The sequence below is a fragment of the Pinus tabuliformis genome, chromosome Q, assembly GCF_031772625.1.
Source record: "Pinus tabuliformis cultivar Carrire ecotype Pingquan chromosome Q, CPIR1, whole genome shotgun sequence".
Lineage (NCBI taxonomy): Eukaryota > Viridiplantae > Streptophyta > Pinopsida > Pinales > Pinaceae > Pinus > Pinus tabuliformis.
The window spans coordinates 1,167,715,759-1,167,787,847 of record NC_142296.1 but is presented as its reverse complement, the minus strand read 5'-3'; the positions used below and the strand labels follow the sequence as shown (position 1 = coordinate 1,167,787,847).

The 72,089-nt window shown below is 39.4% G+C and overlaps 1 protein-coding gene across 1 annotated transcript; it reads left to right on the top strand.

Annotated features, from left to right (window-relative positions):
* Positions 1 to 12,630: 12,630 nt before the first annotated feature.
* Positions 12,631 to 64,776, top strand: LOC149223840 (cytomatrix protein-like protein). The gene is made up of 5 exons (XM_089383414.1): positions 12,631 to 12,758; positions 12,842 to 12,994; positions 13,139 to 13,250; positions 63,922 to 63,995; positions 64,114 to 64,776. The coding sequence occupies exons 1-5, from the start codon at positions 12,663 to 12,665 to the stop codon at positions 64,558 to 64,560; spliced, it is 882 nt and encodes a 293-aa protein (XP_089239540.1). The 5' UTR covers positions 12,631 to 12,662; the 3' UTR covers positions 64,561 to 64,776.
* The last annotated feature ends 7,313 nt before the right edge of the window (positions 64,777 to 72,089 follow it).

The following is a 72,089-nucleotide window of genomic DNA, read 5'->3' as shown; positions in this document are numbered from 1 at the left end:
AGAGTCAAACTGCAGAAAAGTAAAGATCAGCAGCCTAGACAAGATGATCACACATGCCACTAGTTGTAAAAAGAAAAGCAAGAAAACTATCCCGGGCTCGCCTAAGAAACCTGCATAACACACTGATCAGTCATGGACAAAAGTGCAGAAATGTAAATCAGCAGAATTCAAAGTTTATGTACAGCTATTATACATGTTTGAAAAGAAATAACATTGCAGCAAATAAAAAGACATATATACAGCTATTATACATGAAATCAGAAAACGAAATACAAGGAATTAAACTACTGTACAATGGCTGTAGTAAACAGGGGCCCTCTGCCCACTTCAGCCAATCCAAAGAACAGTTACACGCTTAGAAACAGAACAGTCTTCTCATGTATTGATTTGCAAGTTTAAAAATACAGTGGGGAGCTCAAAACGATTACAAAACAACTAACTATCCAGCGTTCAAAGACGCTTTATTTATACAGAGGAAATCAAACTACTTTAACGAAACTTCAGCTATTCAAGCAGCTGTGTCAAAACACGTAATTTGGCTGCGTCCTCGGATTTAGGCAACGGTCGTTGTGGGCATTCAATCCGTTGTTGGATTCATGTCTCCCACTGTCTTCGTGGCTGAAGAAGGTGCCACCTGTTCTTCACGTGCTCCAAAACAGAACACACAGAGCCGTGTCACTGCCAATGACCTCTGTTTGACCGGATTTGCCTCTACTTTGACTACGGGTTTTTATGACTAGTTTGGGTGAGCTGGAGGGACACACACCATGTCCTTGGTTCCACGAACTTGCCCATGTGGCTCTTCTTCCCGGAGGACACTTGGAACATACCGTTTAAGAAAACAGCTACGGAATCTGGGGTTGGCTGCGGAAACCCTGTGTGAGCTGCGGAAACGCAGCATTTTGAACCAAAATTCTAAACCAACAACAGTCATTAGCATAATTAGCAAACCATGTAAAAAGTTCTGAAATACAATGATTTGAGCAATTTGATGGAGGGAATGAGTGACAAAAGAAGGAAATGAATAGGAAAAGGAGGCTGAGAGGATGTGTAAAGAAGTGCAGGTCTGAGGCTCAACAGCAACGACGTCATCAAAGGAGAAAAAATGATGAAGGAAACTCAAGTCATCCTACAGTCATCATGTCGACCTCAAGTTAGCCTAAAGGAGGGGCATTCCACTATATATAGAGATGTCCATTCCCTCAAATGACAAGCATCCACTTCTGAAATCAGGGAGCAAGGAAGACCAAGAAAAGGATGAAAAATGACAAGTATAAGGAGCCTCTTGTGCAACAAAAAAGGAGAAGTCATCACCAAAGGTTGGAAGACTTGTTCTAGGGTAAAACATAGTCACGCATGCAAGAAAAGGAGGCATATTTGTGGTCATAACAACAACAATGTAACAATCTCATACTTCTCATTGTTTGGACTTGAAACTTAGTTCTATAAGGCCTCCCACTAGAGTGAAGAAGAGACTCTCTCTTAATCAAAGAAGAAAGGAACCAAATAGTCAAGGAAACCTCCCACGCGTGTGAGAATCTAGAGCTGTAGGATAATCATATCGAGTGTGCAACTACACCTTGAGGAAGGAGCTCAGTTGGTCAAGAGGAAGGAAGGGATCATCACAAGTAAAGGGTCTCACTAAAGATCAAGTGCAACAAGGACTATTAATAGTTGCAAGAAGAACAAAGTGTCGAAAGAAGGAGGACGAAGTGGCGGGGAACGAAGTGCAGGAAGGAGGAAGGACTTGACTTGTGCTTCGAGGATATTCTTGTCAAGGGTCTAGGGTTTGGCATTGATCAATATAAGCCTCAATAAGATAAATTTATGAAAGGGCTTTCCTCTCTAAGAAAGAGAGTTTTTGCCTTAGCAGAGAGCCAACATCTTGTGTTTTAATAGCAATTTGATGAAGTAAACACTCACACTAATAATAAGAGAAGGAGATCAAGCTAACAAGGATAAATTGTAAATGTGCTTCACAAATTGCTATCAAATCTTGAAGAATCCTACTATACATAATTGCCCTTGATTCTTCAACATGGTATCAAAGGTAAGGTGACAAATCAAGGAAAGGGCATCTCAAGAACACTCATAAGGTGACTCATCTAAGAAGGACATCTCAAGAACATCTACAAGGTTGAAGCATCAAGCCAAGAAGTCTCAATCACATCAAGGACAAGAAGGTCTACTATCTACTATTCATCAAGGAAGACTACAAAACAAGAAGAAAAGCCTTATATAAAGGCACCAACAATAAGATCAAATCAAAGAGGGACCTACATCAAGCTACAAGTCATCAAGCAAATCTCATCATCAAGTAAGTACATTTGGAGAAAGCAACTTGAAGAACATCAAGATCGAAGGAAGGCAAACCATTAAGTCTTCAAAAAGAAATCAAGTCCACTACATCTCAAACTCTATCAACTAAGTATATGTCCCCTTCTGAATATACATAAATGTTTTTTTGCAAGGAAAGCAACAAATGGGTTGGGACCAATAACTTCCTTGCATGGAAAAAGAGGACTGATTTACTTCTAAAAGAGAATGAACTTCTAGATCACATCAAAGGAAATATCACTATCCCCTCCAAGGAACAAACTCAAGCCTTAGCCAAGTAAAATAAGGATGAGACAAGAGCTCAATGGATTCTAATAGAATCTATCAAAGACTCTCTCATTCCTTATCTCTCAAAATTTGAAACATCAAAATAAATCTATGACAAGCTAATAGAGCTATTCTCGATAAGCACAACTGGAGAAGTGATATCTCTATGAAATGATTTGTACAAGATGAAGATATCAAAGGAAGGAATAACTCTCTACTTCATGAAGATCTCTGAGACGAGGGATCAACTTCAAGAGCTAGGGGAAGACATGTTTGGTAGAGAAATCACAACTGTAGTACTCAATGCTCTACCTGAGGATTGGGGCAACTTCACATCAAGCATATATGCCAAGAAGGAAGCTACCCCACTAAGTGAACTATGGTCTCTATGCAAGATAGAGGAAACTAGACTCAAAGCAAAAGATGTTGTGGGATCAAAGGAGCAAGCATTTGCTACCATGGCCAAGAGAAAGGGAAAATTTGGAAAGTTTAGTCCATGAAGATCAAGCAATAGAGATATATCCAAAGTCCAATGCTTTGGATGCAAAGAATATGGACACTACAAAAGGGATTATCCTAAACTTAAGAGGACAACAACAACAAGAGAAAAAGGGAAGAAGCTCATGTAACCCAAGAAGTGAAAGAAGAAGACAAGAAGCAGAAAAAGGAAGATCCTCCAGATCTCTACTATGACTAAGTCAACCTCTTTACTTAAAGTCTTCTTTCAAAGTGTTGAGTAGTATAAGAGCATGTAGAAATATAATAGAATGAATGGTTAAAGATATGTTCTAGAATATAGGAGCATGGTAGATATAGCTCAAGATTTTCATATAGGAGGAGCATACCTATTATAGGACCTCATCCACAATGAAAGAATAATTGGTAATGATTGGAAATCTTAGAAGGCCTCTATCATCAAAAGGAAGAAAAATTTGCAGGATAAATATCCTCTAATAGAATCTTCAAAAGAATGTTGATAAATAAGAGCAGATGTCTCATTAGTCCCATTCATGGGATTCAATAAAGGATGATATGCAGGCAAGAAAAGATGAAGCAAGAAAGGCTACACCAATCAAGAAGAACCATCAAATGAAGTCAAGATGATCAAAGCAGAATCAAGATGAGGTATGTATACATCAAAGTTTAAGTCATGTCATCATATATATTATTGGGTCATGGGAATAGTTCTATGGCATGATCAAGTATAAAAGGATCTCTTTCACCAATGACATGCTTGAAGGCATGTACTACAATGCAATGAAGGTAAACATAAAGAAGTGTTCCCATAAGGAGTATAAGGTGGTTGACTAATCATTCAAGAAGAAGAAAATGAAGAAAGAGATCAAGCATGCTAAGAACACCATGGTCACAAAGAATCACTATTTGACAAGATCCATTAAAGACATCTCCCGAAAGAAGGCATGACAACTCTAACAAAGGAAGAAAAAGATCAAAGGACCCTTGACACCTATGAAGGCCTTGGAGATATTAAGGTGCAGATAACTGATTCAACTCTACAAATATGTCATGATGAAGAAGCCATCCAAGCACTATTTTATGTTGAAGCAATATCAAGATGAAGAAGCCATCCAAGCACTATTTGATGTTGAAGCAATATCAAGATGAAGTCGTGCATGGCTACTAAATCGAAGTATGGGAACAAGCAAGTACAACTAAGCATCCATAAGTATTCTAAAGCATAGATAAGATGACAAAGGAGTAGGCAAATGAAAAAATGACCTGATATATATCAAGAAGGCGACTTTCCATGAAGGGAGCAATGGCATGACAAACCAGGAAGGAAAGTGATCGATGGTCGGTGCCCTACCAAGAAGAAGTTAAAACAAAGACTTCATGACACCGAAAGAAAGAATGAGATCAAGCAACTAAAGGACCCATGAAGAAGAAGTTGTTGATGAATGGAAAAGTCCCTAGCTAAGAGGGAGTTCTAACAAGTTCCCAACTACAAAGGAGCTTGTGCAAGTTCCTTGTCAGAGGAAACTTGGGCATAACTTCTTCAATTAAGAGGAAGAGATATACGTAACATTCTTGTCTTCACTTAGGAAGAAAGAATGGGAGTATTGGGCAATCATCTGACATTTGATACTCTTTGAGGATGTGTAGGGAATCCAAGACAAGAGTAAGCAAGATGACCAATATTCTTTGAGGGTTGGGAACCCAAGACAAGGATAGTCCTAGAAGGTCATACTTAGTGAACACCCTGGTGGGTATGTACCTTGAGAGACAATGACTAAGGTGTCTATAAGTCATTGATCTTGCCAACATTGTGCTCTGATCTTATGAGATATAGAGTTGTTAGTTAAGGCCTTGCTATGAACAATGTTGCTTACTATGATGTTATAATAGATGGATTGCCAATCTGGTTTCTCTTATGCGAATTCTTCAAGATTTAAAAATATCCAAACACCTTGTAATGATTTATGAATACCTCCCTAGTTAAGAAGGAGTGTTGAAGACAGTGTAACTAGGTTCCGTCTTCACAAATGTACTTTCAATATTTGTATTTATTCAAGAAAAGAAATATTATTTTTGTTATATTTATCAATGAGTTTCTTGCTCATTGAAATAGGTCTAGCACATGTTAAAGTGTTATGGGTAAGTCAAAGAGTAAAAATAAAGTTTGAAGATCCTTAAGGGCATGTTACACCATGTATATATTTGAATAAGAGTCAAACAAATATCCCTCTAAACAAAGACAATTCCTCTCCATGCAACGACAACATTAGAGGAGCAAAAATGATGAAGGAAACTCAAGTCAACCTACAATCATCATGTCGACCTCAAGTCAGCCTAAAGGAGGGAAAATCCTCTATATATAGAGGTTGTCCACTCCCTCAAACGACATGCAATCCACCTCTGACATCAACGAGAAAGGAAGACCGAGAAAAGGGTGAAAATGGATGAGTATAAGGAGCCTCTAGTGTAGTGAAGAAGGAGAAGTCATCACCCAAGGTTGGAGGATTGTTTCTAGGGTAAAACACAATCACACGTGCGAGAAAAGGAGGCATCTCTATGCTCATAACAACAACAACATAACGATCTCATACTTCTTATTGTTTGGGCTTGAAACTTAGGCCTATAAGGCCTCCCACTAGAGCAAATAAGAGACTCTCTCTCAATCGAAGAAGAAAGGAACCAAATACTCAAGGAAACCTCCCACATGTGCAAGAATTTAGGGCTGCAGGACAATCATATCAAGTGTGCAACTACACCTTGAAGAAGGAGCTCAGTTGGTCAAGAGGAAGGAAGGGAACATCATAAGTAAAGGGTCTCACTGAAGATCAAGGATAAGTGTCTCTTCTAGAGCAAGTGCAACAAGGACTATCACTAGTTGTAAGAAGAACGAAGTGCCGAAAGGAGGACAAAGTGTTGGGGAACGAAGTGCAAGAAGGAGGAAGGACTTGACTTGTGCTTGGAGGATATTCATGTCAAGGATCTAGGGTTTGGCAATGATCAATAACAGATTCAATAAGAGAAATTTATCAAAGGGTTTTTTTTCCCTGGAAAAGAGCCAACATCTTGAGTTCTTGTTTCTTGTGTTTTGATAACAGTTTGATGAAGTAAACACTCACACTAATAATAAGAGAATAAGATCAAGCTAACAAAGGTAAATTGTAAAAGTTCTTCACAAATTGTTATCAAATCTAGAATAATCCTATTATACATAATTGCCCTTGATTCTTCAATAAGAATCAATACTACAAGGAAAATTTATTCAATGATTCTAAAAAGAGGAGGGCAAAAAACCATCCTCCTTCTAAGAAAAGAAGGAGGATAGATCCAATATTAAATATTTTAAGACTTGATCCTAGTGCTTCTTGACAAGAGAAGTATATTCTTACAAATTTCTTGCACAAGGTGGTACAAAACAAAACATTTCTAAGGTTTATTGAAACCAAACCTGCATTAGAACCACATGAGGCTAAAGATAATGGGCACCAAATTTCTAGGTTTCCTTTCTTCGATCTTTTCTACTTGTTGTTAATGCGGGGGAAGGGGGGGAAGATCATTCATTTCTTTTTCGAAAATTTGAATAGGAAGGAGAAGAAGATGAGAGATTGATCTCCTTCTCTTCCTTCGAACTAGACGCTTCTTCCTTCTTAATTGATGGAGGTATTTTATTAATATCCTTAGAAGCAATCTATTACTCAATGGCTGAATTGGTGTTCCCTGAAGGCACTTGATCTAGATTTGGTTGATCTTCTTCAACTATGAATTTTACCTTCAAGGACGTCAAAGCTTCATATCTATTACAGGAGGAAGAATGTTAATGAGATTCAAGCCTACTGGAATGAGGCCTCTTAGACAGATAAATTTTATGCTTCATTGAAACTGGTTTGAATGCTCTTTTCCTATCATCACTTTCAGAATATGGTGGATCTTTTAGATAATTTTTTGCAAAGTTCCCATAAACATGGAAAAAATTTCATTTAAAAGGAACTTGCTCATAATCCATAGCCTGAAGATGACATCGAACTTTGAAGTCAAGTTGTTTGTCGTAGGAAGTTCTTTTGCAAAATCCATTTAAAAACAAATTATGTCATATGAGAAGTTATTGCCCTTGTCCTAATAACTAGTAATGTAGTGGCCCAATTTGTGACTTGTGGCTTTGAAAATACGATCATTGTGGCAAAGAAGGGGAAGATATGACAATCTAATATAGACAGACCTATAAGAGATTACCATGGTAGGATTGAAATCTTGAGTCCAATGGGTGAGAAACTTCCTCTAGAACCTACAAAATGTGGATCATATCTATAAATAATATCCCTATCCTCTTTGCTTTCAAAACCAAAAGAAAGATAACCATTTCCACAATATAAAGTACTAATGGGCTCATTATCTACCTAACTCATAGAGATCCATTCTAAAACAAAGTTATAACTAGGCTAAAGTTCAATGAACCCATATATTTCTACTCTTTATATGTATGTATATCTCAATACAATCTCACATACATTGTGAGGATTGTTGATATGTATCAACAATAATCTTTGGCATGATATTTTGCTCATACAACATGTAATTTTCATCACCATATTAATGAAAATTACGAATTTTCCTCGCGGAAAAAAAAAGATTTAAATTATGATAAATATATTTAAACCTTAAACTTTTCCAAAATATTAATAATATATTATTTAAGAGTCTTATTTTTTACAAATTTAAATTAATCTCTCTCTCTCTCTCTCTTAATTTAACCATAATAAGAATTTTGTATTAGCCAAAAAATTGCAGTTGAAACGCACAGTTTGAAGTACATCATAATCAATACTACAAGGGAAAATTCTTCAATGATTCTAAAAAGAGGAGGGAAAAAAACCATCCTCCTTCAAAGAAAAGAAGAAGGGGTATAGATCCAATATTAAATATTTTAATACTTGAGCCTAATGCTTCTTTAGAAGAGAAGTAGATTCTCACAAATTGCTTGCACAAGGTGGTGCAAAACAAAACATTTCTAAGGTTTATCGAAACCAAACCTACACTAAAACCACAGGAGGTTAAAGTTTAGGGGCAACAATTTTCTAGGTTTCCTTGCTTTGATCTTTTCTACTTCTTGTTAATGGGGGGAAGATCATTGATTGCTTTTTAGAAAATCTGAATAGGAAGGAGAAGAAGATGAGAGATTGACCTCCTTCTCTTCCTTTGAACTATACTCTTTTTCCTTCTTAATTGAAGGAGGTCTTTTATCAATATCCTTAGAAGTAGTCTATTCCTCAATGGGTGAATTGATGTTCTCTAAAGGAACTTGATCTAGATTTGGTTGACCTTCTTTAGCTATGACTTTTGCCTCCAAGGACCTCAAAGCTTCATATCTATTACTATGAGATTAAAGCCTACTGGAATGAGGCCTCTTAGACAGATGGCTTTTATGCTTCCTTGAAACTAGTTTGAATGCTCTTTTCCTATCATCACTTTGAGAATATGGTGGATCTTTTAGATAATTTTTTGCAAAGTGCCCATAATTATGGCAAAATTTGCATTAGGTGCTGAGTCTTTCTTTTCTTCTTTGGTGGTGGCAGCGGTGAGTGATACTTATCTATTGGCTCTTTGATCATTTGAAGACACGGTGCTACAATATGAGTATCGACGGCGGCTTGATTCCCGGGGTGGAAAGGTACGATGGGTGGTTCCATCGGTGGGTCATAATTGGATAAATCACTTGGTCAATTACCGGGACCATGCCCCAAGAAGGCACACATTATTGTAGATGCCAAAAGTGGATCCCGCAGATCTATATCCAGTCCCAGTTGATGTCGATCGATCCAACACCAGTTGCATAGCTATCGACCCTGAGCGAGATACCAATCGCCGATTCACCAAGGCGAGCATTCCCGATCGCCAAGCGCATTTGCTCTGGAGACACAGGCAGGATTCCGATGTGTTCCAAACCGACCGTCCAATGGCTCGTAACAGGGCAAGTTAAAAGGAACTTGCTCATAATCCATAGCGTGAAGATGACATCGACCTTTGAAGTCAAGCTGATTGCCTCAAGAAGTTCTTTTGCAAGATCCTTTTCAAAACAAATTATGTCATATGAGAAGTTATTGCCCTTGTCGTAATAACTAGTAATGTAGTGGCCCAATTTGTCACTTAAGGCTTTAAAAATACCATCATCGTTGCAAAGAAGGGGAAGACATGATAATCTAATCTAGATAGACATAGAAGAGATTACCATGGTAGGATTGAAATCCTGAGTCCAATGGGTGAGAAACATTCCTCTAGAACCTACAAAATGGGGCCCAAATCTATAGATCACGTCCCTATCCTCTTTGATTTCAAAAACAAAAGTAAAATAACCGTTTCCATAATATAAAGTACCAATGGGCTCATCATCTTCCTAACTGGTAGAGATCCATTCTAAAACAATGTTATAACTAGGCTAAAGTTCGATGAACTTACCAGTCAACCTTCTTTCCTTAAGGGTGTTGATTTTTTTCTTTCGCATAGGCAACAAACCCCATATCAAGAGAAGAAATTGTGTCCGCCCCTTTAGAAAATATAGCATGGGGCAAAGAGCCATGAACATCCATTCTAAGCGCTGTAGAAAAACAACCTTGAAACCCTGAATCAACAACATAATCTTCATCTAACACGAAGACTGAAGCATTTTGCACGCAACCACTGCAAACAACCAAGTGAGACATGGTAGCTAAAAACGAAACGCCAAATCTGCGACCAAATCTGCCACGATATCATACAACACTATGCAAATCTGCAACGAGTGGAGAGGAATGATGATGGCCAAGAAACCCCAACTGTTCTCTCCCTTGATGGCTTTGACTCCTTCATCTTCAATACTTCACAAGCCAATAAATTTAAATCAATCTCTTGAAATATATAACTTCAAAATTCTCAAATGAAATAATAAAAAATCACTATAAATTTCATTTATTGTTTCGAGAATATTAAGATTATTTACAACTTAATATAGGGAGGTGGTGTCAAAATTAAAAGTAAATGACTACATCTATATAAAAGTTAGTTAGTTTAGACCAGCCTAGATCCATCTTAACGCCAAATCTATCAATTGCCAAGAAGGATCAAATCTCTCGAGGAGAAAACCTCTTTTTTGAGTGCAAAAATTGCGGAAAGGTTTGCACCTTGAGAGATTTGATCGCTCTCGATGCTTGATATATCCGGGGTTAAGATGGATCTAGGTTGGTTATATAATACTATATAATATCTATATTTGTATCTATGTGTCTCTTTCTTATTCCCTCTCTCTATCTCAGCCCCCAAACATACACACACTCTCTCCATATCTCTCTCTCTCCCTCTCTCTTCCTCTTGCCCCCCTCTCTCTCTTCCCCTTCTCTCTTTCTCTCTCTCTTCCCCTTCTCTCCCTCTCACTCTTCTCTCCCTATTCCCTCTTGCTCTCCTCTCTCCTTCACTCTCTTTCCATCTATCCCTTCTCACCCCCTCTCTCTCTCCACCTTTCACCCTCTTTGTCTTTCTTCTTCCCTCCATCTCTCCCCCCCTCCAACCCACTCCATCTCTCTCTCTCTTTCTCTCTCTCCTTCTCTCTTTTGAGTCCTCTCTCTCTTCCTCTCTCTCCTTCTCTCTATTGAGTCCTCTCTCTCTTCCTTCCTCTCTTTGTCATTTTATCCCACCTGCCTCTGTCTCTCCCCCCCCATCACTCTAGATCTCTCTCTTCCTTCTAACTCTGTCACTATCTCCCTCCCCCCCCTCTTTCTTCCCCTTCTCTCCCTATCTCTCTCCTCTCCTTTTCTCTCCCTCCCCTCCTCTCTCCCCATCTCTCCCTTGTCACTCCCTCTCTTTCTCCACCTCTATCTCTCTATGTCTTTGCTATTTCTTCCCTATCTCTCCCCCTCCAACTCCATCTCTCTCTCTCTCCCCTCCTCTCCGTCTTCCTTCCTCTCTCTCCCTCTCTCTCCCACGCCCCCCTCTCTCCCCCCATCACTCTCTCTCTCTTCGCCCTCTCGCTTTGTCGCTATCTCCCTCCCTCTCTCTTTGTCATTGTCTCCCTTCCTCCCTCTCCCTCTCTCTTAAATTTGATTCCATGATATTGTGTTTAAGAAAGTATCTAAATTAAAAAAACTCAATTGGTTGTAAAATATTAAACCTATATTTTGGATCAACCATGTCAAAGAAAATACAATAATAAAAAACTTAAAACAATCATGCACTATCTTTCCTCTATTATTGTTAGTCAATTTGTTTGCTCTCATCGCTTGGATCCTTAGTTAAGATGAATCTATGTTGGTTCTTAGTAATATTATTTATATTATATATATTTTACATTTTTATATATAAAAGTATACTCATTTATCAGAAGAAATTTCGGCGTAAATCACATTCAGAAAATCATTGCCGACGCGTTTCGAACCAACCAGTGTGGTTCATCGTCAGGACGAGTTGAACAACACTGGTTGGTTCGAAACGCGTCGACAATGATTTTCTGAATGTGATTTACGCCGAAATTTCTTCTAATAATTGTTATGGATCACAGAAGCCTCAATTCAACCAGTATACTCATTTTTAATCCGATCGAAACATTGATTTAATTTCTACGTGAATCTTTTTGGTAGTGGCGAGAATAGAGGTTTTAGATATATCTCAAAAGTAATGATAACCCTTTTCCTTTCAGATTCAATTAAAAAATGTTGAAAAATTAAACTAAACTAAACTAAACTAAATCTTTTTGGTAGTGGTGAGAATAAAGGTTTTAGATATATCTCAAAAGTAATGATAACCCTTTTCCTTTTAGATTTAATTAAAAAATTAAACTAAACTAAAATATTTATAAAATATTTTGATTGTGAAATAAGTTATGATTTTTGGGCAAGTGGTATTGATAAACCATGATATTGTAACTAACCCTATTTACATGTTAATATTTAAATGCTTAACATCAGACTTTATGTTACTTTTAAATTTTTTTAATTACTTTTAATGTTTTATTTTTTTTAGTTTAGCAACATATAAATGTTAAATGTTAAACATTTACTCTACACATATACCCCTACAGTGGTAGACATTGACATTAAATTAAATTTATTAAATGTTAAACATTTACCCTTGACAATTACCCCATATTAAACTATAAAGCACTGGGCAATAAATCTTAAACTTAAATTTATTAAATATTTTTTAATCATTTAATATGAATAAATCAATACATGATATATAACTAATAAATAAAAAAACCTAAAAAATTGATTTTTTATTTCGTAATAAATTTGAGTATAAAATAAATTTAAACCAATAAATCAATAACAAAAAATAAATAACTTTAAAATAAAGTTAGATAAATAAACTAATAATAAAAAAAACTCCTTGGTTTAAGATGAATTTAGACCAATAAATTAATAATAAAAAACTTTCACCAAAACTCCGCCCAATCATTAGTAAAACACCATATTTGTAATGTATAATTAAATGAATAAAACATGATTTTTGTGATGTAATTAGATGAACAGTCATATTGATGTCGCACACTTGTATTTTGAAAAGATGAGAGGGGGTCACATATATGAAAAGGGCGCGCGACGAGGAAAGGGGTTATTCAAAACATGACCAAATATTCTTTCTACCCCTTTTCTATGTTTTGGGTCTGGAAAATGGCATCTCTCAGGCAGATTTGTGAGCAGCGAGGAGTATCTATTGAGGTATTCACGAGCATAACATTATATTTGAATTACCATTGCTTTTCATGTCCACAGAGTATACATTTATATTCTTTCTGCGGCAGAAATTGCTAGAATTTGCACTTGAGAATCTGGAAGCGAGTAAAGAGGAGATTTCATGCCTTGAGCAGGAAAGGGAAATCCTTGCTCAAAAAATAAGAACGCAGCAGCACTTATGGGCCGCTGAATATCACCATTTTCAAGATCGCCAAAAACTGGTAATTTTATGCTGCAAATTACAATTCTGTTTTTTTTCATGGTTTCAGTTAAAACATTGAATGTCATTACAGCGGATTTGCTGTAGTGGGCAGAAGCTAGTTCAATCCAGCTGAAGCAGTAGTTATTTGTTCTCTCTTTCTTAGAATGACAGGGTGCACAAGGAGAGAGAGCTTACACATGCGTACGAGGTGGCCAAGTCCGATCTTCTTCATGGTGCACAGCAGAAGGATGCTCTGCTCCACAAGCACAGGCTGGGTATCCACCTATGACCCACAAACTGATAATTGCGAGAACAAAGTGAAGAATTGTTGGGTTAATAGTTATGTACATTCCACATAGCCACTATATCCAGTTTGCAAGTCTTAGAATACACTGATAATAAACTCCATAAAGTTCATAACATTTCAGTACATCAAGGTAGTTATTGCATACTATTCTTTTTACAGCAGTCTAACTGTTAGATGTTTTTGTTTTTTTTTTGGCATTTTTCCTGCTATACTGGTTTTTCAGAGGGCTGAATCTATATATATGTTTTAAACAACTAAAATTTATAATCTGACTAAAAATTATATTGCCGAATTCTGACAAAAAAGGGCAAAAACTTCTAATGGTTAGACTGCTCCATTCTTTTTGCATCAAGGTAGTCCTGGTTAGACTGCTACATTCTCTTTGCTCCAAGGTAGTTACTGCATGCTATTTTTTTTGATAGATACTTTTTTATCTTAATTTGTGTTTTCACAACATTTCAGTACATCAAGGTTGTTATTGCATACATTCTTTTTGCATCAAGGTAGTCACTGCATGCCGTTTTTTTTAATAGGTACTTTTTTGTCTTAATCTGCGGGGACTTATGAACCCCAGTTCTACTTTAACGCTGCAACCCCACTTTAACATGGATTGGATTTTAACGAATTTATCACAGCAAACCCACTTTAGCATTGGGTCGGATTTTAACAAATTTCAACTTTGTACTTACATCATGTGAATAAATTTACCAGCCAGGCATGTGATACAACCCAAAGCAATGATTGCATACAAGTCTCACAAAGTCATAGCTATGTATGTCTGACATGTATCAGATCTGGATGGCGTATATAGTTGTTAGTTTCCATTAGTATTGTGTACTGATTACATACAAGTTTCTCAAAGTCATAGCTATGTACGCCTGACATTTTTCAGATCTAGATGACAAATATAGTTGTTAGTTGTCTTTAGTATTGTGTTTTTAAATGAAAACACAGAAAGATGGGATATATCAATAGCTTTTCAAAAGTACATACCAGTCAAATCTTCACCGACGACAAAGCCATATCAATCTCTCATCACCAGAGCTCCTTCAAAACTCACTAAAAGCAATTCGATCCAATCTAGCTGAACTATACAGGCCCCTGTCACCCGTATTGATTATTTTTCTTGTAAGCTGACCCCAAAAGTTTAGAAGTAGTTTATAAATAATGCAAAGTTGAAAATAGTGATGATGAAAAAGCCTTCTATGACTGTAACTCATTCAATCAATCGACGTTATTGTCATCGTCAATATGTTGCACATTAACCTCTAGGAACAACTCTAACAGAGTTTGATATCCTTGACGAGAGCTTCAACCCCAATTCCAGATAATAATATTATTGTTCAACATGGCTTAAGGTCCAAATTTTATTGTCTGGAACTTGCTTTAAGGAACGCATTCCGAGTTTAGGAATGCACCACCCAACGAAGTCTTCTTTTGTCTCAGTTGCCAGTTTTGAGGGCTACCTATTCTGCCAAACTTGCCATGGACTTGCACCCAGCCTCAACTTGTTTTGAGATGTCATTTGGGTGGACAGACCACAGTGAGAATGAAACTCTGGTGGACAGTGTTGCCCGTCATGTTACATGAGGTTTGCACTTGTGATTTTCATGACAACACACGTAATTTTTTGTCACAAGGATTGAGCTTGCAGGACCACGTTGCTAGATGTTTTGATGGGAAGGGGGTGCTTTTTGTTTAGGCTTATAGATGATGCTATCTTGGGTGGATTTGGTGATATGATGGTTGCTAGTAAGTGTGGGATGGGATGTTCTAACATGCCAATGGTGCTCTAATTGATGAGTTAGCATATGCCTCATGGTTGAAACTCTTGATGATATAGTACGCCCTCATTCTTTGGTAGTGTTGGCATTTTTGGGTTGTTTTAACTTTTAACTTTTGGATTAGCAACTTATTTAACACTTAGTGCATTTCATGCTGTTGGAACCCATCAACTTAGGGTCTCCTTAAGTTTCAAGTGTTAATAATTTGCTCCTTGGTATGATGGTTAAATTAAGGGTTCTTTACCATGGTTTGAGTATGATTAGTCTTCATGAAGGTGGAGTGCCCTAGCACTTTGGATGCCAAATTTCCTATGGTTTGCTCCCTCGGACATCGTTCTTATTGAGGGTGCTTAGCATGCTAGCTCCTTGTTCACATTGCCTAGATATTCTAATGGTTATTTCTTGATGTGATGAGTTTGAAGCCTCCTTGTTAGAATGCCCTAGTAGACATGAGGGAATTGCACACGTGAACCACTTTGCTATGATGTGACTAACACTCCTTGATGGAGCACTAGCCTTATTGCACACATTTTTATGGTGATTTGACTACTTGAAGGCTTATTGATGTAGTGCCCCAACTCTCTTGCTTGATTTGACACTTAGACTAGGGTTATTTTGACATATACTATGGTTTTCCTTGGAGTGCTCTCTATGTTGGTAAATATGTTAAGGCAACCACGCATTATAATAATATTTTATTGCTTGAAGAGGATGGCACACCTTCATAGGGTGCATTTTCTTCATGCTCCATAGTTTTGCAAATTAGTGCATGGTTTTGGCTCTTGCTTTAAGGACATTGATGATCGATCAAACCACCTTGGCACTCTTCCTTAGGGCGTATCGAAGAAAGATCTAACTACCTTCACACTTCTCAAGGGGGCACCATCTCATAGCATATTTTATTGTTGTTTATAAAGTTAGAGTAGTCCAATATGCATTTCTCCCAAGGGCACATTTCATGAGGTCAATATTTTATTTTTTACTTGGTCAAGGTGGTTATTCATGCATAGGGATCGAGGATGCACTTATTGCGTGTACTATTTATTCTTTAGCGGTGGTCTCAAGGCCTCCAAAGGCACATTCTCCCAGTGTGCACCTTCCTCTTGGAACATTATTTGTTTTACTTGGTCAAAGAGGTCATTGAAGCACACATTCTTAGGGTGCTTCTCTTCACAAGCTTATTTTATATTATTGCATGGTTAAAGGGGCTACTTTGGACAACACCCTCATCATGAGACTTGTACTCTTGGCATTCATTCACTATCTTGAAGAGCGCTCCACATGAAGGCTAAACACGTGGCATGAAGCATCTTTACCTTGGTCAAAGAGTGGTCATTGTTTCCATGTATATTTAGGGGTAACCCTAGGAGAAATTTTTTCGCCCAAGATATAGATTTCATGTTGGTAGCAATATGATTCTTACATAGCAATTTCTCAAATGCCCACTCATTAGTTAGCTCATACACTTGATCAAATTCCTCATCAGATGAAGGTAGGTTAATGACGATGAGGTACGTTAGTCATTATTTCATTAGATAATGGATCATGGTGCTTGGAAGTTATACTTGTTGCCTCATTTCACCTCGGATATTGTCTCAACCTTCTAGTAAAGTGTGTTGTGAACTCCTTTGGGCCTTTCTTTCACTGTCTAGGAGGGGCACAAATAGGAGGCCTTGATTGATGTAATGTGTCTATTCCTTCAAAATCTAGCACCTTAGTGCAAAACCTCATTAAGTACTCTAGGTTAAGGGCAACAATGTGATCAATCACCACTGTCACCTTGGCAATTGTTCCTCTGTTGTTTTGTGGTTTGGTATTATCCTCACAAGGGAGGCTGCCCCAATAGATCTTAGAGATTAGATAACCCAAGTATTCCCAGACTAAATACCCTCTAAGGATTCTAATAATAAAATCACCCAAGGATAATCTTCAATAACTAAGGCTCCACATGAGATGAGATGTAATTCCAAGTTAGGGAGTTCAAAAGACCCTCTAGCTAAATCTATAGGGCTTAACAAGTCGAGGAGAGGCTCAAATAGGTTTACAAAAACATGCTACCTTTAGATTACCAATTGTTGTTATGAGATAGGGTTTCTAGTAGCAGAATTTACAACATGTAAAATTGTCAATAACAATAAACAAAATAACCTAAAATTGATAATTAATAAATGGAAACAAAAGACAATTTAATGGATAAACAAGGAATTAGATTACAACAAATTTCAATGTTTGAAAATGCATAAAACAACAATGAAATCCCTAGTCGTTAGTCCTAATCAATGGTTGAAAAATGATATTTATGCTTTTCTGTTAATTTTATTTATGTTCTATGCTTAGAGCAATTTATTTCAATTTTCAAAGTTAGCTCAATGTCTTTTCCAGATTAGCAAGCACATCAGCATTAAAGTAAACTGCAGATAGAACATAAATATAAATCGCAGAAGACAAGCCAAGACAAGAGGACACAAGATGTGGCGCTAGCCAAGGACAAACCCCAATGTGGGGGAACCCTTGATCAATTCTTCTTATATGTACTTCAATAGTTCAGCCGAGAGAGAGAGAGAGAGAGAGATAGTACATTTACAACAGAAGTCAACACTTAGACTTTCTAGATAAGAGAATTGATCATCTCTACATGGGATCAGTTGAAGACATGCTGCTTCAACTGATTCTCCAAGATGACTCCTTCACCTGTCATTGTGCTGCATCTCGTCCATATGATGCACCTCACCGTGCTGCACCATGCTGCACTCATCATCACAGTGCTGGGCCTAGTCACCATGCTATGCACTTCATGTTGTTGTTCCTGTGACCTGTCACTGTGTTGCTCTCATCACGGATCTGCACCTCATCATTAGTTGCACCTGTCATTGTGTTTCACCCAATCATACACACAAGGCATACTCAATACATCATCATCATCATGATGCAATACCTTGTTGCTACATCATGCTGTTGCAATACTTCTGTTGCTCTTATCAAACAACACCCACTTTGCTGCAAATGTATATCAGCCTTAGCTACTTGCTATGGCTTGCAACCTAGCAGAGCAACTAGGCTATAGTTACAGATTTCTTCAAGCAGACCCAAACTAGACCCTAGATAGTAGCTTAGCCCTCTGACTTCTAATCTAATGACAATTGCTCCCAAACATACCTCATTCATGCTTTTGACCAGCAGTGAGATAGCTGTAGTTATGGCAAGATGTGACAGCGGATGAGGACATCTTCACGTCTGAGATTAGGGCCTCTTTAGGCCTCCTTACTGCGGCTTGAGGAACTCTTCACCATGTCATTCAAGTTACTTCTAGACCTTCCTTTGACACTGTCCCTGTGCATCATAAGGCTATGGTATGACTGCGGCTAGGGCACTCTTTAATACACTTCCTTTTGACTGTGTCTAGAGCTATTTAAGACCTCCTCTTTCCAGCGAGTATGAGTCCTTCTCTTGCTGCATAGAACCCTTAATGACTGCGAATTATATCTCCTAGGAGGACTGCGGTTAGGGCAACATAGAGCCCTTCTTTTGCTGCGGAATAAGGCCAGCATTTAGAGTGCATTTGGACTGTGACTAGTGCTACACAGAATTGTAGCTAGGTCTCTTTTAGATCAACATGTAGACCTCTCCACAGGACAACAGATAGGGGACTGCTTCTAGGGCCACGACAACAGCCAGATTGTGGCTAAGACACTTCGTTAAGTGCTGTGGCTAGGAGAATGTGTTAAGGAAATCTCCATAGGGTCATCCATGACAATGTTAGGCTGTAGCCAAGATTTCTCTAGGACAGAGTTTAGGTCTCTCCGTGTTTAGGGCATAACAACGTTAGAACCCTTGTTCCATGACTGTGATAAGAGGCTTCTTCATTAAGCAGCGTTAGGGCTTTGTTTCCATGCCAACGTAGGTGTTTCTTCATGATAACAGTAGGGCTTCTTCCATGGTTGCATTAGGCTTCTCCATTAGAGCAATGTAGAGCCTATTCTCCCATGACTGCATTTAGATCTAGGGCATGTTATCTTAGGGCAGCATATATCCTAGGGCACTCCCTCTAGATCTCATCTTCATCAAACCCAAAACAGGATGAAGAGAGATCACAAGAGTGAGTGAGTGTCAAATGACTCAAAGTCCTCTTCTATTTATACTAAAACGTAGAGCACAAGAGGGGGTTATTTGGTTGCTGGCCGACCTTGACGAATTGTCCCATAACCCAAATAAATTCATATCTCCATGAATACTTATCAGAATCGAATGATCTTTAGATCAATCCTACACCTCTCGATGAGAGGGATCCAAGAAAAATATCAGCTTCCATTAATAAGATGACCCACATGGAGTTTGGCCCTAGTTGCCAATTTTAACACTCCCTCTCAACTAGGGAGAACTCCATCCGCTGATCCATATGTCCAACTGTACTATCTCTGCCATCAGTGCCCTGCATTGCTTTGCTCTGCTCTGTTATGCTCTGCTCTGCTCTGTTCAGCTGAACCATGAAGAAGAAGAATTGATCAAGAATGTCTCATACCATTCTCTACTGACCCAAAGTCAATTTTATTGATCCCAGCTCAATGTCAGAAAAGATTGTCTCAAATCACTCATACTGATCCCAGATTAGTTTCATTGATACTAGATCAATGGAGGTCATCCTAGCATAGGGAGTACAGTAGATACAACGATGCGTCCATCGATAGTACTACTATGGTCCCTAAACTCATTTCCTTGCTCATTGATCAGATGAGAGGTACTTCCCATGAGTCCCAGACTACGTGGGTAGGATGCCTCGACAGGAGGACTAATCATCCTGTCCACAGGAGAACAAATCATTCTATCCAATGGATGCCACAGAGAACTAATCATCCTGGCCCACAGGAGAACTAATCATCCTGTTCCATAGTCTCCACGGAGAACGAATCATCCCGTCCCACAGGAGAACTAATCATCTTGTTCCACAGGAGAACTAATCATCCTGTACATAGTGCACCACCAGGGGAGGGTGAGTAGCCCTGTGGTCGTATGTTGCTCCAGTAAGTACCCCAAGCACCCCAGAGCTCCCAGAGCTCAATGCATGCAACATGCAGGACCCTTATAAGAAAGTCTTTCAACGACTCCAAGTCGTTCGGGAAAGTCACAGATTTGACTTTTCTTGAGGCTTTGACAAAATGTCTACGACCTGTACCTCAGTCTCAATGCGATGGAGCCTCCTCGCTCATCGACTTACCATATCCCAGATAAGGCAGTATTTGATGTCTATCTGCTGGAGTAATCATCGAATACGGGATTCCTCAATAATCGAATCCCCCCTCTGGTTGTCACAGAGAATCACAGTGGTATTCATCATGTGTAAAAACAGCTCACTGAAGAGCTTTCACAACTAGGCAGCGTCATACGAGATCATACTCGTAGCTATGTATTCGGTCTCAGCGGTGCTTATAGCAATCGACTTCTGCTTCCTGCTCATCCATGATATCGAAGCAGAACCCAAAGAGAACCAACGCTAAGAAGTGCTCTAGTGATCCTCCACACTGCTTGCCCAGTCAACATTCGAATAATCATGTAGCTTCATATTTTCGGCAGTGTATCTCAATCCATGAGAGATTGTGCCCCTAAGATATCTCAGAAGATTCTTGGCACCAATCTAGTGAGGCTCAACCAAATATGAGATCACCATGCTAACTAAAAAACATATGTTCGGATGGAAGTTCACCAAGAACATCAATGCAAATAAGTTTATGAAACTCAGAGGCATTTCCCAAATCTGGTCCGACATCATCATCACCATATAACTTCTGCAAGTTAAGATCCTCGAGGTAGTCACGGGTTTGCAGTTTACCATTCCACATTCGGAATCCAACTCCCTCTTACTTCTGCAAATGAGAGGGTCTGCACCTGTCAGAAATAGGTTGTCCTCATAAGGTGCCGGTATGAGAGGTCTATCATCCACAACCTTCGGGTAATGATTTGGATCGGTTTCACTCCTAGTGAATCTCAGCTTCATCAGACAACTATCAATCCTCTCATACTACGCCCGGGGTGTTTTGCTTCAAGCCATAGAGGGATTTCTTCCACTTGCACACATGAGATTTCTGATCATGAATCTCAAACCTCTCGGGTTGTTCCAAACCTGTGGACCTACTACATGAGGGGAATGGTCCCCTTGTAAGATTTTCCTTCGGTACATCTCAGACATGTACCTTCATGCTCTTTTTGAATTCAGGCATCCCTGTCACCATCTGACTCACAGACCTCTGGTGCTATGTGTCAATGGACATGGTCCCTAGTGGACTTCCTGCAACTTGATACAACCCTGAACTCAAAAACATCTTTGAAAATTCTATTTTCAAACATGTACCTTTCCATCGATGAGTGCCACCCTGTAACCTTTGATTTCCATTGCCGAAATGGACACTAGGTTCTTCTTGCGATCAGGTACATAAAAGAGATTCTGTAAATGAATCGAGTTACCCTCATTCAGTTGAGGGGTAACATTCCCTACACCCTTTCCGAGATAGGTGGCATCGACTCCAAGTATAATCCCACGATTGTTTCCATCTCTACCAAATTAGAGAGTGCACCCTACTATCCAATGAAGTGCCTGGAAGCACTACAAGCAATACGCCAGATTCCCAAAGAATCTGAAGGAGAGGGCCAATACAAGATAAAGCTTCTTTATCTTTATCAAAAACAACATTTGATTCTTCATACGTGGGGTTCCTTGCTTTCTCTAAAGAGTCGGCCGTTTCCTTGATTACTTGTCATTCCTCTGGCCATTGAAGATGTCCCTGGAATGATTGTTATCATCATCAAGTGATGTGTCCTTGCCATTCAGACACTCCTTCGCATAATGGCCGAACTTATTGCAACCAAGGCATCTGCCTTTCCTTCCACCCTTAGATCTAGACTTCCCAATGAAGTGATCTTTAGGTAGGCCATCATAAACTTCCGCTGCACCATTCTGATAATATTCTCTGCTTCGACTTCACCCTCGGTGAATTTGAGGAGGGATGAGGAATCCGCTGATCCTTCTGTCCTTTCCCAACTATCTTCGGTGATTTCTCTTTCACTCTAGCTTGGGCATTGTCTTCACCTCAACTTTGATACCATGTTAATTTTAGGTATGTTTTGTGCTTAAAGCAATTTATTTCAATTTTCACAGTTAGCTCAATGTCTTTTCTAGATTAGCAATCACATCAGCATTAAAGTAAACTGCAGATAGAACATAAACATAAATCGCAGAAGACAAACCAAGACAAAAGGACACAAGATGTGGTGCTAGCCAGGGACAAACCCTAATGTGGGGAAACCCTTGATCAATTCTTCTTATATGTTCTTCAATAGTTCAGCAGAGGGAGAGAGAGAGATAGTACATTTACAACAAAAGTCAACACTTCGACTTTCTAGATAAGAGAATCGATCATCTCTACATGAGATCAGTTGAAGACATGCTGCTTCAACTGATTCTCCAAGGTGACTCCTTCACCTGTCATTGTGTTGCATCTCGTCCATATGCTGCACCTCACCGTGCTGCACCATGCTGCACTCATCATCACAGTGCTGGACCTAGTGACCATGCTATGCACTTCATGTTGCTGTTCCTGTCACTGTGTTGCTCTCATCACGGATCTGCACCTCATCATCAGTTGCACCTGTCACTGTGTTTCACCCAATCATACACTCAAGGCATACTCAATACATCATCATCATCATGCTGCTGCAATACTTCTGTAGCTCTTATCAAACAATGTCCACTTTGCTGCAAATGTATATCAACCTTAACTGCTTGGTATGGCTTGCAGCCTAGTAGAGCAGCTAGGCTATAGTTACAGATTTCTTCAAGCAGACCCAAACTAGACCCTAGATAGCAGCTTAGCCCTCTGACTTCTAATCTAATGACAGCTGCTCCCAAACGTACCTCATTCATGCTTTTGACCAGTAGTAAGATAGCTGTAGTTATGGCAAGATGTGACAGCAACATCTTCACGTCTGAGATTAGGGCCGCTTTAGGCCTCCTTACTGCGGCTTGAGGAACTCTTCACCATGTCATTCAAGTTACTTCTAGACCTTCCTTTGACGCTGTCCCTGTGCATCATAAGGCTATGGTATGACTGCGGCTAGGGCACTCTTTAATACACTTCCTTTTGACTGTGTCTAGAGCTATTTAAGACCTCCTCTTTCCAGCGTGTATGAGTCCTTCTCTTGCTGCATAGAACCCTTAATGACTGCGGATTATATCTCCTAGGAGGACTGCGGTTAGGGCAGCATAGAGCCCTTCTTTTGCTGCGGAATAAGGCCAACATTTAGAGTGCATTTGGACTGTGACTAGGGCTACACAAAACTGTAGCTAGGTCTCTTTTAGACCAGCATGTAGACATCTCCTCAGGATAGCAGATAGGGGACTGCTTCTAGGGCCAGGATAGCAGCCAGATTGTGGCTAAGACACTTGCTTAAGTGCTGCGGCTAGGAGACTGTGTTAAGGTCATCTCCATAGGGTCATCCATGACAACGTTAGGCTGTAGCCAAGATTTCTCTAGGACAGAGTTTAGGTCTCTCTGTGTTTAGGGCATAACAACGTTAGAACCCTTGTTCCATGACTGTGATAGGAGGCTTCTTCATTAAGCAGCGTTAGGGCTTTGTTTCCATGCCAGCGTAGGTGTTTCTTCATGATAACAGTAGGGCTTCTTCCATGGCTGCATTAGGCTTCTCCATTAGAGCAACGTAGAGCCTATTCTCCCATGACTGCATTTAGATCTAGGGCATGTTATCTTAGGGCAACGTATATCCTAGGGCACTCTCTCTAGATCTCATCTTCATCAAACCCAAAGCAGGATGAAGAGAGATCACAAGAGTGAGTGAGTGTCAAATGACTCAAAGTCCTCTTCTATTTATACTAAAACGTAGAGCACAAGAGGGGGTTATTTGGTTGTTGGCTGACCTTGACAAATTGTCCCATAACCCAAATAAATTCATATCTCCATGAATACTTATCGGAATTGGATGATCTTTAGATCAATCCTACACCTCTCGATGAGAGGGATCCACATGGAGTTTGGCCCTAGTTGCCAATTTTAACATTTTCCAATTTAGTACATGCAAAGCCTATCACTTGGACTATAAGGTCCAAGGTATTTTATGCCATTAAATGCATTTTTTCCATAAACTAACTGTAATTTACTCTTGGAAACATAAAAAATTAAAATTTAGGGGTTTAAATTTTATTTTTAAGATGATTGACACACTAGTGGACTAGTGTCTTTCTCAATCAAGGGGCTAATGGAGTTGTTGCCCCAAAATCTAGCAGGTCTTGTGAGGGGAGCTCCCAAGACAAGAACTAGACCAAGAGACGACAATGAGGTGGTGGCCCACTGTCACCACAACACCCCACCTCTTGCTCTTTAGTGGATTTTCACCACAAGGGAGGCTTCTTGCTTTAGGTCACTTAGAGGATATTCTTGGTATAGGGTCCAGAGGTGATAATTGAAGAGGCTCAGACAGGGTACTCAAACTAAGAACAAGGCTCAATTCTATGTAAAAAGGAGAAGTGTACCCTCAAAGGAACCTATAGACAAGTTTGAATAGGCTTACCCGAGATACTCAAACTAAGGACAAGGCTCGATCTTACTAGACAAGGAATAGCGTACCTTAAGAGTAGCCTACAAATGGCCTAAGGAGAGCATTCCAACTAAGAACAAGGCCCAATCCAGTGAAACAAGGAATAACGTGCTCTCCAAGGAACCTATCAAAAGTAGTTATGGACTAGGGTTTAAGGGATAAGCAATGATAATGGGTTTCAAAGCCACTTAAGGCCAAAAAAAGGCTTATGAAAATTGGTATGTTCAACAAAAGGAACCAAAAGCCTTGAAGTGAGCCTAAGTTTAAGCCTTAGTGCAAAATTACTAAATTAGGGTTTTTCTAGCTTTAGAATTGCTCAGGGTTGATGATGTCAGCCATTGGGAAGCAATTTCAACCATGAAAATTGCTAGATTTTGATGTTTAAAGCTCAACAAGGCGAAACGACTTCAAATCAGTTTAGTGTCCAAGCTCGAGTTGAATTTTTCTTTAAACCCTAACCCTAGTGGCTTGCCTTGAAGGGCCAAAATTTTAGGGCTGAAAAATTTCAAATCCAAAATTTTAAGGGCCAAGAATTTCAAGGCCAAAATTTTAGAGGTGAAAATTTAGTGCTGAAATTTTTGGGGCTCGAAATTTTAGGGGTTGAAATTTTAGGAAGAGAAGAAAAATAAGAGATTTTTGAAGTTTTTGATTTTGTTTTGATCATCTATGTGGAAGCCCCTTGCTTGATCTTGGGTGATGAAGTTTAGAGGAAGATCTACTTATGCAAAATCAAGCCCTAGAATGGAGTAAGGGATGATGAAAAACCCTAGTTTTTATCCCTAGCTATCATTTTATGAGGGAATAATGTCATTGAGGAGGGCTTAACATAAAGGATCACTTAAGGAATTGTCACACACATTTTAAAGGGTAATCTGTACAATAATTTGCCAGGATTTCATAAAAAATATTCAATAAAACTAGCACATAGAAACCTTAACAATATCCATTCCATGCAATAGGCATAAAGATATTCTACAACATAGAATACTTACAAGAAAATGCATGAACCAATTATTTATCATTTCAAAATGATGTCTCCAAAGCAAGAGAATGTCTCCATAAGCAAATACTCCACAAAAGATCACATCTCCACAAGAAACAATTCTATATTAGCTAGGTCGAAATATCTCTCAGAGGCCAAATTGATCCGCAAGTGATAATGAAAATGAAAGCGAGGTGACCTCTATTTATATGAGGTCTACCTCAACCAATTTCTAAGTAATGAAGCCCCTAAGACAAGTTTGACATAAAATAACCTTGGGTTACAAGCCAACCCACTAGCTAAATGACAAAATAAACCATAAGTGTCCACAAATGTGAGCTGTAGCCTCTAGAAAAGCTGATATCATGTCTCTAGAAAAGCTGATATCAGGCCCTTTTATGGCTCCAAATGCCATGTCATGGTGAAGTGAGGTCTGGAAAAGTGCCATGATGCTAGGATCATCCAACATTTGAGGAATTTCCCTTAAATCCTCCTATCGGGTCCCAAGTCTAGCTGGGGTGCCATCATGTCATCTCCACGGGTCTCCAATTGTTAAAACAAGGCCTCCTTTCTCCAATGTTAGGGCTTCTCCGTGCAACAAGCCCTCCCAAGTCTCTTAATGGGAGACCATCCTCATCTAGGCTTTGAATCAAGTCCTGCGCATCCGGTTTTGTCTAGGCATGCTAGGTCCAGTGGTGTTATCATGTCTAGGCATGCTAGGTCAAAGTAGACCAACATCCTAGGTCCTGAGGTTGCTTTGGGACATGCAACATCTGCTCAAGTCATCAGGAAGTTGCACTCTCTCAACGCTGCCTTTGCTAAGCCATCTATATCTTTGAAAAGGTTTGGGTACCTATGGAGTGGGTGTCCTCAAAGTCTGGGTTGTTGTGGACCACCTGACAAAATCAATATGAACTCAAGTGAAAGCAACCATCCATTAGAATCTAAGATCATATATGTATCTAAGTCCGATATCTAATTAGACCAAGTCTCGTAAAGGTGTTCCCTACCTTGATAAAGGTGGCTAATGGTCAACCCTATTAGTTGCTTCCAACCTTCAAGGGGAAGTAACAGTTCCAAGGTCAACCCTTTAATTAATAGGTGTCAGTGTAAATGTATGACAATGGAGGGGAAAAGGCTTCATGGCCAAGTGCCATGGTGAAAGGGACCAATTGATGGGGAGTCCACATCCTGAGTGTATGAATGTAAGGAGGGAGCAATCGTGGAGGCATGAGTTACCTTACTCGGCTTGCTTTTTCCACCCCTCTAGTGCGCCTTTTACTTCTTCTTGATAATGCTTTGTATTACGGTGTATAGCTCAAGGGTTAGAGCTTGCTCTTTATGATGTAGCATTTATATTACCCCTTAAGATGAGACAATTCATCACTCATCAGGGTTGGGACATGTAAGGGTTCCTTTTGATGTGAAGGAACATCATGTGCTTAGGAACCGGGTGATGGCTAATGAGGAGGGTAGAGCTCATGCTAGGCTTTTGGCCACGTTCTAACCTATGTCTTGGCCATCTTTTGCATTTTAATTTTCTTTGTTTTCTTTTATTGTGGCCATGATATGATTTTCCATTCTTTTCGCTGCATCAACGTCCAAGGCAATTGTTTTCTAGCTCTACTCAAGGAGTGTGGACATATGGGTGTCAAATCCCAATGGACCAAGGACAAGGTAGGTACGAAGAATGAAGGTGGTATATATGGGCTTGTAATATGGGATGGCAAGTGTCAAGTAAGGTATAGGGGATAATGAACATGCTATCTCAATTCAGGTTTTCCAAGTAGTGCCCCTCTTATAACCCTAAGGCCTCAAGGGAGGTCTCATTGGACTAAGGCTAAAGATTAACCCCCTTGGTAAGGTGAGAGAACAAATTTATAGTCAAGATCAGTCAATCTTCCAGATCACCCCTTTATTTATACTAAATGCCCAAAACAAACAAGCATAAGCACCTGATTGCAAAATGATCAAAGTAATTTTTGAATAGTAGCCCGCCTTCATCCAAGTGGTAATGCCATATGGGGAGAGGGACATGGGTGATGTAGATGGCAGAGGCATATGGCATATCATCTTCAAATAGTGGTTGTCAAGGGCTGCTGGTTGGCTGGCTGTCAAATGTAGGAGAAAAGCTTTCTCCTACAGGGTTACCCATTTTGGTGGGTAATAGGAGTCAAATGCGAAATCTATGGAAGAGGACTGATGGAATGGAATTATGAGATAGTCCTTCAATTAGCCATAAATTTGTCCTCAAAAGCCTCTGAAAGTTACATCATTTTGTATCTCTGAAACACCCATCAATACAAAGAAATCGCACCACTGAGAGAGATATATATCACTGGAATTCGCATCACTGAGAGAGATACAAGGAACTTGCATCACAAAGGTTACATGTCATAGGAACTTGCATCATTGTTTGAGGAACTCACATCACAAAGGTTACATGTCATAGGAACTCGCATCACAGAGGCATATCACCACAGAAACTCGCATAATTTTGGTCTGCTTGTATCTCTCATAATAAACAAAGATAATGTACTGTTGGAAACTTGGATCATCACAGATATAGTGTTACTCCTTCCTGAATCTCGCATACTTCAGGAATCACGGTCTGCTTGTAGCTTGTCCTTATTACAAAAAACATAGTGTCTTATCAAGCTTGTGTACCATAGAAGGTATACCTCAGATATCCAAAAATCTTTTACTACAGAAGTGCACCAAATTTCTTTTCAAAATGTGGAGCATGGGTGCCAATATATAGTTGTTCGACCATATGAAGAGACACGTCCTATGGGCTGGCTGACTTGTCCATCCGGAGGGTCGACTTGGCAACTTGGACAAACAAGTGACACTTTACAAAATTCAAATTTTCTTCTTTTTATAGGGTCACGAAGAACATGCCCTTTGACATTTTCTTTTGACTAAAAATAAAGTGTGAAGAACATGCTTGATAGTAAAAAATAATAATAATATTTTTTTTTTGTTTTTTTGTTTTTACATGAAATTCATATTAATACAAGTACAAGAATTATGAAGACCAAACCTAGTTACAATTTCAACACTCCCTCTTAAACTAGGGAGGTATTCATGATGACTTATCGTGATATTCCCAAGTTGAGAACTTCTATAAGAAAGGATCTGGATTGATAAGCATCAACGATGATTTACATCATCATAGCCAACATTGTCAAAATAGAAAGGCCTTGAATAACACGTTCTATCTCTCCACTAGATCAGAGCACAATGCTGGGAGGCATAAATTTGGACACCACTGTCTCTCAAGGCACATACTCCACCCGAGTGTTCCTAAGGTATGACCTCACAGGACCATTTCTTGATCCAAGGAAAACTACGTCTTACGGACCTTTCTTTACGAAGTCCATATAACCAACTTAGGATGTTAATCCTAGTCAATCACAATACATGACTCAAGAATGTATGTCCATGTTGCTTATCCAATCCACCATTCTCCCTACTAATGTTCATGCACTAGACTTACGGTTGTTAGTCCTGGTCATAGTACGTGACACATGGAGAACACAGTGTCCACCCTCACTAACTCTCAACCAGGGAGGAGATAACCACAAGCCTAAGCTTGTCTAAAAAATGCTCATCCTTTTACAAAAAAGATCTTCATCTATTCATCGAATACCTGTTTGTCCTGTGGAGATCCATTGTAGCTTCTCGGCTTGTATCTGCGTCGCACCCTCTCGAATCATGAAGCACTTCAACCTTCCTGGTTCTCTGACAATCTTCATGCAATTTTGATCAAAATCATAATCGAATCCAACATGTCATCAAGTAGTCCGTCCAACACCTTATGGAGCCAAACTTCTTCACAAGCCTTCACATCTTCTTCCTTCCCATTGTGACAAAATTTGCTTCATGGTGTCAACTTTTTCTTCCAGCTCCCTCTGAAGTCAATATTTCTTCATGAGTCATTCCTTTTCAAAGTTCGAGGTCTTCTTTAATCATGAGGCTTCTTAAAAATCTGGAGTAACTTTTCTAACTGAGGCAATCGTCTTTACTTGATCCTCTCCCTCTTACTAGGAGAACCTTCAAACTGCTTTCTCTTTTTTTGCAATCTTCCATCTTCATGCTTTGCTATGTTGCTTCCTTCTTTCACCTGTTGACAAGTCTTGAATAGTTTTCGCTAGTAACCTGCAACCTTTATTAGGAGGCTATAAAAGAAGATATAAATAAGCAACGCACAAAGACAGTAGCGATAGTAGTAATCAAGGAGAGTACTTATGTTTTGAGGAAGGTCAACTCCCTCTCAGTCTTGGATCTTTTCATCAACCTTGTCCTCACATCAGTATTTCTGTCATTATCAAGAGTTAGGGTTTCCTCTTACAGTGGAGATGATTAGTTCTAGGGTTTTCTAATTTAAATATTTGCTATGGTTTACAAACCCTAGATGCTACAATATGACCTGTCATACTTCAAATTCGCATATTCTACAAAATGTGTGAGCTGCAAACTTTAGAGATGTCATTGACAATCCTTCTATAGGTGAGATGAAATTCCTTTCATTCCTTTGACTCCAGAATCCTAGTCTTTATTTGCAAGGAAAGACATTGAATGCTAAAATATCAATGATCTCTAATATATCTACACAGACCCCTTTTATAATACAAAACTATCTTTCAAGAGAGCACTAGATCGTTAGCTTAGCATTATATGCACTATAGTTTTCATTTGCAAAAATTATATGTACCTTTTTTAACCTTACCTGTCAGCCTATTTATCACAGAGATCTGGTCCTTTTCTTTAGTCGACATGTATCATCTTCCTTTCAACGGAGATACCTCACACCTTCAATCTTCGAACTAGGATGCTGACCATAGAGATTTCTTTGGGCTGCTTACAATGTATTTTGTACATGAATTGTCTATAGAGAAGGCTTCAGTGTCTTCAATAGTCCCTTCAGATATCATAGTATTTCCACATAGTTTTGGTCCCTTCCACTATACCATAGACAAAGTGATCTTACAATGAACCACAACAAAATGGAGATTTGTAACGAGGTCAATTTCAGCATCAAATTTATGTTAGATAAATGATGAGCCTTAGATCTTCATGACAAACTCTTATTCTGTCCTTCACATCTATCACAGAGTAATATCCTTCTGGTTCTCCCAAGCAAACTCGCTTTGATCCTCAAGAAGGCTTCTACAATTGCTAGATTTCCAATACAACTGAATGTCCAATCTTAAACTACTACCTTGAACCAAACCCACAAAGCTTGGATTTATGCCATTGAACTCGGATCAAACCTCATGAATTCAGATCAATAAATATATCTTGGATCACATAGTGATGAACTTATACTATCCCTCTAGGGCTCAGTTTAGAGATCAACTTCAAAATGCAAAGATCTCAAACAGACAAACTCTCGGATTACTGAAAGGGTGCTTGAATCAACCTTCTAGGTCTCGGTCTAGAACTAGATCTCGAATGGTAATAAGATTTGGGCAAGAGAACCAATTTTTGGACTTTTTACAGAACTTGGATAAAAGGTATACTTTGGACCTCCCACAGTAGCCTAGGATTGGACTTTCAAATCTCTTCCAAGACCAGACTTCAGATCTCCTCAAGAAATTTGGTAATGGTGCAAACTTTCAGACCTCTTTATACGAGCTACAAATTTCAGATATGTACCTCAGTAACCACGAGCTATTTTTTGACTTCTTGTTCTAGAGAAGGGTATAGTCAGAGGCTCAGATTCATACTGCTACAGAAGGCTCGCACTGTACATTCTTCTTTTTCTTTTGTCTTAGATCAGGTCAGATGTGTTCCTTGGTGCCATTAGCCATGTTTCTGTACTTAGTTTTCATGTCCACAGAAAAAGGGTTCCTCAGAGATATATAGCTTCGAAACAGAGATTGGATTTCTTTTTCTTGGATTCGACTTAGACTCCTTTATGATTCGGCTTAGCAATCACTTCCAAGCATCAAGAGACTCAAACTAAACTGATCTAATAAGCCACACGAGATAACTTTGATACCTTTTAAGCAGTTTTAGATAACAATAGTTTTGGACTTTCTAAGTAGCCTCAAAATTTTGGACTTCAATCTCAAACATGTAACTTGAATGCTCTCCAACATTTTCGCGATCTTACATGTGTTCTTGACACAGATTGAAAGCGGTTACAAGAATATCTTCGATGATGTTTACAAGAGGTCTTCAAGAGAGTGACCAGTTGTGCAACATTTTAAGTTTTGGAGGGAGAGGAGTGGGTCTTCATTAGTGTTGGATACATCCCAAGGTCAACATCTTGGATTTGGAGTGTTAGAGAAGCATCATACAATCCCTCAAGGGATGGCAGTTGTACCTGGGAGAAAGCATATGAAACATACACACTGAATTAAGTGAGATCACATTTGTAAGTGTATGATAACGACTAGTTAATGGCTAGCTAACGGCTAGTTTGACTCTTTCTCAATAAAATATTTACTAGTCATCCACAAGTTGGAGACTTAGTAAATTAATTCATAAAATATTACAATATAATTTTTAATTCACCCACTAAGGGGTCAACTTGGACAAATTTCCACAATTTAGTTCAAGATTCCCTTTGCTCATGGTCCATTGCTCAACTAATTGGTCCATTGGGTCTCCAATGGCTAGTTAGACTCTCTAAGGACTTCACCAACGACTATTTTTGACTTGACTTTTCCCTTTAGTAATTCGACTTATCCACATGGAAGTTAGATCTCCAATGCCCTTGAATTTTTGAGAATTTCAGCACTCGGGTACGATGAAATAGGCTTGAATCTGAATTGGGTATCTCTCAGAATCTTAATATCTTGCCCAACTTTGCCATGTCATCCTGCCTTGTTAGATCTCTAACACCTTTTGGAATTTGGAGAAACCAAGATATGGGTTTTGTTCATCTCATTATGTAGACCAATTTTGACATATTATACATCAATTTCTACCAAGTTTTGCCCCAGTTAAGTGTTAAAAATAAGGATACCAAGGAGGTGTTTCCTAGTGCATTAGCCTTTTTTCTTAGGAAGACACATTAATTACCATTTTTGCATGTGACTTTATGAGAAAAAAGTACTAAAGTACTTTCTAATATTAAAGTCACTTTATATTTTAAAGTTGACTTTATGTGGAGAAAAAGTACAAGGTACAAAAATGAAGTTATAAAGTGACTAGGAGTCATTAATGAGGGGGACCACATTAAAAGGGGGTCAAGTGAGGGAATGATCTCCACCATTGATCTCATGCGCTAAGATCTAATCTCAACCCTTGATCAATAGGGTTAGGGTTGTCCTATCTAATGAGAGATGAAAAAGGGAGAAAAGGCTATTAAGCTCATTCATTCTTCACATGAGTATTTTGGAGAAGAGAGAGGGAGCAAGGAGAAGAGGAGGAATATAGCTGAAGGAGAAGAGTTTACAACATAGAAAAATAGAAGCTACAACAAGCTCGAGTTCCTAGGAGGTCGAGTTTAAGCCCAAGAAGGGAGCACAGAAATTGAGGAGGCAACTAAAGCATTTTAGCACACAGTTTGAGGTAGAAATTGAAGTTTGGTTGAAGGTTTTTCCTGGCAGAGAAAAGCTACGTGCTACATGCATTTCTAGAGGCAGTCTACACAAGTTTTGATGCCACTCCTGTAGTAGTCAACGCATTTTTTTGGGACAATGGCAGAGAGATAGTCTACACACAATTCAAGGATAAGACAACAAGTTGACTGACCCGAGTTTCTAGGCAGTCAAAGTCTGTCGTAAGGCCCGAATTTCGAGTGAGATAAAAGAAGCCAGAAGTCCGAGTTTCTATGCTTTGAAGGCCGAACAAGAAGCATAGTCTGTGGTTCAGAACTCAAGCTGATAGTGGACTTACAGTGGCACTCTTGTACATTTTTGTTGTTAATATCTCTGTAATAATTTTCTTGAGAAGCTAATATTAAATCCTCCTTAGAATTGGTTTTCCCCATTGTGGGGTTTTTTCCAAGGTCATTGTTGACCAAAAATCACTGTGTAAAAGGTGTATTCAATTCTGTGCGTGCTTGTCATTATTTTCTTATCGGCTGGAAAGAAAAATGCAAAGTGTAGAGTAGTCATGAATGTTGCAAATTAATTAGTATTATAAGTTATATATCAACTAATAGTTTGGGGCTAAGGGCATTAAACTTTATGCTAAAACCTTGAAACTAGGAAGGCTACAGAACTCAGAAATTTTCTACATGGTATCAGAGCATATGAACCTACAGTGGCACCTTCAACTGATAAGAAAAACCAACAAGCTACCTTCTGCTATAAAACTATGAACAATGAACCAAAGCGACCTTCAGATACCCAGAGTTTGGTTGTTGAGAGCGAGGAAAATTTGGGGATTTACAGATCTGAGATTTTGTGTTGGTTGTGCGGGTCCTGGCGACAGGTTTGAGGGTGGGGGACAGATTAAGCGGCGCTGATAATTTTGGCCCCTGGAAGGAGTGGATGATGTTACTGCTTGAAGAAGTTGAAGTATGGGACATAGTGGAGAGTCTTGTGCAACCTCCAATTGATCAAACTCAGTTAGTGGACTTCAACAAGAGGAATGTGAAAGCAAGGAGAATCATTCTTAATGCCATCAAAGACCACCTATTCCCTCATGTGATAGGAATGAAGTTTGCCTACGAGATGTGGGATTTCCTAGTCCCACTACACCAAAGCTCCAATGAGAATAGGGAGATGGTGTTGAGGCAAAAGCTAAGAAACACTAAGATGGCCAAGATTGACACTGTGACCTCATATCTCACCAAGATCACATAGGTGAGAGATGAGTTGCCTGTAGTGGGATGGATTCATACATGGCATTGTGGCCATAGAGCATTTTCCAGACTAGAGGAGGATGTGGGATGATTTCATCCATGAGGAGACCATGAGGAGTGCCAATCGTAGCAGTTTGTGTGGTGGGGCAGTTGAGGAGGAGAGTGTTGCCCTCATAGCTAAGGGCAAGAAGAAGGCCAAGAGGGGTCTTCTAGTGGAGCCAAGCAACAGAAGGGGAAGCAAAAGGTGAAGGAGGAGGACATGAGCAAAGTGAAATGCTTTGCTTGTGGGAAGTTGGGTCACTATGCTGTTTAGTGTCCCAACAAGAAGAACAAGAAGAAGGGCATAACAACTTCAACAGAGGTGGATGAGTTCGCCTCCAGATTTGACACGGAGTTTGCCTTAGTGGTGAGCCTTGCCACTAGTGTCATGTCTTCCGGTGTGTGGTTTGTAGATAGTGGAGCTTCTTGCCATATGAAGGAGTGAGAGAGCACTTCATGAGTCTCATAGAGGATGATATTGACTTGGAGGTTGTGCTTGGAGATAACTCCAAGGTCAGAGCAGCAAGAGTGGGGACAATATCCTTTCAGAGGGAGTCATCACCTCCTTTGAAAGTGACGAATGTTCTTTATATTCTAGGGCTGAAAAAGAATTTGATTTCAGTGTTCAGTATTGAGGATAGGGAAAATGAGGTGGTGTTCCAAGGAGGACAGGTACTCATGTATCCCATGGGATCTAGTATCGAGTTTGCTAGAGTGATTAGGGTCTGCGGTGGGAGACTATAGGTTTATGTTTCGACCTACCAATGCCTTAATGCGCAGATCAACAATAGTGAGTTATGCAAGATATGGCACAGGAGGATGGCCCACTTGCACCATGGAGCATTTAGGATGCCAAGGGAGATGGTTATAGGTTTACCTGACTTCCGTACTGAGCATCATGATGTGTGCAAGGGGTGTGCTTTGGGAAAGTACACCAAGACACCTTTCCCAAGCAGTGACAACAGAGTAGTAGGTATCTTGGACTTGGTACACTCTGATGTGTGTGGTTCTATGTCTCATATATCATTGAGCGAACACGAGTCCTATGTGACTTTCATTGATGATTACTCTAGGAAGACCTGGATTTTTTTTTGAAGACCAAGGATTAGGTCTTCAAGAGGTTCCAAGAGTTTAAGGCTCTCGTGGAGAACCAGATGGGGAAGAAGATCAAGGTGTTGAGATCAGACAATGGGGGTGAGTATACCTCTAAGGAGATGAAGGAGTTTTGTAGGAGTGTGGACATCAAGACAAAGTACACAGTGCTTTATAACCCCTAGTAGAATGGGGTGGCGACGAGGAAGAACATGGCCATAGTGGGTGCAACTAGAGCTATGTTGCATGATTAAAGACTACCTTTTTTTTATGGGCTGAGGCATGTAACACTGCAGTGTATCTATAGAACAGGAGCCCGCATAGAGTCTTAGGGAGTAAGACTCCCGAGGAGGCTTTTTCTTGGAAGAAGCTTGAGATTGGGCACATTAGGATCTTTGGGTGCCTTACATATTCACACGTCCACGAGGAGAAGAGAATGAAGCTGGAACCCACTTGTAGAGAAGGGTATCTTTGTGGGTTACAATGAGATTAGCAAGGCCTATTTTATATACATTCCTGTGCAGAGGAAAGTTTTCTTGAGTTGGCATGTGAGGTTTGAGGAGGAGAGGGTCTTGAGGAGGTCTCGAGAGGTTGATCTGGTAGAGCAACAGGCTCTTCCGCAGGGGGCCACACCATAGGTATTAGGATATTCAGATGGTACACCATCAGGAGGATCACCTACTTTTGGGGTGACAGGTTCACAGAGTCCAGTATCACTGGGCATATGATCTCAGAGTATAGGATTACCACATACCACAAGAGGGCCTTCCTCATCAGGAGGAGAGGATCCATTGGAGGATTTTTCCCACATTAGTAAAGGAGATTACTATAGGGAAGAGGAAGTCAAAATGGCTTTGAGGTGTTGAATTTATATCTATGGTCAGTCTTCATAATGTACATTTGGTCACTTGATGTAATTATATTTATCATTGTAAAGCATATTTATAAATTCTCGAGTCAAAGGAAATTTATTTTGAGTCAAAGTCCCATTGCAACTTTTAGAAGATGAAACTTTGAAATTTTGAATGTAAATTTGGCTACAAAAGTGACAAGTAGACTTCCCTCCAAGTCAAGTCGGCCCTGGCCAAGAAACATGTCCATTCACCCAAGACAAACTACTATATAAAGGGAACTTAACCTCCTCCATTGGTACATTCACATTCTCTCACTCAAGATAATTTTCGGGAAAGTGAGCGAAGGACAAGAAGGTCGAAAAAGAAGGTTGAGTTTTCTCTCTTCTATCTCTCTCTCTCTAGTAACTCGCACGTGTGGAGTAATCTGTCTTTCTTTGGTTCGCATTTTTCTGGGGCAACTGTTGTAGGGGGCTGAAGTTTCTAGGTTACTGGGGCAATTGTTGCAAGGCCGAAATTTTGGGGCAACTGGCTATTATAGGAGGGCTGAAATTCTGGAAGTGCAGGATCAAGAGCGAAGTGCAGGATCATATTGGGTGACTTGACTTGGAGGAGAAGACCAAGTTTGACCATAGGTCTAGGTGTGTCTCTCATTGAACAAGAATTTATCTATTGAAAAGGTTGCTAGGTTTTTCCCCGTAGTGGGTTTTCCCAGGGTAAATCTTGTTGGTCTCTACTACTCTACTTTCTTTATGGTTGAATTTTTGAAGTATAATTGCTGAATGATATATTGAAATAAGCTAAAAGAAGATCTACATCAAAAGTAATTATCAAAATTTCAGAAATATTGTGCTAACCGTAATTGCACTAATAAACTCAACACGGTATCAAAGCTTTGGTAAAGGAAGAAGGGAACATTGAGATCACCTTGACAAAACCCTAGAAAACAAATTATTCAAGTTCTTCTTGTAGATTGGTTTCTATGGCTTCCTCAATGAAATCTGAAAAGAAGCTAGAGGGAACATCTAATTTCAGGGCTTGGAAAGCTAGAATAGATATTCTTCTTTCCAAGAACAATGTTTTGCATAGTGTGAAAGGAAAGGTTGTCGAACTAGAGGATGATGCAAGAAAAGAAAAATTCAATGAGGATGACATCAATGCTATGAGTATCATAGTGGACTCCATTAGGGATCATTTTGTTCCTTATATTACAAAATTTGTCACCTCAAAGAAGATGTACGATGCCCTTCTGAATCTCTGAACAGTAAAGAATGTTAGTCAATCAATGAGCTTGAAGAATGAACTTCGAAATACAAGGATGACTAATGACGATACCGTGGCTTCTTACTTTGTAAGGATTTCCCAAATAAGATATCAAATTCAAGCAGTTAGAGAATACATCCTTAATCAAGAACTAGTAATTTTAACACTCAATGGTCTTCCTAAATCATGGCATGCTTTTGCAACAGGTCTAAGCAGTTGGAAAGAAACACCTACATTTGAACAACTATCGACATCGTGTGCTCAAGAAGAAGTAAAATTTATGACTAGAGATCGTCAAGGTGAGGAAGTTCAAGCCCTTGTAACTTGTTTCAAGAACAAAGGAAAGAAGAAGTGTGGACCTCAACACAAAAAGTTAGGAAAAGGATCTTCTTCCTCTAAAAAGAAGAAAGACTTATCAAAGATATAATGTTATGGTTGTCAAGAATATGGACATTTCAAGAGAGATTGTCCTAATATGGTTAACAAGAAAAGAAAAGGGAAACAACATGCTTCCGCAACAAAAATTGAGAAAGATGAAAAACCAAAGAAGACCGAAGGTGAAAAAGATTTCTTCTAATATTGTGCTCTGACAGATTCCTTTACAGATGATCATGACATGTGGCTGATAGATAGTGGAGCATCAAGGTACATGACCGAAGAGCGTGGGAATCTCTCAACCATGATAGCAAAGAAGTTGTCTCAAAGGGTTGAACTAGGAGACAATAACAACTATGAAGTCAAAGGAGTTGGAAAAGTGTCCATAGAGTCGGAATTTGGTAACAATGTACATCTCAACAATGTTCTCTATGTACTAGGTTTGAAAAAGAATCTTCTTTCTTGTTCAGAAGATAAAGGAGATAAAGTTGCTTTTGTGGACGACAAAGTACTTGTTCGGTCCAAGGGCTCTAGTATAGATGATGTTAGGGTTATTGGGATTTGTGATGGAAGACTATATAGACTTGTAAGTCAACCTGATCAAGCACTAGTACATGACAAAATAAATCCAAGTGAGTTGTGGCACCGAAGGCATGGACATCTTCATTTTAGAGCATTGCCTGAATTGAGCCAAATAGTGTCAAGGGCTCATGAATTGCAAATTAAGAATGATGGTGTATGCAAAGGTTTTGCTCCTGGGAAGAACATCTAGATGCCATTTCCAAATAGTGACAACAGATCTAAGGAAGATTTGATGCTTGTAAATCGCTTGGTGGTTTGCTGTATTATGTGACATTTATTGATGACTTCTCTCGTAAGACATGGATATATCTCTTGAAGACTAAGGGTAAAGTATTTGACAAGTTTCAAAATTCAAAGTTGAAGTGGAAAACTTGACAGGCAGAAAGATCAAGATATTGAGATTTGACAATGGAGGAGAATAAACCTTGAAGGAGCCTGTTTTTTCTGCAAGCAAGTTGGGATTAAGGGGAGCTAATTGTCCCCTATAATCAACGACAAAATAGTGTGGCAGAATGTAAGAACAAGTTCATTGAAGAATCTGTCATGGCCGAACAAGTCCATTGAAGAATTTGTCAAGGCCGTGATGCATGACTTGGACTTGCTGTTGTTCTTATGGGGTGAAGCATCACATACAACTATGTACATTCAAAATTGAAGTCCTCGTAGAGTTCTAGAAGATATGACTCCTGAAGAAGCCTTCTTTAAAAGGAAGCCAGAGGTTGGGCACATGAGAACCTTTGGTTGTCGTGTATATATTCATGTTCCTAATGATAAGAGGAACAAACTTGAGCCTTAAGGAAAGAAAGGCATATTTGTTCGATATAGTGAATCTTCAAAGGCCTACAAAATATACATTCTAGAGTAGCGACAGATTGAGGTCAGTCGAGATGTCACCTTCGATGAGATTGTGGCATATTGGAGGTCTAAGGAAGTCTCTATAGATTCCTTGGATGAAGTAAAGTAGGGGGCCTTAAGGGAGGAGCATTCAAGTTCTACAGAATGTATCGAAAGGCCAAAGTGCCTCAAGATCCAGCATAGCCAATCATAGTTCCGAAGATGAAGAAGAAAGCAACGTGGCTTAGATCCACATTGCAAGAGGCAGAAGGACATGTAGCTCTTAATGGCACATCTAGAGAGGTGAAGAAACCTAAAAGGTTCTCCAACTATGCATCTCTCATGACAAAACTCATTAATGAAGAACCTTCCACATATGAAGAAGCAACTAGTCAGCAAGTTTGGAAGGAGGCAATGAATGAAGAGTATCAATCAATCATGAAGAATGATGTTTGGGAAATCGTGCCAAGGCCTGAAGGGAAGTCAGTGGTGACTTCCAAGTGGATATACAAGATTAAGCATGCTGCAAATGGGAGTATTGACAAATACAAGGCACGGTTCGTGGCTAGAGGATTCTCCCAGAAAGAGGGAGAAGACTATGATGAGACTTTTGCTCCAGTTGCCAGGTACACCTCCATTAGATCCATCATCTCACTTGTTGCTTCTATGGGATGGGAACTGCACTAGATGGATGTAAAGACTGCTTTCCTCAATGGCGTGATTGAGGAAGAGGTGTACATAGAGCAACCTCAAGGATTTGAGGTATATGGAAAGGAGTCTCATGTTTGCAGGTTGAAAAAGGCCTTGTATGGACTCAAGCAAGCTCCAAGAGCTTGGTATGCTCGTATTGACAACTATCTGTGAGATTGAGATTTACCAAGAGTGAAACCTTTACTTTAAGGTTGTGAAAAATGCACCTGTGATCTTATTATTATATGTTGATGACTTGTTTTTGATAGGTGCCAAGCCTCTTATCATTCAGTGCAAGAAGTAGTTGGCTTCTGAGTTCGACATGAAGGATCTTGGGTTGATGCATTATTACTTAGGATTAGAAGTATGGCAGAAACCTGGCGAAGTCTTCCTTGGTCAAGGAAAGTATGTGTTAGAGATCCTTCAAAGATTTGGTATGATGGATTGCAAATCCATGGCGACTCCCATGGTGACTAACTTGAAGAAGTTAAGAGGCTTTGACTCCAAATTGGTAGATCCATCTATGTACTGACGATTGATTGGTATGTTGATGTATTTGGTTAACACCAGGTTGGACATTTGCTTTGTTGTGAACACCTTGAGCCAATTCCAGGTAGAACTGAGACACGAGCATTGGATTGCAGCAAAGCACATCTTGAGATATTTGCATGGTACAGTGAACTATGGCTTGAAGTATGTTGCAAACAAGGATGTACAACTTCAGGGATATACATATGTTGATTGGGCAGGAAGTGTTGAGGATAGGAAGAGTACCTCAGTGGTATGCTTCAGTTTGGGATCCGATATGATATCATGGATGAATAGGAAGCAGAGGTTGATTGCACTCAACACTGTTGAGGAAAAGTACATTGCAGGCAATGGGGCTTGTACTGAAGTAGTATGGCTCTAGAAATCGTTTGCAGGATTGTTCAACCAAGAATTGGAACTGACAGTGATGCACTCTGATAATCAAAGCTGTGTAAAGCTTTTAGAGAATCTCGTGTTCCATGACAGGTTGAAGCATATTGAGATCAAGTACCACTACATTCGTGACATGGTGCAGAGGAGAGCAATAAGGCTCGAGTACATCTCCATCGATGAGCAGACAACTGATGTTTTGACGAAGTCGTTGCCAAGAGACAAGTTTGTGTACTTCAGAGACAAGCTGGGGCTCGTGGAGATTACCCCTCTCGTTGAGAGGGAGTTTTGATATGTCTGCAACATGGATGGACATTCTCCCGGAAGTCAGAATGGGTCTCGTGGAGATTACCTCTCTCACTGAGAGGGAGTTTGATATGCCTGCAACATGGATGGACATTCTCATGGAAGGCAGAATGGGTCCAAGAGACTAAAGGCTTTACATGCAATGTACTTCAGAGACAAGCTGGGGCTTGTGGAGATTACCCATCTCGTCGAGAGGGAGTTCTGATATGTTTGCAACATGGATGGACATTCTCCCGGAAGGCAGAATGGGTCTCGTGGAGATTACCCCTCTCATCGAGAGGGAGTTCTGAAATGTCTGCAACATGGATGGACATTCTCCCGGAAGGCAGAATGGGTCCAAGAGACCCAAAGGGCTCAACATGCAATGTTGAGTGAGTGTCTCTTAGAGGTGGACCCTGATCACACACTAGGAATGGTGGAGTGAGGTCCTGGACCCTGATCACACACTGGAAGGGTGGAGTGAGGTCTTGGACCCTGATCACACACTGGGAAGGGTGGAGTGAGGTCCTTTTAGCATCTAGACCCGATCACCAACCAAGAAGGGGTTGAGTGAGGTCTTGGCCCAGAGAGCTCACCAGGAAGGGTGAGTGAGTGCTTGCTAGTTGAGGGTTTCAACATTTTTGGCCTAGGTAGAGGTCAAGGGATTCAAGGACCGATCACTTTGGAGGAGTGATTCCTGATATGCTGATGACATTGGCATGGGTTTGGTATCGCCTCAGATATGGCCACTAGTAGATGTTGATGATAAATATGATGTTGGTAATAATGATAAATGATGATGCTCCACTAGGTCTTGGATAGATGGTGATCAGGTGCTTTGTTAAGGTACTCCTTGATGTGAAGTCATCGGTTCAATTCCCCTCCCTGATTGGGGTGATATATCGAACATGATGAAGATGTAGTCCGACCAACCTACAAAAAATAATGGATAACGTTTTATTTAGAGAAATTTGTTCAATTTGAGAACATCTATGACAATGATTATGAATACCTCCCTAGTTAAGAGGGAGCGTTGAATTTGTAACTATGGTCCGTCTTCATAATGCACATTTGGTCACTTGATGTAATTATATTTATCATTGTAAAGCATATTTATAAATGCTCGATTCAAAGGAAAATTTATTTTGAGTCAAAGTCCCATTGTGACTTTTAAAAGATAAAAAATTGAATTTTTGAAATGTAAATTTTGGCTCCAAAAGTAACAAGTCGGCTTCCCTCCAAGTCAAGTTGGCCCTGGCCAAGAGACGCGTCTATTCACCCAAGACAGATTACTTTATAAAGGCAACTCGACCTCCTCCATTGGCACATTCACATTCTCTCATTCAAGACAATTTTTGGGCGAGTGAAGGACAAGAAGGACGAAAAAGAAGGTCGATTTTTCTCTCCTCTCTCTCTCTTTGTTTTTAGTTGCACGTGTGGAGTAATCTATCTCTCTGTGATTCACATTTTTCTGGGGCAATTGTTGCAAGGGGCTAAAATTTTTCAGTCACTGGGACAATTGTTGTATGGTTGAAATTCTAGGGCAACTGGCTATTGCAGGAGGATCGAAATTTTGGAAGTGCAAGATCAGATTGGGTGACTTGACTTGGAGGAGAAGACTAGGTTTGACAATAGGTATAAGTGTCTCTCATTGAACAAGAAGAATTTCTCTATTGAAAAGGTTGCTAGTTTTTCGCCGTAGTGGGTTTTCCCAGGGTAAATCTTGTGTGTTGTGATTTCTACTGTTCTATTGTTCTTTATGGTTGAATTTCTTAAGTATAATTGCTAAATGATATATCGAAATAAGCTAAAAGAAGATCTACATCAAAAGTAATTATTAGAATTTTGAGAAAATTGTACTAACCCTAATTGCACGAAGAAACTCAACATGAGAGACCCTAAAGGAAGCACAAGAGTCAGTGGGGAAACCCAAGTGGTCAGTGAGGGAGAGCAGACCACCAGCGAGGTTGGGTGGTGTTGTGTCACTCAACAACCCCCATTATAATTTGATAAGTTAACTTAGCCATAATGGGGACCCTTTAAATTTTGTAGGATAAAATCTTTTAATAATTAAATAAAACAAGATTCCTAGAAAACCCAAAAAATATGCTATCCTAAAGGAAGCACAAGAGGCAATGGGGAAACCCAAGTGGTTAGTGAGAGAGAGAAAACCACCAGAGAGGTTGGGTGGTGTTGTGTCACACAACAACCCCCATTATAATTTGATATGTTAACTTTTCCATAATGGGGACCTTTAAAATATTTAGGATAAAATCTTTTAATAATTAAATAAAACAAGATTCCTAAAAAACCCAAAAAATATGCTATCCGCACTTAGGCTTAAAATCTATTTGGAAATCAAATATCTTAAGCAAAAAGTTAATGCTGGCAATCGCATAAGCTAGAGCATAGTAGGCCTTTAAGTAAAAGCGCGATGCAATTTGCCTAAGATTCAATGAACTAGCGATAGGTCTTATATAACTTTAATAAAGAGAAAACCCTCCACGCGCACAAAAGTCAGAATTGGCCCCACTAGCAAGCCACACCATTTATCGCAAAAAGAACAATGCAAAAGTTATATCGGCATTTCCCATTTGTTACCACAACTTCGACCTCCCGATAACACTTTTTGTGATATCACGAGAAGTACTCATCACAATTTGTGCTATGTAATACTTATATCGCATCGCAAAACTCAAGACGACTCCTGCCAAGGGAACTCCCGATGCGATAATTCCCATAACTAGCCTTTTTGCTGCATATCTTAAAGGTTAATCCATCACATATCAACAAAAGGAAGATTTCACAAATTAGAAAATATGTGTGCCAAGGAAACTTGCAATGTGAAATGAGCCAGCAGGGCGTTGACTTGTACAAAGAGCGTGTGAACCCACGATTTTTCATTTATGATTAGTTATAATGGTATTGATGGTTCTCAATAATGTAAATGATTTGATTGATCCCATTTAGTGTTTCAAGATTTTGCGTTAAATGCCTGTTTTCATGTTATGGTTGCCATTTTTGCCTTAAGTTTCTAATTCTAAGTTTTCCTCCTTATTCTCTGTGTTCTCTCTGTTACAGGCTAGTCCCGATAAACAAAACTCAGGTGAAATGTTGAGAGCCGCTAAGAAGAACAAGAAACCAACAATGCCACCACAGCCGACTCCACCTACTACAGAGATTACTGAGATGCCTCCATTGTTCTCTGATACGACATGCACTACCGACTCCGGGTGTTCTTCTTGGGAAGCAATATATAAACTATTTGAAGAAGAAGAACCCAGAGTAGTTACGAGACAAGTCATGGTGCCAGATGACACTACATCGACTTTAGAAACCACCTGGGCAGATGTCGCCAATTCCCATCTCCATTGAATTGCGGCTTGGCCAAACATTATGCCATACACAGATTTGGTCAAATGGATTATTGACGATGTAAACATCGCAGATAGAACCTTCATAACCCTGAGGACAAGGACACTAATTGGGTCATTTAAAGCTGAAGATTTGAGAAGAATGTATCATCTGCCAGAGCCACAAAAAATCTATAATGCGCAGTTTCTTCAGAAGTTTTCCACAGAAAATGAAGTTCAGTCGGACCCGATAAGGCAGTGGAGGCGTGAGCCAAGCAAGCACAAACATGAAGACAAGGGTATGTATTCTCTTGCCTCACTGTTCCTCATTGTCACATTGCTGCTATGATGTGTAGACTGTTCAAGCAACCTAATACACAAAAATTCACAATAGAATGGGTTCCCCTAATGGAGGTTGCCTCTGAAGCCTATATTATGGATTGGGCCACTATCCTATCCAACAATCTAGTCTCCCAGATCCTAGCCTACCAAAGCAAACACAATATTACTACCAGGACCGTGCCCCCTTTCTACATGAGTGCTTATATTATGGACACAGTGTGTTTCACCTCTGAATTTCCATCTATGGGATGGAAATGGACCCTTCAAGACCCTACCTCGATCCATATTTACCATAAAATCCTCTAGGAGTCCAATTACCAGCCCCATTTTTATAAAATATGCCATGGAATGATGTTACCCTTGTACCAAGTCATTTTTGATGAAAGACCTCCTAGGTTTTCAAGAGAAGCTTTGGATGACCTTACAACTATAGGCAAATGGTTTGGAGAGGAATCATTCACCTATGTTAGGATTTATGGAAGCCTAGCTGCCCCTCATGTCCTCCCTCTCTATGTACCTGATAAGCTCCTAGCCCGAGAAGTTGCCTATCAAACTGTGGGCAATGGCTTAACCAAATCCCTAAAGGAAGCCAAAAAATCTATTTGGCCATCTTTTCCTATTCGTTGTGGAGTTTTTACTTTAGAGAATTTCAGGCATGCAACGCTTGAAATTGATAATATACTGTGTATGAAATTTCCTACTGTTCGGGCTAAGCAGTATGATCCATACAAGGTAGCCCAGAATTTCACATCTCAGGTCAAAGTTCGGCAATTTCAGCAAGAACCTGACGATTTTGATGACTTGTTTGAAACAATCCGAGACTATTGTGCTCAAGACAGAAGAAATCCCTCCCCTAGATGTATTTTACAATCCAAAGCACAGGGTTGTCATGAGCAAATAGAGGAAGAGGAAAAGAACTGAACATTCCCAGGCCTTAGTTTCAGGAAATATACCATTTGATCCACAAACTGGCCCTGCCAATGATCTAACAAGGCTATCGCAGTTCGCAGGAGCATATGCTACAACCACCATGGATAAAGCCTCAGAAGTACAACAATTGATCAAGGAGAAGGATGACAAGATCCTTCAATTAGAACATGCATTACTCAATGCAAAACAAAGTATTGATGAGGGATGGCAGGCACAGGTAAATCAACTGCAAAAAAGCTTTGATGCGATGAAGCTGAGATCAAAAGCAAAAATGATCAATTGCAACAACTCTAGCTCAGGATTGATCAACTCAAAGATAATCCTAAGCTTGAAGATTTCAAGAAGGAAGCAGGGGAGCTTAACACTCTTCTAGCTCAACAACAAGTTGTCTTTTGCCAAAAGTTAACAACAGTCAATGATCTATGTAAGACAAGCGATTCACTGATGAATCAATTGTTCGATCTGAGGACATACTTCGATGACATTGAAGAAAAGATTTTTGACTATATTTCCTGGCAAGACAACGCAGAAGGCATAACAGTCGATCCTCCAAGGATTCAGGACTTAGAAGGAAATCCTTTTTTGGGACTAGGATATGAAAATGAAACAGGCCGAGACAACCATCTTTAGTGCAAGGGACGTCGCAAATAACATCATTGAAACCATTCGTGAGAACCTTTTCAATGCTAATTTGATTCAAGAATGCCCTATAGACGCATTGCCTGATGTCAAAACACTAATGAAACACTGGTAGGATTGGTCCAAGACAAAGGCAAATAACATCAAAAAGTTATCTCAGCTAACTTTTGAACATTATTGGCAACACTTGGTTAAACCGCATAGCCAATGGCTTATGTTACGGTGCTTAACCAATACAACCACCCATATGCTCCCAGTGCTCTCCGATGTAGTTTATGCGGGACATATGCGTTTAAACCTAGCTCATCCTCCAAAGTTAAAGCCCATGATAGATATTTATGAACTTAGGTAGCAAATGAAATGACAACAGGCTTCTCATTCTGGATGATTTGTTCCAACAAACTCTATTTTTGTCTTTTGTTTTTATTTGAAGGATGGTTTGTTTGAACCTCCTCAACATTTCAAGTATTTGCTATTTTTATAGTTAATCCTTTTATTATAAATACCCTTTCATGTCTTTTAGAAAGGGGTTTTGAATTTTTGTAAGAAGACTTGAAGAGTATGAAATTGTTATCTTTGAATGCATTGTGAAAACAACAAAATCTTATATGTGATATGTATTAACAATTAAATTGATTAACTATTTAATCAATTTAATTATATTTCTTGTACTTACTTGAATCGCTAGATGATCTATATTGTGTTGAAGAAAAGTGTAACTAGGTTCAGTATTTGTAAATGTAATTTTGCTCTTTGTACTTGTCAAGAAAAAGAAATATTATTTTATAAATTATTCGAATGAGTTTCTTGCTCATTCCATAGGTCTAGGAAAGTCAAAGAGTCAAAGTCATGTGTAAAAAGCTCTTCTTAAGCATATATGTAAAATGTGTCCTAGTCAAGAACAACCCTCCAAGACAAGAACAATCCTCCAAGACAAGCACGAAGAAGTCTGCCTGCAAAACAATGAAGAAAACAATTAAGTCGGTCTCAAAATGTATATTGAAGAACAATCATGTTGGCTCAGTTAAAGTGACATGTCTAGTCATGAATACAAGTCGGCTTACCCACACACAAACCACTATATATACCCTGCTGGGGTCACCACAGGAAATACATATTCGGATACCTCTGAAACTTCGGGTGGTGCAGGAATCTCGGTCAACCACAGGGGGACAGACTCTACAGATAAGTAACTCAGATTCTCTTGGATGGGTACAGGGATCTAATCTGCATTACAGGAGGACACTGTCTCGTGGAAATCTTCAGTGAGCAGATTACAATCTTAGCCTAACTATGATGATAATCTCGGTGCAAGTGTACAATCACTGTTTCTGTATAAATAAGATAGTGAAGATCAAAGTGCTAATCACTGTCTTGACATATCAGATGGAGAGGATACACTCACTGTCTCGACACAATTGTGATCTCACAAATAATACATTCTCATCATACTAAACGCAGTCAAGACCTCAACATAATGACAATCATCATCTCGATCATAATCCTAATGAAAACAAGGTCATAATGAAGATTTCGGTGCATGGAATCAAGGTCGTGATGAAGATTTCAATGAAGGAATAGTCATGATGCAACAAGTGGTGCAGTAGTGATGGCATCAATGGTGAAGCAACAATGTTGATGATGATCTCAGTGGTAAGGAGAGGATTGGTGTCTTGGTCTTAGAGTGGCCTAGTAGGTCAAGGGTCATGGTCTTGGTATTCGTCAATTGGAATCTCTATAAGAAGAATTATATGCGGGGTTTCCTTTCCAAGAGGGAGAGGTTTTGGCCCTGGCAGAATGCCAACATCTTGTGTTCTTGTTTCTTTGTTTTTGGTAGCTATTTGATGAAATAAGAAACACACACTCTAACAATGTCAAAGAGAAGATTGTGCTAATAAGAAAATTAAAAATGCCTCTCAAATAGCTATCATGCCTAAAAGAATCTTATTAATGCTAAATGCCCTAGATTCTTCAACATGTTATCAGAGCTATGGTTGCAGTCTAAGGAAGGGCAGAAAAAAGACAGACAAAGATATGTCTTCGAGGACATCAAAGCAAGTTGGAAGGTTTGAAGGAGCAAGTCTACAACAGTACATGGAATATCAACTTCAATGATTACAGTCATGCATTTAACTCATGTTCAATTTGATGGAGTATATTAGTACCATTCCTGGGATCCTCACTTCTTGATCACTAAACCTTCTCTATGAAATAAATTACAGTCTTGGAATATATGGTAGAATTGATCCTAGGAGTGCCTCTCACAATCCATATTATACCACTGTCTCAATGTAGTCACTGCAAATCTCTCTATACAATGCCTCTCTACACAAAGACATCACTGTCTCGATACAGTGTCATAACAAAATACTTGTCACAGTCTCATATCTTAAACAACATGATGCTCAGATCAAAACATAAGCCTCTCTATATCACTATCATGGTTTGGATAATGCTCGATGTAGGTGTTTGCTGATGCACTCCAAGGAATACTGAGTGTGATAAAGTCCACTTGTGGGATAGCAGTATCACTAGCATGTCAACAATGTGCTCAAATACCTTAAAGATGAATTGGGAGTCAAGATGATCCCAAGATCATAAAGCAGTCTCGGTGATGTCAAGATCACAAATGTCATGATGCTAGAAGGTCTCCAAAGAAGTTTTGGTAAAAGGATACTAGTGGTTCATGATGGGAAGCTCAAGCAAAAGAAGCATCAAGGTGAAGATCTCCTCTTCACATGCCAAGTAAGTATCTTTCATGTTTTTGGTTTAATAACTTTGTTTTGCAAGGAAATAGAAATATTGGAGGATAGCCATAGTCCTCATGAAAAAGGTCCTTGCATAAAATAAGGAGGATTGTCATAATCCTCATAGAAAAGAGAAATCATTGATGTCTATGGAAAGGTCTCTGAAGGTCAAACAATACTTGAATGTATCAAGAGACTCATAGGAATCATATGAAATCACTCAAAGGTCCTCACATGCTAAAAGAGGAGACATAAAGAGAGATATATGAAATTCTAGAAGATATATTCTTTGAAATTATAGTAAAGAAGGTCACATCACTTAGACCTACACGAAAGCTTGATCCTCAAGCAAAGCAAGACATAATAAGTATAGCTAAGACTCAATGCTATAGAAAGATTTGGAAGTTCATATCACTGAAAAATGGAGGAAGCTCAAGAAAAGGGCCAAGGGAAGAGGGAGTAACAAATCTCTCCTATGAGTAAGATAGTATCCCTTACAAAAAATGTCCTATCATAAGCTCCTAAATCTTGTGCTATAAGATATGACGATGATAATAAGATGCATCATGGCATCATGGAAGCATTAGAAACAAGAGCTTGTGACATCACCATGGGAATCATGAAAGACAAAATCCATGGCAAACAAACATGTAGGATATAGCTCTTGGGAACCTCAGTAGGCATTGAAGGAAAGGAAGAAGTCATCTAGGACAAGGCTTATCATACAAGAAACATTTTCTAGTTGGGGATATACAAGTTCCTCAAATTTCTCTGATGGAAACCTCATCGTAGGGTTCACTAATCTAGAGAGGAAGCAAGTGTTTCAACAAGAACTCCAACTTATGAAATCCATGAGATGATGATGTGATGACATGAAGCAGATCAAGGGATTGAAGAACTTTTCAATCAAGGAAGCTGCTGGAAGAAGCCTTGATGACTTGAAGGTAAAATAAGGTATGTATGCTTGTGTTTAATATTATAATGTCATGTCATATGGTTGCAGGTAACATGGATCATTGCTTCTATCTTAAGAAGCATGATCAAGAGAAAAAGGATCTCCTCCTCTGAAAGGATGCAAGAAGGCATAAGTCACACTAGATGAAATCAACATAATATGTCCTCATATGAAGTATTCGGTGATAGACTACAATGAAGAAACTTTGATTGAAAGCTACTAGGAATGGAATGTGTGAGGAAGGAAGAGATCGTGAGATATGCAACCATGATGAAGGCAATCAACATCCAAAATACCAAGAAGATTTGACTAGGAAATCTCTTGGAAAGATATGAAGACTCTGATGAAAGTCTGAAAAAGATGGAGACCCTTGACAATGGATATCTTTGGGAGATGTGTCAATATGTGTGCAGGACGCTGATACCTACAAGAAGATGCCACGATGAAGAGCCATCTCGTAAGGTATGATTTAATTTAATATGATGTTTTGATTTATTATCTGGATAATGCGGGACTACTTAAACAAGAGTTGTAAATACAAGTACAACTAGCATTCATGTGGTGGATGGAAGAAGCATGATGAGAAAGAAGTAGTCATATAATGAAGGTTCCAGATATGAAGAAGGCCACTTTCCATGAAGAAAGGAATGACATGATGAACTAAGGAGGAAAGTGATTGATGGTTGTTTCCCTACAAGGAAGAATCTCAACTAAATTTCATGACATCAAGGAGAGAAGTTGATCAAGCAGCTGAAGGACCCACGAAGAAAGAAGTTGTTGATGTATAGAAGAGTCCCTCGCTAAGAGGGAGCTCTGACAGGTCCCTGATCAAGAGGGAGCTTGGATTGGATCACCCTTGATTAAAAAGAAGTGACAATTGTGTTTTTTTCTTTTCTATTTTCATGTGTCATGCACTAGACCAAGACTAACAACCATAAGTCTAGGTGAAGGCCATGAAGAGAAATGAAGACACATTATATCGTCCCTAGTTGAGAGGGAGAGATAGACACAACATTCTTGTCTTCACTTTGGAAGAAATAATGGAGGATTGGGTAATCATCTAGCATCCGATGCTCTTTGAGGATGTGTAGGGCATTCAAGACAAGAGTAGGCAAGAGGACCAATATTTTTTGAGGGCTAGGAACCCAAGATAAGAATAATCCTAGAAGGTCATACTCAATGAACACCTGAGTGGGTATGTACCTTGAGAGAAAATGATGAAGGTGTCTATAGTCATTGGTCTCGCTAGCATTGTAGCTCATGATCTCGTGGAGAGATGGAGCTGTTAGTCAAGGCCTTGCACTGTGACAATAGTGGTTGATATGATGCTATACAGATGGGTTACCAATCCGATTCTTCTTATGAGGAATTCTTCAGATTGAGAATGACCAAGTACCATTGTAAATACCTCCCTAGTTAAGAGGGTGTGTTGAAGAAAAGTGTAACTAGGTTCGATATTTGTAAATGTAATTTTGCCCTTTGTACTTGTCAAGAAAAAGAAATATTATTTTGTAAATTATTCGAATGAGTTTCTTGCTCATTCCATAGGTCTAGGAAAGCCAAAGAGTCAAAGTCATGTGTAAAAAGCTCTTCTTGAGCATATATGTAAAATGTATACTAGTCAAGAACAACCCTCCAAGACAAGCACAATCCTCCAAGACAAGCACGAAGAAGTTTGCCTGCAAAACAATGAAGAAAACAATTAAGTCGGTCTCAAAATGTATATTGAAGAACAGTCATGTCGGCTTAGTTAAAGTGACATGTCTAGTCATGAATACAAGTCATCTTACCTACACACAGACCACTATATATACCCCGCTGGGGTCACCACAGGAAACACATACAGATACCTTTGAAACTTCGGATGGTGTAGCAATCTCGGTCAACCACAAGAGGACAGACACTATGGATAAGTAACTCAGATTCTCTTGGATGGGTACAGGGATCTAATCCGCATTACAGGAGGACATTGTCTCATGGAAAACTTCAGTGAGCAGATTACAGTCTTAGCCTAACTATGATGATAATCTCGGTGCAAGTGTACAATCACTGTTTCAATATAAATAAGATAATGAAGATCACAATGCTAATCACTGTCTCGACATATCAGATGGAGAGGATGCACTCACTGTCTCGATACAATTGTAATCTCACAAGTAATACACTCTCAGCATATTAAATGCAGTTAAGACCTCAACATAATGACAATCATCATCTCAATCATAATCCTAATGAAGACAAGGTCATAATGAAGATTTCAGTGCATGGAATCAAGGTTGTGATGAAGATTTCAATGAAGGAATAGTCATGGTGCAACAAGTGGTGCAATAGTGATGGCTTCAATGGTGAAGCAACAGTGTTGATAATGATCTCAGCAGTAAGGAGAGGATTGGTGTCTTGGTCTTGGAGTGGCCTAGTAGGTTAAGGGTCATGGTCTTGGTATTTGTCAATTGGAATCTTTATAAGAAGAATTATGTGCGGGTTTTCTTCTCCAAGAGGGAGAGGTTTTGGCTTTGGCAAAATACCAACATCTTGTGTTCTTGTTTCTTTATTTTTGGTAGCTATTTGATGAAATAAGAAACACACACTCTAACAATGTCAAAGAGAAGATTGTGCTAATAAGAAAGTTAAAAATGCCTCCCAAATAGTTATCATGCCTAGAAGAATCTTATTAATGTTAACTGCCCTAGATTCTTCAACATATTGTTTAGCATATTAGAGAGTCTTTCCATCGCACATATAAAGATAAGTTAAATCTAGAGAAATAGATAGCTAGTAATATATATAAGTTTGTATTTCTGTATTTCTATTCATCGCAACCATTTCACCTACATTATATTTCAAATTCCATTATATACTCTTAAAGTGAAACTGGTCCCATTATCCCCAGTCAGAGCCACTATTCCAAACGGAAAAGGAACGGTTTTCAAGTTCTCGATCGGATGGTTATCTCCAATGTTGAGGCATCGACCTTTCAAGGCTTCAACAGGTGGCTATGTGGCAGATGTTGTGGAGATTGTGTTGATAAATCTAGGGCAGTCAATTAGGGTGATTATTAAATAGATTTCTTTGTAATTCTTGACATTTTCTTGTGAGCTATATTACAGCATTAGCATTATTATTTAGTTCTGTTCATCATCAAGACAAATGCCAATAATGTGATCACAAAGCAAACACAAGAACACCAGATGTAGGTTGCTAGCTAGGGCTAAAACCTCTCCAAGAGAGGAAGACCCACAAAAATCTCTTATAAAATTTCAATGAAGACTTCTTGACCTTGACCTTGACCTTGACCAAACCTTACAAGAGATGAGCCAACCAAACCCTTAAACAATTTCTCTGCAAAACAAGACTGAGGAAACCCTAGGTTATCCTCCAAAACTCGCATGTGTGGGCAACAGGGACAATTTTTCTTCCTTAATCAATTCGCCGATATCCAAAGAACTTTCGCTGGCTTCCAAGAGAACTTCGCTCTCCTTCTTTCTTCCTTCCCTAGACTTAGCTAGAAAACAAAGATACTTCACTTGATTGATGTCTCGCAAATGAGGTTAGGCTCTTCTTTATATAGCCTTTCAAAAGAGTGAATTTAGGCCTCCTTGGGTCGACATGAAGAGTGTTGGCCGACTCACCCCTTAGAGGCTTCTAGACATCACATTTTACAATAATAATTTTTCTTTTGTGATACATGAGCCCTCTACGGGATAGTACGTCATGACTTTGACCTTTTGACTTGTCAACAAGACCCCTAGAGCACTCAATGGGTGCTTTGACCTAGGACTACAACATGATGGGCAAGAAACCCATTTTAATAATAATAATTATCTTTTACTTTCTTTTTCTTTTCACAAGTACATCAATAATTACATCAAGTCATGACTCCAATTTATGAAGACCGACACTAGTTACATTTCGGCACTCCCTCTTAACTAGGGAGGTACTCATAACTGACCACAGGTACAAGGACATTACTTCCATTGAATTATTCTCATAAGAAGAGTCAGATTGGTAAGCCATCTTAAGTATCAACATTATGATCAATATACAACCAACATTGTCAACATAGCAAGGCCTTGAATAACAAGCTCTATCTCTCAATAGATCAAAGCACAATGTTGGGAGGTTTTATGTGGGACACCACACTACCTCTCAAGGCACCCCATCCAGATGTTTACAAGGTATGTCCTTCTAGGACAATTCCTCTCTTGGATTAACACATCCTCAAGGAATTTCCTCTTTGTCTACTCTTACCTATTGGATGCCCTACCTCATCCTCAAAGAGTATCGGTTACCAGACTACTTCTTATCCTTGATTTCAAATCCTCAAAGGAGTATCTGTCTCAAATGCTTACCCATCTTTCGGACGCCATTCTCTCCTCATGGCTTTCACTAAGACTTACGATTGTTAGTCCTGGTCTAGTGCATGACACATGAAATAGAGAACTATATCCATCACTCCCTCTCAAATAGGGAGAACCTCACTCTCAACTAGGGAGAAGTGTCAATCATCAGCTACTATGATAGTAGTTCTCAGGGCTCTATCGTTATCATCACACGTGCGAGCTTTCTTACAGGGCCCTCTATATACAACTTCATCATGGAGCCTTTCTTCTTCATAACTTCTTTGTAGGGCATAGGCCATCTTCTTCATCACTTCCCTTCAACAAACCATAATGTTGAACCAACAATCATGTCATCCTTTTTCTTCCTCAGAAAGTGATCTTTTAGTCCACATCTGGTTATCCTTCATATAACTACCTCTTTCATGTCATGCTTCTTTCAAGATCTTCTAATCACATGAGTACTAGTTGTAGGTGACATTCTACAACCCTCTTTCGGTAGCCTTGTTTCAACTCAACTAGATGAGTTCAAATATAAAAATTGAACATCAAATTAAAGTTACCTTTTTATGATGGCCCTTTGTTATATCATCATCTTCATCAAGAACTAATGATGAACATGGCTCCATCTTGAACATTTGGAAAGTGATCAGGACATGACCATCAAACTATCTACAACCTGCTATCATATCTGTCATCTTGCTGTATATCAACTCGGACCAAAAACCAAGGCAACAACGAAATAGCAAGATCAAAGTGAACCTTCTTCATATAGCAGGAGCGTGCAGAACTTAACAGTATATCATGTCTTTTTCAACATCATGGTCTTCTTTCAAATTTCATTAGTCTTTAGTGGAACATATCTTGGCCAATCATCTAGCCCTACTCCTCATTTTTAGGATGAGGTCCATCGTGCTGCAACTGAACCAACAAGCTTCTTAAGAGGTTTGCTCTAAGAACATATAGAATGGATCATGGTCATTCTTCCAAGCTGAAGAAGTCACCTCATGACATCACAAAGGAGGATCCAAAAATGATCCTTATTATTGACTTGCAACAAAAATCTTTATATCAGCTAGTTGACTGTTATATCAGGTTTTTGAATTCTATTTTACACTGCTACTCATTCTTTTCAGGCATCCACAATCCCATGATTATGAATCTGTCCTTATACATCAAAGTGCTCAAGGATCCAAGGGTCCTTACGGTTCCCTCCTTCCATCATGCTTACCAAGACAGAGGATCAATTCATCCTTCTTTCTTTACTTCTTGTACCTTCATCTTTCATTGACAAGTACACCCAAGCGAAGTATACAATAAAAAAACATGATGTCAATCTTGTGAATCTAGGGTTACCATGAAACTTAGAGGTTGAATTCCTAGGGTTTTCAAGTGATAACCCTAGACCAAGGGTTTTATATATAACTTATCAACCTTATCCATGCCTACTAGACAAGAGCCCTAGGTTGTGCACAAACCCTAAAGATAGAGGGTTAGGGTTTCTTTGAGGGAACATAATTAGGATTTCCATATGACAAGGGTTTGACTTGTGTCAACAATTTGAACAACAAACCCTAGAACCATACAATCAACCAACCCTACAACAATATATGTTGGACCCTTAACAAAAAATATGCCATACATACCTCATGGTTACATACCTTTCATATGCTGTTTGACTAGCCCTCTGATCCCTTCAAACTCAAGATTATATGCCTTCGCTTTACAAGAATAGGTCTGCAACCTTGTTTCATAGATTTGAGAACCATGAAGAAGAAGATTAATACAATGAATCCAAAGCTTTGATTGCTTGATTGCCGAATTTGGTTTAAGTAGTGAAGTTCTTCTAGCTATCCGACCATCTCCAAAATTTTTTCGCTCCTTCAAACACACAACTTTCATGCCTACGATCTTTTTAGAGTAGGTCTACAATTTTGTTACAGAGAAGAGGGTTGAAAAGAGGTGCCCAGAACTTCGATTTGATTGACAGTGTGCTCGGCCTAGAAAGGGCTATTAGGAATGCCTCTCGATCTTCTAGAACAGGGCTTGATTGCCTTCCAAATCCCCTTACTTTTTCTGTGTATGCTAGTGTTCTTATTTCTGCAGTTAGGGCTTGTAATTTAGCCCAGAATATTGATCCTTTAGCCTTCATAAATTCAGTCTAGGGTAAATGATTTCCTTGAGATGATATGACGCCAAACTGATCTTCTTTCTGCCCTCTACCCAAAGCCTTAGCTTTGAAACCATGTTGAGAAATCTAGGGCAGTTAGTTAGGGTGATTATTAAATTGATTTCTCTGTAATTCTTGACATTTTCTTGTGAGCTATATTAGAGCATTAGCATTATTATTTAGTTCTGTTCATCATCAAGACAAATGCCAATAGGAAGATCACAAAGCAAACACAAGAACAATAGATGTAGGTTGCTAGCCAGGGCCAAAACCTCTCCAAGAGAGGAAAACCCACAAAAAATCTCTTCTTATAGAATTTCAATGAAGACTTCTTGACCTTGACCTTGACCTTGACCAAACCTTCCAAGAGATGAGCCAACCAAACCCTTAAACAACTTCTCTGCAAAACAAGACTGAGGAAACCCTAGGTTATCCTCTAAAATTTGCACGTGTGGGCAACAGGGACAATTTTTCTTCCTTAATTAGTTTGCTGATCTCCAAAGAACTTTCGCTAGCTTCCAAGAGAACTTCTCTCTCCTTCTTTATTCCTTGCCTAGACTTCACTAGAAAATAGAGATACTTCACTTGATCGATGTGTCACAAAAGAGGTTAGGCTCTTCTTTATATAGCCTTTCAAAGAGCGAAATTAGGCCTCCTTGGGCCAACATGAAAAGGGCTGACCAACTCATCCCTTAGAGGCTTCTAGACATCACATTTTACAATAATATTTTTTCTTCTTTGTTACATGAGCCCTCCAGGGGCTAGTACATCATGACTTTGACCTTTTGACTTGTCATCAAGACCCTTAGAGCACTCAATGGGTGCTTTGACCTAGGACTACAACATGGTGGGAAAGACACCAATTTCAATAATAATAATTTCCTTTAACAAATATTTTTTCCTTCTTTTTCTTTTGACAAGTACATCAATAATTTCATCAAGTCATGACTCAAGTACAAATTATGAAGACCGACACTAGTTACATTTCAATAGATTGAGCCAAGTAGCTACGAGGAGGCTGCTAATCAGCAGATCTGGAGGGATGCCATGGTGGAGTATGCTTCCATCATGAAGAATGATGTGTGGGAGATAGTGCTGAGACTTGAGGGCAAGCCAGTGGTGACTTCCAGGTGGCTCTACAAGATCAAACATGTTGTAGGTGGCAGCGTGGAGAAGTTCAAAGCTCATTTTGTGGCGCGGGGGTTCTCATAGGTAGAGCGAATTGATTATGAGGAGACCTTCGCACTAGTTGCTCGTTATATCTCCATTAGAGCAGTGATATCTATAGTAGCTGAGATGCACTTGAGGATTCACTAAATGGATGCGAAGACCACCTTTCTCAATGGGGTCATCTAGGAGGAGGTGTACATTAAGCAACCACATGGCTTTGAGGTGCATGGGAGAGAGTCTCATGTGTGTAGGCTTAAGAAAGCCTTATATGGATTGAAGTAGGCGTCGAGAGCATGGTAAGAAATGATAGATGCCTACTTGCAACAGATGGGTTTCTAGAAGAGTGATGTAGATCTGAACCTATACTTGATCATGATTGGTAACGATCCACTCATTCGGGTTCTCTAGGTGGATGCCTTGTTTATTATAGGAGAGGATAGACTCATCTAGCACTGTAAGAGGGACCTTGCTTCAGAGTTTGACATGAATGATATGGGAGTGATGCATTACTTTTTGGGGTTGGAGGTTTGGCAGGAGGATGGGCATATCTTCGTGGGACAGGGCATATATGTAAGAGACATACTAGGCGATCCCGTATGGAGGATTGCAAGCCTATGCCTACTCCGACGATCACCAACTGGAAGAAGCTGCAAGCTTATGATTTCGAGGTGGTGAACCCCACTATATCGTCAGTTGATTGGTTTGTTGATGTATCTGGTCAACACTAGACTGAATATTTGTTTCACAGTCAACACATTGAGCGAGTTTGTGATGGAGCCCAAGAGAGTACACTGGGTGGCTGTGAAACATGTGTTGTGGTACCTAGAGGGCACGATGGACTATGGTTTGGACTATATTTGAGGAGATGGAGTTAGGTTGACTGGTTATACAAATTCAGACTCGGTAGGCAGTGTTAGTGACTAGAAGAGAACTTTTGGATGTTGTTTCATGTTGGGTTCGACAGTGGTGTCATGGTTCAACAACAAGTTGAGATCAGTGGCACTGAGCGTAGCGAAAGCTGAGTATATTGCAGCTAGTCAGGCTAGCTGTGAGGATATTTGGCTTCACAAGATGATATGTGGCTTATTTGGTCAGAGGTTGAGACCAACTACAATATACTGTGATAATCATAGTTGCATCAAACTCACATAGAATTTAGTATTTCATGACCGGTCAAAGAAAATAGAGATCAAGTACTACTTCATCAGGGATTGGGCTCAAAGAGGAGTAATGAGGCTTCAATATATATCCCTGGTAATAGGTTGCAGATATTCTCACCAAGTCATTGCAAGGGGCAAACATGTTTATTTCAATGATAGGATGGGAGTGGTGAGAAACACTTTCCTCGGAAAGAGGGAGTGTTAAAAATAAAGGTGCCAAGGAGGTGTTTCCTATTGCATTAGCCTTTTTGCCTAGGAAGACACTTTAATTACCGTTTTGGCATGTGAATTTATGGGTTATATTAAAATCATGGTGAAAAAGTCACTTTAGGTGGCACATGTACTAGGTACTTTATAATAAGTCACTTTAGGTGGCACATGTACTAGGTACTTTATAATAAGTCACTTTATGTCTTAAAGTGAATGTATGAGGAAAAGTACTAAAGTACTTTCTAATATTGAAGTCATTTTATATTTTAAAGTTGACTTTATGTGGAGAAAAAATACAAGGTACAAAACTAAAGTTATAAAGTGACTAGGAGTCATTAACAAGGGGGGGGGGCACATTAAAAGGGGGTCAAGTGAGGGAATTATCTCCACCATTGATCTCATGGGTTGAGATCTAATCTTAGCCCTTGATCAATAGGGTTAGGGTTCTCCTATTTAATGAGAGATGAAAAGGGAGAAAAAGCTATTGAGCTCATTCATTCATCACATGAGTATTTTGGAGAAGAGAGAGGGAGCAAGGAGAAGAGGAGGAACACAACTGAAGGAGAAGTCTGAAGAGTTTACAACAAAGAAAAATAGAAACTATGACAGGCTTGAGTTCCTAGGAGGTCGAGTTTAAGCCCAAGGAGGGAGCACGAAAATCAAGGAGGCAGCGAGAGCATTTTAGCACATAGTTTTAGGTAGAAACTGAAGTCTGGTTGAAGATTTTTCCTAGTAGAGAAAAGCTATAGGCTGCATGCATTTCTAGAGGTAGTTTGCACAAATTTTGATGCCACTCCTGTAGCAGTCAATGCATTTTTTGGAACAATGGCAGAGAGAGTTTGCATGCAATTCAAGGATAAGACAACAGGTTGATTGGCTCGATTTTCCATGCAGTGAAAGTCTGTCTTAAGGCCCGAATTTCAAGTGAGATAAAAGCAACCAGAAGTCTGAGTTTCTATGCTTTGAACGTTGAACAAGAAGCACAGTCTGTGGTTCAAAAGTCAAGTTGATAGTGGACTTATAGTGGCACTCTTCCTAAGGGAGAGATAAGTACATTTTTGTTGTTAATATCTTTGTAATAATTTTCCCAAGAAGCTAATATTAAATCCTCCTTAGAACTGGTTTTCCCCATTGTGGGGTTTTTTCCTGGGTCTTCGTTGACCAAAAATCATTTTGTAAAAGGTGTATCCAATTCAGTGTGTGCTTCTCATTATTTTCTTATCAGTTGGAAAGAAAAATGCCAAGTGTAGAGTAGTCATGAATGTTGCAAGTTAATTAGCATTATAAGTTTTATATCATGTAACAGTTTGGGGTTGAGGGCATTAAACTTTATGCTAAAACCTTGAAACTGGGAGGGCTACATAACTCAAAAAATTTCTAATTAAGCCTCTTGGAAACTTATGCTGCCACATTAACATGCCCAAGTGGATGATCTCTAACGCCCTCAAGGATTGCAAAATCTAAATGTGGGTTTTGTTCCTCTCATTGAGTAAACCACTTTTGATGTCATGCATGTCACACACAACCGAATGCTTTGCCTAAAAATCCCCCTGGAAGCTTTTCCTGTATTGTTGACAAAGTTTGACCGAGCTGTAACTAGTCACTAGAGGCTCAAATTGGGAAAATTACACATGGCATGGAATTCTCTCATCATGCTCTATAATATGAGATTGGGTTGACTTTTTGACAACCTAGACCATTTTGCATTGGGAATTGTGAACTCCCTCGAAAAATGTGAAAGTTGTCGCAAGAGATTGCGATGTCGTGAGAGATGTCATGACTCATGAGTAATACTACACCAAGGTCAAGGTCACCTACAAACTCTATTCTACAAAAGCAAGGCTCCCAATAAACCACGAGTCCTCATGAGAAGCCTCCCAAGGTCTTGCAATTTGGTTAGGGATGAGATTGCTTAGATGAAGCTTTCAAGGGACAAGGCATGGTTGTCCAATCACAATAGATATAGACTCACTGATAAGACATAGGTCAAGGAGACCTAATACATGGCCTCATATGGTTTTTACAAGGCTTTGACTTGTGACCTTGGGCTTACAATGGTGGTGAATGATGCACTAAAAAAGTCTGTACCCCCACTGACAGAGGGGTAATGCACCCTCGGGTTTTGGCCCCCCACTTCACCCACCTTATCCACTCATGCACTCATCCCTAGGTGTTGAACTCCACTATGAGGACATACTCCCTGCATAAACCTTGTTTATAGCTTGCACACTTGTAAGTTACTAGTGATAGCTTGACTTGGTTAAAGGGTGTCGAGTTGCACAATTTTTGAGGAGATAATATGGATTTGATGAAGACCCATTTGCATAAGAATTTAGGGCACCTCTCAATGAAGGTTCTTTCATGGTTGAATTGGTCAAAGGTGGTTACAAATTCACAAGTATCAAGGGGACACTATCCCTCTTCAAGTCCACATGCATGCATAATTATTATGGTGGATCTAATGTGGACACAAATCACTTTTCTCAAGGGCACACTTGTCAAAGAAATATTTTGATGCTTCATTTTATTCAAAGTTGACTCACAAAAGCACAAAAAACAAGGGTGCACTTGTCTAGAGGATTATTTTGTTGCTACATTGATGTCATGAAGCAAGGAAGCTCAAAGACCAAGGGCAAATGAGTTTTATATTATTTCTTGGTCAAAAAGGTTCTAGAAGAAGCACCCATGCATGACACTGGGCATTTGTAGGTTTATTTTGAGAGCACTCTCTTCATGGAGCTTTACACATCACTTACTCATCTATTTGGAGATTTGACCTATTCCTTTGCTAGGAAATAATATTTTTATTTGAAGGTGGTTATTTTGGGAGAGTTTCCTTATCATGAGGCTTGTACGCTTGGCATCCATGCACACATTTAGGAAAGTGCTCAACCTCATTTGACTAGGCATTTCTATTATTTTATTGAGGTGGTTATATCTTGTAGAGCACCTTGCACATATGGAGGACAAGTGGCTCTATGTATACGCCTTGCATGGGCTAGAAAATTGAGGAAGATGACATGTGGCATTACACTCATCAAGGACATTGTATATAAGTGTTTTCTATGGGGCTTTCTAGCCAATTTGCCCACTTAGGTTATTGTAAATATTTTTAGTATTTTCCTTGGAGATCCTCATAAGAAAAATAATATTTTGTTGTAGATGAGAGTTGAGCTAACAGCCACATGAAGGTTTCTCTCTCCAATTTGTACTTGTGACATTCTTGGTGAATAAAAGAAGCTCTAAATCATTAGAGTTGTAACTATCTTTTCTTTGTCTAAGTAATGCTGTTATATGATACAATTCTTTGTGTGGATGTTTGTTCTAGGTGCAATTGAAGGTTTTATTTCTAGGTGTATGGATGACGAAGACAAAGCAAGGGCCAAAGAAAGGTGTGTCTACCTTTTTCGAAACATGTGGGGTAACGGTTTTCTCTGTCTTATCTCCCTTTCGAGTCATTTACCTTCATGATAAAAATAACCTATTCTACATCAATTGATTAGGTGGATTTGTTGATATTCTTTGGTAGGGGCCACTTTTGAATTTTTTCTTACCTTCTTTAACATTACATTTTAAAGTCAAGCAACCAAATTAGAGTTAAGTCATTCACATCAATTGATTATCTTTTGTCCCCAAATTATGGTGGTTGTATGACATGCCAATTGGTTGCTTATGACTCCATTGCCCAAACAAGGAACTAGTCTCCAACCTTTTAAACTCTCCATTTTCCATTTGTTGCATTTTTCCAACTCAACAAAGCGGACCTAGCAATCCATAGGAAAGCCCTCCTTGGTTAGGATTCCATTTACCCTAGCCCAAAGTGCAGAGGAGAGTTGGTGAGGTGACAGTGGCCAACCTCCTAGCTCCACAAATTTTCACTTAGGTTTTGGGACTTACATATTTGGGTGTGAGATTGTGTGGTAACAAGGCCAAATAATTTTTATTAGCAAGAAGCTTACAATGACAGATAGACAAGCCCTTACAATCACAGGTATGGTAGTCTCATATAACATTGTGTTATATCTGCAAAATGCAAGGACCTTTCAAGAAGCTTGGGATACTGAAAGATTTATACAAGACACAGAATGAAACTGGGGTTCTCTGTTTGAGGGACCAATTATATAGTTTGAGGATGGCACGTGATTCAATTCTTAAGTCTTCTTGCCAGACTGTATAAGAGATCAATTTATAGGTGAAAAGACAGCTAACGATGATCTTGTTTGAATAACACAACATTTTTCTGGAAACATGTAATCTTGGAATTACAGTGATAATATATTCAAAAAGATTTCAGATGCCAGCTTATTTAGTATGTACCATTTTTTTTTTTTTATTGTTTGAACTTGCCTTATAAGATTTGAATGCTAGAATGGTGTCCATATTGTCATTATTTATTGTTACCACTTGTATTTTCGTGAACAGGACTAAATATTATCTACCTTGGCATGTTTAATTTAAAAAAATATAAAACACAAATGCTTATGGCACTCTTTATTTTGACCAGTTTGGCATTAGGAATATACTACTATTTCTAATTTTTGTTGCGAACCCTCGTATGAAACAGACTTTGCATTGGATGATTTGGAAGAACTCCAAACACAAAATGAATTATTGCTGATACAGCTTAAAGAAGAGCAGGTAATATCGTCATTGCTAGCATTTGTTGTCTACCAATGTTTTACTACTAGCTTCTTGTGGTATTGTTTTCTCCTCTTCATCTCTATTGTTTGTTTTGTTTGGCTGGAGGTTTTTCCAGGCTGGAGCTCAAGCTTTGAATGAGAGATTCCTTGAAAGTGAGAAGGAAGCAATAGCTGACCGGCAGAGATCACAGATAATCTTGGAATTAGAGGAAAAAACTCGAAATCTTCAGGAGTCACTTGTTAAGATGGAGAAGGATCATCGTATTGAGATGGGCAAAGTAAAGAGTGATCGTAAAAGGCTTAGTTCTCTTAGGAAGCATGAGGTCTCTGCACTCTTAAGAGAGAGAGACTTCGTTTGGAATCAACTGAAGGTAATGGAAGAAGACTATGTTAACCGTCTAAAAAGCAAAAACCAACAGCTTCAACTTGCTTCTGAGAATATTGTGAATCTTCATTCAACGATAGAAAAGATGCAGCAAGCAAATGATGAAAAGAATGTTGAGTTGACCATATTGAAAGTTGAAATGGGAGAGAAAGAAAGAGAAGATCAGGGATTCAAATAAAGTGATTTGAAAAATTCAATATCGACTGACCCTCTGCAGGAGCTCCAATCTGGTGTGCATATTATGGAGGACAGCAAAAAAAGAGAATAAAATTCTATCTATGGAAGTTTCTGTTGGAATCTCAAACGAATGAAGGGTCTCCAGAATTGCAGTTTGGAGATTAATAGAAAGCTTGGCAATGTTCCAAAAGATGATGAGCTCAATTGTTTACTATTATACATGTTTTTGAGAAATATAATCTCTTTGGCTAAGTTGCCATGCCATGAGGGGTGTATCTATTCTGTCAAAGCAAAAAAGAATGAGCTGAGTTGTTTACTACTATACTTTGTCCAACCAAAAATTATTTAATGATTACATTGGCTGTAATCTGCGAGCTCTCATATGTATATTTGTATAAGCTATTTGATTACAAGAAGTGTGGTGGATATTCTGTGTGAGTTTTTGTTATATCCCTTTAATACCATATGTTGAGTGATAGACATTTTGACTGTGATTAGTTACATTCTGCAGTATTTGTGATAGAAAAGAAGCACGAGTAAGATTGCTTTGAGCATCTCTTTTTATTTATACTTAAATGGGTTGAAGGGATCCCGATTGTTCAAGTAATCTATGGTGTTTCACCTTCATTGATTTGTAGTCAAGACAGATGCCAGTGAAGAACAATGCTACGTCTAAATATAAGATATATCATACTTTGAACACTGAGATTGGAGAGATTTCTGATTGATCTGATCTTGCCAAATAATCACTTCTTAGCAAAGGAGTCATAGAAATAAAATATGTTTTCTCAGTGCCAATATTCTACTCATAATTATTATGTACATGTACCTGTTTTGGAAGGCTGCTATTAACATGTTAGTTGCTTGATGACCACTTTCAGATTAAATGAAAAATAATGCGGGAGAGTCTAAAGAAAGCAATGATGAGGTAGTTGAGGAAATGAGTTTTTCAATTACTTACCAGAGAGCTGAAATATGAGTGGAAGTGGGTTGTGCTAAGGTTGAAAGTTTGGGACACAGTCTGCTTTTGGTGCTATCAAATATTTTAAATTTTAATATATTTTTTTTGAAGCATTTTAGTATGTCAACAGCTAGAGATTTTAATCTATTGGGGTAAAAATCTGTGATAAATATATGGGAAAATCCCAATTTATACTTTATTCCCTTTCACATGCTCTAATATGGCTAACATGCATGCAGTGGTAAGCAGCACTTTGAGTGGACAGCTGCAAATTAGGGTGTTGGGATAAATAAACAAGTCAAGATGTTATAGTAAGAATCCAACCATTGAACTAACAGTTAAGAAATTGTGTGACAGAAATGATTGACAGTGGTCCCTTTTACATTTCAAGAATGCCACTGCTTCAAGGTGTTCATTATGACATAAAATTTACTTTACTTTGTATAAACATCGAATGGATTTCACTACAAAAAGAGAACTAAAAGATGTGATTATGTGGTAAGTGAAAGAGAAACAAAGAAATTGTACCACCAAAGACACTCAAATGGCACAAACAAAAATCAAACTCATTGTAATGTGGTAAGGTGGCTTGCTCCAAGCATCTCCAATATAGTCTTCTACCAATATAGTCTTCTCTGGTAGAGTTCAAAATAGAAATGTTGGAAGTGTCATCCAGCCAACATCCTATGCAAGTTGCCAAAAAAAGACAAAAACATAAAAGAGGCACGAGAGGAGGCATGGGGGTGGAGGAAGCACAAAGCATCATCCCAAGGAGAGTTGTGGTTAGATTCCTAGCACTTGATGGCTGCACATCCTTAGTAAGTGGTGAAGTTATTGGGAATATACTCCTGTTCATATGTGCAAGCTTCCTATTTTTCCTTTTCATGTTTAAGGTGACATTCTGTTGTGGCAAAACAACCCTCCATTTTATTTTATTATCTTCATAATATTAATGGGGACTGTTAAAATTGGAAACTAGGGCCAAACTCTATGTGGGCCTTCTTATTTATGGCAGCTGATATTTTTCTTGGATTCCTCTTGTCGAGAGATGCAGGATTGATCTAAAGATCATCCGATTCCGACATATATTCAGGGAGATATGAATTTATTTGTGTTATGTGACAATTCGTCAAGGTCGGCTAGCAACCAAATTTCCCCCACCTGTCCTCAATGTTTTACTATAAATAGAGGTGACCTTCAAGTCATTTACACACACACTCTTGTGATCTCTCTTCATTTCTGTTTTGGGTTTTGATGAAGGAGAGATCTAGAGGGAGTGCCTTAGGCTCTGCGCTGCCCTAATGGAGAAGCTCTAACGCTGCCCTAATGAAGAAGCCCTAGCATTCATGAAAGAAAGACCTCAACACAGTCATGGATGAGGCTTCTATAAGTGCAGCAAGGAGAAGTTCTAACACTGTCAAGGAAGAGATTTATATGTTGTCAAAGGAAGGGATCCGATCCGCAGTCTAAACGCAGTCAAGAGGCAATCATATGCAGCCTAATCTGGGAGCCCCAATCCGCAGATTGATGAGGCTCCTATTTGCCCTAGCCGCAGAGAATAGAGGGACTGATGTAGCCCTATAGATGCTATTAAATGACTGTAGAAAGAAGGTTTAATCAGCTATGGAAGACAGGCCCTAAACGCTGTCAAGAAAGGGCTTCTATACGCAGTGTATGTATGATCTAACCTTACCTTAGCCGCAGTCCTCAAGGGTGTTCTAATCCGCAGTTAAGGGTGCCCCTTTCACGTTGTCTAAAGGATCTGTTCTCAGCTCATGAAGGCCCCAATCTACGCAGCAGTTAGACTCCCATACGCTGACAGATGTAGCCCTTATCCACTGCCAATGAAGGTCTCCTATCACTGTGTTTGTACGCTGTCCAGAGAAGGCCTTTCCTCAACAAGTATGGTTCGAATTCTTAGCTAGAAAGAGGCCCTAATATTGCAGTCAACAGAGAGGTCTCTAATCACAGTTAAAGGAAACTCTAAGCATACCAACAGAGCCATAAATGCAGCTTGAATTAGTGAAGGAGACAATGTTGTATCAGGATTATGTCTGGGCATGAATTAAGTGTTTATGAGACATGTTCGAAGAAGCTATTGCTACAGCCAGCTGCTCTGTTAGGCTGCAAGCCATAACAAGAAGCTAAGGCTGTTCCATTGCAGTATGCATTGAGTGTAGGTGACAACATGATGGATGCAATATAATGAAGTGCATCATAGTGATGATGGATGCAGCATGATGAATGCTGTATAATGAAGTGCAACATAGTGATGATGGATGCAGTATAATCAAGTGCAACATAGTGATGGTTGGATGCAGCATGGTGATGGATGCAACATGGTGATGGAATAACTTTGGAAGAATGTTTGCCTTCACCCAAGTTCAGAACTGTAGTCCATGTCCTCAGATCTGCAACCTCATTATGTCATCTTCATGGTGCATATCTATGCTCTTATTTTGACAAGTCAAAGTGTTGAATTCTGATGTATATGTACTATCTCTCTCTGTTGAACTATCGAAGAATATAGGAAGAATTGATCAAGGGTTTCCCCACACTGGGGTTCGTCATAGAAGAATTGATCAAGGGTTTCCCCACATTGGGGTTCGTCACTGGCTAGCGCCACATCTTGTGTCCTTTTGTCTTGGCTTGTTTTCTGCGATTTATGTTTATGTTCTATCTGCACTTTCCTATCATGCTGATGTGATTGCTAATCTGAATATTGTCATTGGGATAATATGAAAAAAATTGAAATAAATTGCGTAAGCATAGAACATACCTAAAGTTAACATGGTATCAGAGGTGAGGCGAAGATAAAGCCCAAGCAAGAGTGAAAGAGCAATCACCAAAGACAGTTGGACAAAGTCAAAAGGATCAATGGGTTCCTCATCCCACTTCAAATTCACCAAGGGTGAAGTCGAAGCAAAGAAGATTATCAAAGTGGCACAATGGAAGCATCTGGTGGCCTACCTATAGGTCACTTCAATGGGAAGTCTGAATCTAAGAATGGAAGGAAAGACAGATGCATTGCTTGTAATAAGTCTGGCCATTATGCGAGGAAGTGTCGAAATAGAAGGGAAACATCACTTGATGATGATAACAATCATTCTAGGGGCATCTTCAATGATAAAAGGAATGCAGGTCATCAAGGAAATCGCTGACTCTTCAAGGAAAGCAAGGAACTCCACTTCATTGGATTCAAGGAAGTGCTCTCTAATATGATAGAGAAGGAAACAATCTCGGAGATTATTCTTGGAGTCGATGCCACCTATCCCAGAAAGAATGTAGGGAATGCCACCCTTCAATTGAATGAGGGTAGCACGATTCATTTACTAGAAGTCCTTTATGTACCTGATATCAAGAAGAACCTGGTGTCCATTTCGGCAATGAAAGTCAAAGGTTTCAAGGTGGCATTCATCGATGGAAAGGTACATGTTTGAAAAATGATTTTTTCAAGATGCTTTTACTCTTGGCTTTGGGGTTGGCAATTTGTATCAAGCTGCAAGAAGTCCATTGGGGACCATGTTGGTTGACACATTTCTTCTATAGCACCGGAGGTCTTCCCATCTTCATTATGGGGCCCTACTCGATGTAAGACAGATGGTGACAAGGATGCCTACATTCAAAGAAGAGCATGAAGGTACATGTTCGAGATGTACCGAAGGAAATCTTACAAGGGGACCATTCCCCTCATGTTATAACAAGACCACAAATGTAGATCAACCCGAGGGGTTTGAGATTCATGTTCGGGAATCTCATGTATGTTGGTTGAAGAAAGGTCTCTATGGCTTGAAGCAAGCACCCTGGGCTTGGTAAGAGAGGATTGATAGCTATCTAATGAAGCTGAGATTCACTAGGAGTGAAGCCGATCCAAACCATTGCTTTAAGGTTGTGGATGATAGACCTCTCATACTGGTACCTTATGAGGACGACCTCTTTTTGACAGGTGCAGACCCTCTCATTTGCAAAAGTAAGAGGGAGTTGGATTTCGGATTTGGAATGGTGAACTGCAAGCCCGTGACTACCTCGATGAAGCCTAACTTTAAGAAGTTATGCGGTAGTGATGCCGGACTTGATTTGGGAAATGCCTCTGAGTTTCATAAACTCATACTAGCATTGATGTTCTTGGTGAACTCCTGTCCGGATATATGTTTTGCAGTTAGCATGTTGAGCTCATATATGGTTGAGCCTCACTGGATTGGTGCCAAGAATCATTTGAGATATCTTCAGGGCACAATCTCTCATGGATTGAGATACACTGCCGGAAATGTGAAGTTGCATGATCATTTTGATGCTAATTAGGCAGGCAGTGTGGAGGATCACAAGAGCACTTATGGGTGCTAGTTCTCTTTGGGTTCTGCTTCGATATCCTGGATGAGCAGGAAGCAGAAGTCGGTTGTTTTGAGCATTGATGAGGCCGGATACATAGCTGTGAGTATGGCCTCCTGTGAAGCTATCTGGTTGTGGAAGCTCTTCTGTGAGCTGTTTGGACACGTGCTGGATACCATCGTGATCTTCTGTGACAACTAGAGGGGGATTCGATTGTTGAAGAATCCCGTGTTCTATGATCGCTCCAAGCATATAGACATCAGGTACCACTTTATCTGGGATATGGTACAATGGGGAGCAAGAAGGCTCCATCACTCTGGGACTGATGTGCAGGTCGCCGATATTCAGATGAAACCCCTGGGAAAGGTCAAATTCTTGACTTTCTGAGAACGACTAGGAGTCGTGGAGAGACCCTCTCCTGAGGGTCCTGTATGATATGGATATTGAGCTCTGGGAGCTCCGGGGGGCATGGGGTACTTCTTGGAGTGATGAGCAACCATAGGGTGAGTGGTTCAACCTTCCCCTAGTGGTTTGCTATGTAGGCAGGATGAGTGGTTCATCCTTCTCCTGCTGAGACACAATCATAGGGTGAGTGGTTCAGCCTTCCCCTAGTGATTTGTTGTGTACAGGGTGAGTGGTTTAGCCTTCCCCTAGGATACCCCATGGCGACATGTAGGCAGGATGAGTGGTTCATCCTTCTACTGTTGAGACATCCTACCCATGTAGTCTGGGACTCATGGGAAGTACCTCTCATCTAGCCAATGAGTAGGTAAACGAGGATAGGGACCATGATATTGATCTGGAATCAATTGGAATTGACTTCGGGTCAGTAAGAGTGGTATGACACACTCTCTTTATTTGGAACTGATTTCAGATCAGTAAGAGTGGTATGACACACTCTCTTTATTTGGAACTGATTTCGGATCAGTAAGAGTGGTATGACACACTCTCTATTTGGAATCGATTTCGGATCAGTAAGAGTGGTATGAGACACTCTATTTGGGACTGACTTTGGGTCAGTAGAGAATGGTATGATACATTCTCGATCACTTCTTCTTCATAGTTCAGCAGAGAAGAGCATAGCAAAGCAGTGCAGGGCACTAATGGCAAAGATAATATAGTCTAGCAGATGGAGTTCTCCCTAGTTGAGAGGGAGTGTTAAAATTGGCAACTAGGGCCAAACTCCATGTGGGTATTCTTATTTATGGTAGCTGATATTTTTCTTGGATTCCTCTCGTCGAGAGGTGTAGGATTGATCTAAAGATCATCTGATTCCGACATGTATTCATGGAGATATGAATTTATTTGTGTTATGTGACAATTCGTCAAGGTCGGCCAACAACCAAATTTCCCCCACCTTTCTTCAATGTTTTACTATAAATAGAGGTGGCCTTCAAGTCATTTACACACACACTCTTGTGATCTCTCTTCATTTCTTTTTTGGGTTTTGATGAAGGAGAGATCTAGAGGGAGTGCCCTAGGCTCTGCGCTGCCCTAATGGAGAAGCTCTAACACTGCCCTAATGAAGAAGCCCTAACGCTGCCCTAGCATTCATGAAAGAAAGACCTCAACGCAGTCATGGAGGAGGCTTTTATATGTGCAACAAGGAGAAGTTCTAACGCTGTCAAGGAAGAAATTTATAAGCTGTCAAAGGAAGGGATCCAATCTGCAGTCTAAACGCAATCAAGAGGCACTCATACACAACCTAATATGGGAGCCCTAATCCGCAAATTAATGAGGCTCCTATTTTCCCTAGCCGCAGAGAATAGAGGAACTGATGTAGCCCTATAGATGCTATTAAATGACTGTAGAAAGAAGGTCTAATTAGTTATGGAAGACAGGCCCTAAACACTGTCAAGAAAGGGCTCCTATGCACAATATATGTATGATCTAACCTTACCTTAGCCGCAGTCCTCAAGTGTGTTCTAATCTGTAGTTAAGGGTGACCCTTTCACGCTGTCTAAAGGATCTGTTCTCAGCTCATGAAGGCCCCAATCTACGCAATAGTTAGACTCCCATACGTTGACAGATGTAGCCCTTATCCGCTGCCAATGAAGGTCTCCTATCACTGTGTTTGTACGTTGTCCAGAGAAGGCCTTTCCTCAGCAAGTATGGTTCAAATTCTCAGCTAGAAAGAGGCCCTAATATTGCAGTCAACAGAGAGGTCTCTAATCACAGTTAAAGGAAACTCTAAGCATACCAACAAAGCTCTAAATGCAGTGTGAATTAGTGAAGGAGAC

Coding starts and splice junctions, on each gene's coding strand:
- LOC149223840 (XM_089383414.1), top strand. CDS start 12,663: ATGACCAAATATTCTTTCTACCCCTTTTCTATGTTTTGGGTCTGGAAA. Junction 12,759..12,841: donor AGCGAGGAGTATCTATTGAG/GTATTCACGAGC, acceptor TTTCTGCGGCAG/AAATTGCTAGAATTTGCACT. Junction 63,996..64,113: donor TACAGCTTAAAGAAGAGCAG/GTAATATCGTCA, acceptor AGGTTTTTCCAG/GCTGGAGCTCAAGCTTTGAA.